At 32.6% G+C, this 72089-nt stretch overlaps 1 protein-coding gene and 1 long non-coding RNA gene across 2 annotated transcripts; both read left to right on the top strand.

Moving 5' to 3' along the window:
- The first annotated feature begins 20548 nt into the window (after nucleotides 1-20548).
- LOC134693891 (uncharacterized) lies at nucleotides 20549-41889 on the top strand. Its single transcript, XR_010102509.1, has 3 exons — nucleotides 20549-20750; nucleotides 29982-30046; nucleotides 41731-41889. It is a non-coding gene; the product is annotated as an uncharacterized LOC134693891 (long non-coding RNA).
- Nucleotides 41890-42495: 606 nt separating this feature from the next.
- On the top strand, nucleotides 42496-63833 carry LOC134692621 (uncharacterized). The gene is made up of 8 exons (XM_063553081.1): nucleotides 42496-42507; nucleotides 43862-44147; nucleotides 46471-46525; nucleotides 49647-49720; nucleotides 50237-50290; nucleotides 50538-50588; nucleotides 58626-58768; nucleotides 63726-63833. The coding sequence occupies exons 1-8, from the start codon at nucleotides 42496-42498 to the stop codon at nucleotides 63831-63833; spliced, it is 783 nt and encodes a 260-aa protein (XP_063409151.1).
- Nucleotides 63834-72089: the final 8256 nt, after the last annotated feature.

The raw sequence follows: 72089 nt of genomic DNA, 5'->3' as shown, positions 1-72089 counted from the left end.
TTTGTTAGTTCCGGTATTGACTAATTTGGCAAAAAAGGAACTTTCTTACTAGTTGATGTGTTCCGTTGGAACTTTTCAACTAGTCACTTTGTTCCGGTGGAACTTTTAAACCAGAGGAAGAACAAAGTAACTAGTTAATAAGATCCTCCAGAACTTTTCGGCTAGTTAGTTCTTTCTGTCCGGAACTTTCCAACGTCGGAACAAAAGAGCATTTTCAAATACACTAATTACAGAATAAGAAATAATCATATCCTTAAACCCATGTTTATTATGCTTTAATATAAAAGTTGATTAAAAAGACATGAATGTGTAAAATTTCAGCTGTTTGTGGTTGTTTGATTTTCATTGCTGTCCATATTTGGAAAGTTATTGTGACATTCACCAATACGTCGAACATCTGAAGTCTGGCAGTGAATGCTACTACCAAATCTGTACGAATCTCTGTATGGTACACGGATACATTTAATACCTGAAATATATATAAATATTAATCAATCTGAAACTCTTAAAACTCTTAACTGTTTACAAATATATGAATTAAATATGAAATATATTGAGATTAAATAATTTGAAATAATGTTTGTATGGAAAACTGATTCATTTGACACCTCAAATTTTAATGAACTTCAAAAATAACTATTTTTTATAATAACTAACGTTAAAAAAGAATATTAAATGTATTTGTTTAGTCATTTAGTGTATGTTCCCCTGTGTTACTATGTCTTTTGATTGAGTTTAGCCATTTCAATTAATATTTTACACTGTGTTGTTCTACGTTTTGATGTTACACTATTGTTTCAGATAAGGGTGAAGGTTTGTACGTTTAAATCTTCTGCAATTGATCAGGACTCTGATGTTCTGTAAATGTCTTTTTTGATGTGGTTCATAAGTGTTTCTCATTCCTCGTTTTTTTTAACGGTTATAAAGGTTTTCCCGTTTGAATGGTTTTACACCTAGTCTTTTTGGAGCTCTTTATAGCTTGCTGTTTTCTGTGATCCAAGGTTTCGTGTTGAAAACCGTACTTTGACCTATAATGTTTGTGATTTGGATGGAGAGTTGTCTTATTAGCACTCATACCACACATTTTTATATCTATTATAAATATGATAATTTATGTCATTTATTTTATTTTCAACTATCTAAGATTTTCATTTTCATTTGAAATTCAATCCTATTTGGAAGCAGTCAAAGCCAAATTTCACAAATAAAGAATCAAGTTCCATCCCCTCCCCCTGAACTGTTATATAAGTGCAGCCACTGTTTAAGGTGGTACATGTATGTGTGTCTCTCACCATCTTGGATTGTAAAAAACAGAGCACATAAGGTCTTGATTTTGCAAATGAATTGGCAAAATAATACGAGGAATGAAGTTAGCTTATAAATATGAATTTCATTTAAAAAAATTATTTATAAGAATTTAACTATAAATATTGATATTTTTACAAGTGCAAATTATTTTTGCTTGATTCTTATTTGTTTTTAAAATTGGCATTGTATGGGGATATAACTCTGATTTAGCATGTTTAGTGTATTTTCTGAAGGAATCTACATGCAATTTTGCTATTTTGTATTTTAGCCGGGAAAACGTACGGCACACTAACTGTTCTTTTGATATTCTCAAGGCTCTTCCTAAAAGCTATCTTCTTGTATTTCAATTTTCATTTGTATCATTTAGTTTAGCGTCAAATAATGGTGTTTTTTCTTGTATAAACCATACAAAATGTGTCATTTTATCATTTTTATTATAGTTTTGAACATATCACAATCTATACATCGTTTTGGGAATGTATAAACAAATTCTATCAAGTATACTTCTATACCACCTTATATTTTAAGATAAAATATTCTACTGTAGAAATAAACAGAATAATAGAAGAATATGCTTTCGCTTAATCCTTTGGGAATTTTGTTTGTTACAAAACTTCACATTTTTCGAAAAAAAAATAAGGCTTTTCTTATTCAAGGAATATATTACCTTAGCCATATTTGGCACAACTTTTGGGAATTTTGGATCCTGAATGCTCTTCGACTATGTACGTGACTTGTTTAACAACTGTTTTGATATGAGCGTCACTGATGAGTCTTATGTAGACGAAACGTGAATCTGGCGTATTAAAATAAATTATAATCATGGTACCTTTGATACCTTTGTTAACTATTTACACCCCTGTGTCGATGCCACTGCTGGTGTACATTTGGTCCCCGAGGGTATCACTAGCCCAGTAGTCAGCATTTCGAAGTTGACATGAATATCAATTATATGGTCATTTTCATTATTTTCCTGTTACAAAACTTTAAATTTTTCGAAAAACTAAGGATTTTCTTATGCCAGGAATAGATTACCTTATCCGTATTTGGCACATCTTTGGGTAATTTTTGTTCCTCAATGCTCTTCAACTTTGTACTTGTTTGGTTTAACAACTGTTTTGATCAGAGCGTCACTGATCAGTCTTATGTAGACGAAACATGGGTCTGGCTTATTACATTTTATACTGCACTCGTTCTATTTAAGCAGTCAAAATGCGTTGACCCTATATTTCTATGTGTTTGAACTTGTTTGGCTTTACAACAGTTTTGATCTGAGCTTTACTGATGAATCCTATGTAGATGAAAAGCGCGTCTGGTGAATGACATTATAATCCTGGTAACTTTGATAACTATAATCAAGCTTCAAAACGGTACAGCCAGAGGGAAAGATATAAGGAAGAGATGGTCAAGGGTAGCACTTAATGTCCCCGTCTCCTATGACCAGCCAGATGAAAAAATGGAAGGAATTAATGGTCAAGGGTAACACTTAATGTCCCCATCTTTTATGGCAGGCATGGTCAAGGATAACACTTCATGTCCCTGTCTTTTATGGCAGGCATATACACATAGACTTATCATACCTAATGACTCAATGAAGTTATGGTCAAGGGTAACACTTTATGTCCCTGTCTTTTATGGCAGGCATGTAAACATAGACTTATCATACCTAATGATGGAAGGTGTGATGGTCAAGGGTAACACTACATGGCCCCGTCTTTTATGGCAGGCATGTAAACATAGACTTATCATACTTAATGATGGAAGGAAGGGATGGTCAAGGGTAACACTACATGTCCCTGTCTTTTATGGCAGGCTTGTAAACATAGACTTATCATACCTAATGATGGAAGGAAGGGATGGTCAAGGGTAACACTACATTGCCCTGTCTTTTATGGCAGGCATGTAAACATAGACTTATCATACCTAATGATGGAAGGTGTGATGGTCAAGGGTAACACTACATTGCCCTGTCTTTTATGGCAGGCATGTAAACATAGACTTATCATACCTAATGATGGAAGGAAGGGATGGTCAAGGGTAACACTACATGTCCCTGTCTTTTATGGCAGGCATGTAAACATAGACTGATCATACCTAATGATGGAAGGAGTGATGGTCAAGGGTAACACTACATGTCCCTGTCTTTTATGGCAGGCATGTAAACATAGTCTTATCATACCTAATGATGGAAGGAGTGATGGTCAAGGGTAACACTACATGTCCCTGTCTTTTATGGCAGGCATGTAAACATAGACTGATCATACCTAATGATGGAAGGAGTGATGGTCAAGGGTAACACTACATGGCCCCGTCTTTTATGGCAGGCATGTAAACATAGTCTTATCATACCTAATGATGGAAGGAAGGGATGGTCAAGGGTAACACTACATGTCCCTGTCTTTTATGGCAGGCTTGTAAACATAGACTTATCATACCTAATGATGGAAGGAAGGGATGGTCAAGGGTAACACTTTATGTCCCCGTCTTTTATGGCAGGCATGTAAACATAGACTGATCATACCTAATGATGGAAGGAGTGATGGTCAAGGGTAACACTACATGGCCCCGTCTTTTATGGCAGGCATGTAAACATAGTCTTATCATACCTAATGATGGAAGGAGTGATGGTCAAGGGTAACACTACATGGCCCCGTCTTTTATGGCAGGCATGTAAACATAGACTTATCATACCTAATGATGGAAGGAAGGGATGGTCAAGGGTAACACTTTATGTCCCCGTCTTTTATGGCAGGCATGTAAACATAGTCTTATCATACCTAATGATGGAAGGAAGGGATGGTCAAGGGTAACACTACATGTCCCTGTCTTTTATGGCAGGCTTGTAAACATAGACTTATCATACCTAATGATGGAAGGAAGGGATGGTCAAGGGTAACACTTCATGTCCCTGTCTTTTATGGCAGGCATGTAAACATAGACTTATCATACCTAATGATGGAAGGAAGGGATGGTCAAGGGTAACACTTCATGTCCCTGTCTTTTATGGCAGGCATGTAAACATAGACTTATCATACCTAATGATGGAAGGAAGGCATGGTCAAGGGTAACACTACATGGCCCCGTCTTTTATGGCAGGCATATACAAAAAACTTATCATACCTAAAGGAAGTTGATGGTAGGTAATTCAGATTCTTCAACAATGGTTTTATCTGGTCCTACCATTAACAGATTAATACTCAGCCAGGCACTTGACTCACAGGACTCGGGTACAACCATGATGTTAGGGAATGGAGCATCTAATATCTAGAAAAAAACAGAAGATGTATTTAGGAATGTTTCATTTAAACATATATTTGTGGACGCCGACTATACTGACGATGGCATGAAGGATCAGTTATGTCTTGCTTTTTCGAGCAGACCCTTTTTTTTCAAGACCTTTGAAAAAATAACAACCACGATTGTATCCAAAGTACACAATTGCCCAACTCATACTGTCACATTCTTTGTTTAGTGTACCGTGATTTTAGAGTAAAGACTTTAATTTGGCATTAAAATTAGAATATCATACCGTAGGGAACATGTGTACTAAGTTTGTAGTTGAAAGGAATTCAATTTGGCCAAATACTTTAACCTGAAGCTGGACATAGGGACGGACAAACAGATGGACGGAGGCACAGACCTACAAACATAATGCCCATACATGGGGCATAATTAAATGCGGCATAAAAAAGGATTTTATAAGATATTCAGATATCAAAAAACAACTTTTTAAACTAAAGAATGTATATGTATTAGAAGATGGATAAGAAAAGTTGTGGTAAGCGGGGAAAATTTGTATTGACACAACATAAAAAAAACCAAGATGATTTTGAATATCTGACAATAAGTCAAAAATCAGAGTAGTGGTTAATAGAGAATTGATTAGTTCCTTGTGTTGCAGGTTATAAGAACTTATAATAACTGATTTAACTTATATAGATACTCACTTCCCAAGATGAACCTGTGAATATTCTGTCTTTATCTTCTTTTGTGATTGGTCGATCTGGAGGGTTGACGAGGATCCCTTTCCTTTCATTGGTAGGTGGTACTAATGGGACCAGTGATGCATCTATTTCAATTTTGAAAATAAGAATAAAATAACAAAATATAGACTTTAACAATGTGTATCTTGAATCAATCACCCATGAAATATTTAATAAGACTTAATGTATTTTATATAGGACAAGTTCAATAAAATCATACATGGTACCCCAGGTGAATGCCATTTTATCATCTATTTTTTGTTTGCTATAAAATTTATCTGATAGTCTAATAATCATCAATTGAGCTTTTACCCTGTTACATGTACCTCTCATACCCAACTGTTACATGTACCTCTCATACCCAACTGTTACATGTACCTCTCATACTCAACTTATACTTTACAATAATTACTAAGACAGTAGTCGCAAGTACATCAATCGATAATTACTTCTCTTAGGAGATGATTAATGATAATCATTTTACTATTGACAGTTCTCAAGTCCTTTTTGTCATCTACACTTTTCAATAAAATACTATAACTAAAAAATTGGGTTAACATTGCTAGTATAGGACAACACTTTTATTCCAGAAAATGCATTTTCATCTAAAATTGTTTCTTCGTGATTATAGCCAAAAACACAAACAATTGTAAATGAAGGGCAGTATCTCCTTAAAGCAATTAATAACCAAGTTGTGTTTGTCAATAATTTGGACATTGTAATAATAGTTCTTTTATCTACTTAAATTGTCCCTCCACCATTGTCCACTGGTCAAGATAGAAAAAGGAAGGTTGAGACTACTAAAACTGGGGTTAATATGCCATATACATTTGTATGTCTGTCATCTACTTAAATTGTCCATCCACCATTGTCCACTGATCAAGATAGAAAAAGGAAGGTTGAAACTACTTAAACTGGGGTTGATATGCCATATATATCTGTCATCTACTTAAATTGTCCATCCACCATTGTCCACTGATCAAGATAGAAAAAGGAAGGTAGAGACTACTTAAACTGGGGTTAATATGCCATATAAGTCTGTCATCTACTTAAATTGTCCATCCACCATTGTCCACTGATCAAGATAGAAAAAGGAAGGTAGAGACTACTTAAACTGGGGTTAATATGCCATATATGTCTGTCATCTACTTAAATTGTCCATCCACCATTGTCCACTGATCAAGATAGAAAAAGGAAGGTAGAGACTACTTAAACTGGGGTTAATATGCCATATATATCTGTCATCTACTTAAATTGTCTATCCACCATTGTCCACTGATCAAGATAGAAAAAGGAAGGTAGAGACTACTAAAACTGGGGTTAATATGCCATTTATATCTGTCATCTACTTAAATTGTCCATCCACCATTGTCCACTGATCAAGATAGAAAAAGGAAGGTTGAGACTACTAAAACTGGGGTTAATATGCCATATATATCTGTCATCTACTTAAATTGTCTATCCACCATTGTCCACTGATCAAGATAGAAAAAGGAAGGTAGAGACTACTAAAACTGGGGTTAATATGCCATATATATCTGTCATCTACTTAAATTGTCCATCCACCATTGTCCACTGATCAAGATAGAAAAAGGAAGGTAGAGACTACTTAAACTGGGGTTAATATGCCATATATGTCTGTCATCTACTTAAATTGTCCATCCACCATTGTCCACTGATCAAGATAGAAAAAAGAAGGTAGAGACTACTTAAACTGGGGTTAATATGCCATATATGTCTGTCATCTACTTAAATTGTCCATCCACCATTGTCCACTGATCAAGATAGAAAAAAGGAAGGTAGAGACTACTTAAACTGGGGTTAATATGCCATATATGTCTGTCATCTACTTAAATTGTCCATCCACCATTGTCCACTGATCAAGATAGAAAAAGGAAGGTAGAGACTACTTAAACTGGGGTTAATATGCCATATATGTCTGTCATCTACTTAAATTGTCCATTAACCATTGTCCACTGATCAAGATAGAAAAAGGAAGGTAGAGACTACTTAAACTGGGGTTAATATGCCATATATGTCTGTCATCTACTTAAATTGTCCATCCACCATTGTCCACTGATCAAGATAGAAACAGGAAGGTTGAGACTACTAAAACTGGGGTTAATATGCCATATATATCTGTCATCTACTTAAATTGTCTATCCACCATTGTCCACTGATCAAGATAGAAAAAGGAAGGTAGAGACTACTAAAACTGGGGTTAATATGCCATATATATCTGTCATCTACTTAAATTGTCCATCCACCATTGTCCACTGATCAAGATAGAAAAAGGAAGGTTGAGACTACTAAAACTGGGGTTAATATGCCATATATATCTGTCATCTACTTAAATTGTCTATCCACCATTGTCCACTGATCAAGATAGAAAAAGGAAGGTAGAGACTACTAAAACTGGGGTTAATATGCCATATATATCTGTCATCTACTTAAATTGTCCATCCACCATTGTCCACTGATCAAGATAGAAAAAGGAAGGTAGAGACTACTTAAACTGGGGTTAATATGCCATATATGTCTGTCATCTACTTAAATTGTCCATCCACCATTGTCCACTGATCAAGATAGAAAAAGGAAGGTAGAGACTACTTAAACTGGGGTTAATATGCCATATATGTCTGTCATCTACTTAAATTGTCCATCCACCATTGTCCACTGATCAAGATAGAAAAAGGAAGGTAGAGACTACTTAAACTGGGGTTAATATGCCATATATGTCTGTCATCTACTTAAATTGTCCATCCACCATTGTCCACTGATCAAGATAGAAAAAGGAAGGTAGAGACTACTTAAACTGGGGTTACTATGCCATATATGTCTGTCATCTACTTAAATTGTCCATCCACCATTGTCCACTGATCAAGATAGAAAAAGGAAGGTAGAGACTACTTAAACTGGGGTTAATATGCCATATATGTCTGTCATCTACTTAAATTGTCCATCCACCATTGTCCACTGATCAAGATAGAAAAAGGAAGGTAGAGACTACTAAAACTGGGGTTAATATGCCATATATGTCTGTCATCTACTTAAATTGTCCATCCACCATTGTCCACTGATCAAGATAGAAAAAGGAAGGTAGAGACTACTAACCATTTGGTTAATATGTCATATATGTCTGTCATCTACTTAAATTGTCCATCCACCATTGTCTACTGATCAAGATAGAAAAAGGAAGGTAGAGACTACTAAAACTAGGGTTAACCCGCCATATATGTCTGTCATCGTGCCTGCCTTATGACTTCTATTCATGTTTTTCTTCTATTTTGAGATTTGTATTTTGATACTTTCTGGCCTTGAGAAGATTATTACTTAATATACTGTTAAGAAACATATGGGCTGCTTCGAATTGACCTAATGCACATCAGTATGCAAACATCTGATTACCTATTTTGGATTGAAAATTGAACTGTTATAAGGCATTTACAAAATGCATCTCTTGTTGTGTATTTGATTATTTCAAAATCAACTAAAATGTTCCAAAATCAATCAAAGTCTTATAGATATATCAGAATACATGCACTTGCATAAGGTCGATTTCTTTCCGACAAATTTCATATCTAATGTTGAAAGCTGTATGTTGCACACAGTCTGCCATTCGTTTATGTTGTCTTTGAGTTGCTGTCACATATTCATACATCATAACATCTCCTTTTATTGTTTTTTTTAAAGAAAAAAAAAAACACAATATGGTGACTACTGACACACAGCTTATGCAATTAACTTGACAAGTATTCAAACTAGAGGCTCAAAAGAGCCTGTGTCGTTCACCTTTGTTCATGTGCATATAGAACAAAGGACACAGATGAATTCATGACAACATGGTGTTTTGGTGATGGTAATGTGTTTGTAGATCTTACTTTACTGAACATTCTTGCTGCTTACAATTTTCTCTATCTATAATAAATTTGAAAAACTCAACTTGTGAAAAATTGACTATAAAAGGCAAAAACTCCGTAAGAGGACTTATTTTTATATCTTACTTTGCTGTTTACAGTTTATCTCTATCTACAAAAGTATTCAAATTAATAACCAATTTTAATTAATTTAGTAATTTTTTGTAAATTTTCACAAAATATCTTCCTCTGTATCTAAAAGGCCAAATTGATTATAGATAGAGAAAATTGTATGATTCTAATTACAAATAGTAAAAGTCCTCATAGATTGTAACTCTGTGTAAGAAAGTCAGCACTCTAACTGACAAAGCTCAACAGCTTACGGCTGGATTACTATCTACTACCCGTACCAAGAGAAACACTCCTGTCACACATGTGTTGAATACCTCGCTACTGGAAAGGTAGAACATAATTTCCTTTGCATGTAGGCAGCTTACAGTTAGTGTCGTCTGCCATCCATGAGGTTTTGTCAATGGCAATAGAATAAATATGTTTGATATAAATCATGACTTCAACTTTATAGTCTCCCAGACAACAAAAGGTTGAAGGTCAACGACACATTTATATAAATAGCAAAAGCAATATTGGTTTTCAACTATTTTCAATCTGTTCCAAGTCAGTTGCCAGTAATTCAGTGTTTTTTTCCTCTGCTATATTTTCTCTTTTTTAAATGTTTTAGTAGCACCCAGGCAGTTATTTTTTTTGTTTAAATTGTTTTACAATTACGCATGCAAGGCCTTTAATTGCTTAATAATTGGTATGAATTTTTCTAATAAATTGTTGAAGGCTGTACAGTGAAAAAAAGTTGCCATTAAATAAAATATCCACAAAAATCACATTTTTTTTTCTCAATGCAGAAACATTGGTATCCATAAAAGTTTGTGTCTGATATCAGTCATTTTTTTTTATTTATTAATAAAAAATTACTGGTTCTGCTTCATTGATTACATATTTATAATGTTGTATCCAGTCTTTGCGTTTCTGACAATTTGTGTCGAAAGGAAAGTCCAAATTATACATGTTTTCTGACATGGTAGGCTTGGGAAACATCGTCAATAAGACGTCTTTATCCTTCTCAAAATAATCATTCAGTATTGTCCTGCGCGAATTATTTTTGTATTATTACAGTATCTTTTTTTTAATTATTACAGTAATATGAGCAAAAAATTATAAAATACCAATTTTATACATAAACATGATAAAGATTAAAATAGTTTTAAATAAAAAGAAGCTTCATTTAAATTCATTCTTGTTTTTCCTCCATAACAACCTTTAAAAAACAACTTATGTATACATTGTTTGTATTTATCTGCCTCCTTGATCATGCCCTTGTAGGACTACTGTTGTTTTTCATAACCCCTTTTATAATGAGCTACAAACGTAAGAATCTTATGGATTGTCTGGATAATGGAAATCTTATTTCTTTAATTGAAAATATTTCAAATAAAATAACACAATATCTTTAAATTATAACTTCCGCTCTCTTCTTCCGATTTTAGGCATATTTTTATGGATTTTAATGCTGTTGTACACCTTAGTTAACACAATGCCTATCATTCTAATATTTACCTGTATGCCATAGACTCGAAATATCGAGCTCGACTGTTCATAGTGGATTCAATTATTTCATTTCCGATTACCAGCAGGGTGTCACGTGGACAGGAAGCTCCATGTTGATGCTCAATTGAAAAGAATGGTGTCCCCACGGGTTGTATAAAATCAATATCTCAGGTCTCCTGACTGTGACATTACACTAGTATATAAGTATCCTCTCTGAGTTGTCAATCTGGAGAGCTACTTTATGTGTTCGTCACTTTCTTTCCCGGTTCTTGAAAACATGGCGGTATTTTTTATTATAAATTACAAGCAATTAAATATGATGACTGTGTGTATTTTTGTGTGTTTGCTATTTGATATATTTGAAGATCATCTGAAAAGGGGTTGGAAAAAGTAAAATAGCAAAAAATACTGAACTCTGAGGGAATTTAGAAAATGAAGAGTCAATAATCAAATAGCAAATTCAAAAGAAACTACATACTGTATCAACTGAATGGAAAACTGTCATATCCCTGACTTGGTACAGGCATTTTCGTATGCAGAAAACGGTAGATTAAACTTGGTTTTATAGCGTTTCAAATTTCATCATATTGATAACGATGCGTGAACAAAACCACCTTCTTTTAAAAACGGCTGGGTCGGCCACTGTAAATACTTCACATGGGCTAGTTGTATAGATGGAGGGAATAACCGCACTTGCAACTGCCTTTGTTAGTATTGTGTCAATTTTGTTAATTTTGTTCATTTTGTATGTTCAGAGTTACATCGATTTTCGGTAAATTAGTAAAATTTGTTGTTAAAGGGCCAGCTGTATCGCTGTATCGAGGACCCATTGGTGGCCATGGGTTTTTTTATGCTGCTGGGTTGGGTTGTTTTTATTTTGACACATTCCGCGTTTTCATTTTAACTTGAATGTCTGTACACATGTACTTGTACATGTAGGTCTAAAATTAAAAGTTCTTATTTTGCAATGGGACATCATTAATTAATGAAAAAGAACATTCAAACTGTGCTTAAGTATCAAATAATTTAAAAATGACAGAAAATATGTAATATGTGTGTTTGATCTTAATAATACAAAACCATTAAACACCTGTCAATTTTTTTTTACAAAATGCATAGTCAATAAGAATACTCTAACCTCAAAATTATACTCCTTCATTAAAAACATTTTTTTCTCAAAATTCACAAATATTATCTACACGTTTATGTGTTGTGCTGAGAAAATTAAGAGTGAAGCTGAACATGCAAGGTTGGAGTTAAATATTTTTAGTTTAAGGAGCCTGCTGTGATTTCTGATTCCAACATGATATTTTTTTCATTTATTGATTAATAGTTGTTTCAGATGTTATACATAGTAACTGATAGAATGTAGAAGAGATGGCAATACTTTGTAAACAGAGAGTGATAAAATAGGGGGGATTAACTTGGAATTGTTCCCGTAATATACATTATTATAAGATAGATGTGTCTGTACCTGGGGGTAAATATCCGGATTCTTTTTTAGGTCTACACTAAAAGTCTGTTACTCCAAATCTGATTTCTTCTAAAGGATCCAATTCATTGTAAGAGTTGACGGATTTCATTAGTTAACTATCTAGTTAGGTTATTATAAAATAAAAGCTGAAAAATAATCATTGGCAATAAAAAACTTCAAAAAAAATGTTTTCGTATAATTAATTTCAAACTATTTTGATCTGAGCGTTACTGATGAGTCATGTGTAGACGAGGCGCGCGTCTGGCGTATCAATATATAAGCCTGGTACCTTTGATAACTATTTACTCAATTGTGAAAAAGTCTGTAAATATTTGGCATTATTATAATAGAATACATGTAGAATAGCATAACTTTACTGAAAATACTGACTTTTATATAAAAAAAATAATTCTAAGTTTTGGTTTTACGTGACTCTGTACAAACATTCTTGAACTTGGAAAATACATTTTAAAACCATTTAACATATAAACACATCTAAAGAAATCTATAATTTACTGGTATAGACGTAAAAACTCTCCATCTCACTTGTTGAGTAAAGCAGTGTAGCAATAGATTTATTGAATTGACCTCCCTTCTGCATGGTCAACTAAGTGGATTGTTTTTTCACAGTTCTGTTAATTCTAGTACCATACTATCATCAATTTTGACTTACGACTTTTTCCCCGCACGGAAAGGTTATACCAGTGTTACTCTGTCTTTAACCGAAAGCAAACTTACGCAATTGTAATCGTTTTGGTGAGGTTCGTTTTGCTTAGATTTTAGTTTTCTATGTTGTGTTTTCTGTACTATTATTTGTCTGTTTGTCTTTTTATTCTTTAGCTAAGGCCTTGTCAGTTTATTTTCAATCTATGAGTTTGACTGTCCCTCTGGTATATTTCGCCCCTCTTTAACGATGAAATTATGCTTCCATTTCGTATGTTGCCGATACGATGATAGTAGAGGTTTACAGAATAGAAAATATGGGACAAAAACTATTAAGAATAGATTACAAGGGACCAATGAAATAAAGAATATGGTTAATGAGGTGCTTAAATATAATGAATATAGAATAATGATCAAACAGTATAAGGAAAAAAATGGCATAACTAATTAAATACAGTCAATTATGAGTAAACCAGACCCTGAATAAACCGGTTCCCTGTCCATTCTAGCCGAAAATTAAAGTCCCGTTTGTTTGCCTTCAAAGTCTTCGTTAAAATACCCTTTGTAAACCGAACCCTGCGTATTCCGAATTCCGGTCTGATGATGCTGTCCCGATACTCTTAATTACATCTGTTTTTACCTGTCAAAACTGGTTTGTCTATTTATTTTGAATGATCGATATGCAATCAAAACATATTTGTTTGTACAAAATGGCTTTTCCGGATACTCAATTAGCCATGTGTTAAACTGTGAACTTACAACCGTACAGTATTGACCTGTATTATTTATTTAAACGCTAAAACGTGTTAAATCAACTAAAAGACACGCAGAGTTTAGAGTGGATTGAACTTACGTTGTAACTTGAATATTTTGTTTTTAAATCGCGGAGTAAGAAATTTACATCGTGTTTTCGAAATCCTGGCTTCCTTGTTCTGAACCTCTAAAAGAATGATCCTGCATCAAGAAGAACACCCGGATGGTAACAATCAATGTGCAGTCAATGTTTAGATCTTGATGAAATTTCGTTTGATAATATTCTGGCTTTCAAATCGGTCATACCAACGTTGCAAACTAACGATCATTGAAGTAAAACGAAACTCTGGTGTTGCAGTCCAAACAAAGCGAGTATTCTGAACAATGATAAAGATCAAACGCGCGCCTGGCGTTCTAAATTATAATCCAGGTACCTGTGATAACTATTTACACCACTGGGTCAATGCCACTGTTGGTGGACGTTTCGTCCCCGAGGGTATCACCAGCTAAGTAGTCAATACTTGTGTGTTGACATGAATACCAATAATGTGGTCATTTTTATAAATTTCCAGTTTACAAAACTTTATATTTATCGAGAAAAACTACGGATTTTCTTATCCCAGGCATAGATTACGTTAGCCAAACGTATTTGGCACAATTTTTTTGAATTTTGGATCCTCAATGCTCTTCAACTTAGTAATTGTTTGGCTTTATAAGTTTTTTGATATGGGCGTCCCTGTTGAGTGTTATAAAGACAAACCGCGCGTCTGGCGTACTAAATTATAATCCTGGTATATTTGATAACTATTTTGATGCTAATGAAAAAACACAGTGAAATTGACAAGTCGGAGACTGATTCTACCGAAGTTTATTTGACATACGAGGATATGTTAAACACGGTTAATTTAATAAAAATAATAATTCTAGGAACAACCAGTTTTATTTTTTATTACATCCGGTCAAAACGGAAACCTGAAAAAAAACGGCTCACTGTCCAAACCAGTCCTTTTTTATATTTCCGTAGCCGGCCGGTTTGTTCAGGTTTTACTGTAAAACAGAAATGAAAAACCCAATCAGGACCCTCATACCACACTGTGATATAAAATCTACACTATACAATAAACACATTATTGTTTTGGCGTTGTCAAGTAACCACAACATGGTGGTAATAAAAAGAGTAAGTATGCATTTGGTCCCTGACTATCGATGTATATATGTTGATGTAGCACCTACCTTGAAGCAATGACGTCGCGACATAAAATTGTTCGAAATCAGTTTCTGTCACTTTCTCGCTGGTGTTAAACTTAATGAAAATCAGACAACAAAAACAGTCGCTAAGACGTTAAGCTCTAAAACCTCTTGATGATAAACTGCTAGAATGACGTCACACGAAAACATTGTCAAAAACAAAAATATGTTGGATGGATGAAAAAGTGAAGGAACATTTCGTGAATATTATGATGGGATTTGATTTCGAGTGCACATCTTTACAGCTTGTTTTTTTTTAATGTTAACCTTCTACAGAATATGTTCGCTTAATTTTTAATGACTTGTTTGGTTGATATCAAATATGTATTTTGACATTTATTTTGTCAAATAAAGAGAAAATTTGTAAGATAATTTCAGATTATTATGTAAACACTCATTCGTTTAATTTATGAAAATTTTAAATGTGTCAGTAAGGTTAAGTAGCTTTGGGCATTATCAATATATATAGTATTAAATGGTGTGTTAAAAAAAGTTAAAAAGGTCTTTACATATGTTTTGAGGGTTAAAAGCTACTTATAATTGAATATACTACTTTGGGAAGGCATTATTTCTTATAAATTATTAAATAAACAACAGACATTTAGACTTTAAACTTGTGTCAGACTAAAACTAAAGGGTTAATGGTATCAACAACAATAAACATTTTCCCACATTGTGGACTAGGATAGAAATCATCACAAAAATCATATATTGCTGAGTTACTTTTTTTTTTACATTTTCTCTCTTTGTCATTCTCTTTTTATTTAGTTTTTGGCAATCACATAAAAAGGGTTAACAAAAATGTTCATTAAAGCGGGAACAGACCTTTGAAGATTGACCAACAAATGCGCCAAAAAAATGTCACCAACATATAGATCTTGTCTTACTGATAAGTTTTGATACGTAAAGTGACAATCAATCTTTAATAGTTTCGTTAATAAGTGGCAGACTTTCAAAATGGGTAAAACATCGTCATTAAAGAGAAACTAGTCCAACAAGGAGAATGCATTAACAAACTTGGTCATAATCCTTATGTAAAGATCTCGCCTTGGTGATAATATTGGCTGTTTTAATTTTGATCTATCTATAATAGTTTTTCAGACGCAAAAACAACTCCAAATGTTACAAGTCCTCATAATATTGCAAACACTAAAATGAGGATTTGTCTGTAGATTTCAACAATGTTGATTATAAGCAGGTGTGGTCTTTGGAATTACACGAAGAAACTCCAATGATGCTCCAAAGTCAGGAAATGACAATAATGTATCTTGGAATTAGGTAATTATCTGATACCTTTTAACACAGCTGACTTACCTTTTCAAAAACTGACACATCATACCAAAATTTGTGTTTATCCTTTTACATTAGACATTTGTGGACTAAAATGGCATTTTTATCTGTCTTCGAACCAGTCAATCAATAGCTGGTTTTAACTTTATCGATATTTTGGACAAACTTTGATTTTTCTAATCAATCGAAACCCTTCTCTTTGAGACATTCAGATATGTAAATATATTGTTATGGAGACAACACGATGATATGTTACAAATATGTATATGAATCATCTTTTGGAACGTGCAAACCAAACATTAAGTTAATTGAAAGAAACGGACCAAAAGCAAAATCAAATTAAGTCAACAATTTCTGAAATAATTGGCAGTGGTTATTCTTTTCGTCAATCAATCAATTGACATGAATATGAATTATCACAGTTTCACTTTCATGTATGTTTTTTCACACTAAAATCATAAATCTTTACATTCGTATATTAATCAAAAAAATAAATAGCTTACTTAGATTAAAAATTCATGGTGTAAATACTCTATTGGAAAAAAGTCCATCGTCCAATCAAAAGTCTGAGAGCACAAAAGTGCACTTATATATACTAGTTTTAAGCCTTCCCGCCTTACCAATTACAAACAAAAAGATTTTTTTTCTTGTTTGTCAAAAAAAAATCCACACGGCGTATTCAATCCATCTGATTCTTATTTAGTGCGAATTTCTCTTAAATTATTCCCATCATCAGATACAACTGTTACAGTGTTGGTCTTATAATCAGTGTTATATACAATCCCCTAATTATCTGTTGTCACACGACGTAAATCTTGATATTTATACTTTTTATACTTCCAAATTAGTTAACCATCTAACGAGCAGCAGTATATTGATAAACCCTCTATACAGACCAACCTATCTCTTTCTACTGTAATGTCGTAGATATAGACTGAAGTAAATATATAGTACGTGTTACTTTACCTTTCAGGTTCATCACTTATATTATTTTAAGAATAATAACAACGAACAGGTTATTATCATTATATGATATTCCTTCACAAGGATCACTGCTATCGATTGTACGGGTGACAGAACATGTAGATATATTTATTATCAGTATGGTTCTTCCTATACAGGATACTGCGATAGTATTACTGTCTATTTCTGTTTTAAACCATGGTGTACAGGGCAGAGGAATGTAATGCATGTCAGTACCGTCTGAATTACATATAATAAGTTGGTTATAACTATAGTCGGTAAACACTAATGTATTGTCTATTTTGATACATCTGAAAATGACCCTTGAGCCTGGCTTAACGCTACTGTTGTGGTTTTTTTTTTCTGAAATAGAAAATGATGCATCACATTAGCATAAGACAACATTAAATAATATATGTAATGGTAAGGGGGTTGTACATATGACTTCGTCTACATTTGATTTAAAATTTAATATTTTTTTACTGGCTGTGCCGCGCTTTTGGTATTGATATGACGTTTGTGTTGCAGATAACTCAGTTCTTTGTGTATCCAGCAATATGTTTTTTTTTTTAGCTCTTGTCAGGATTGTTTTTTAAAATTCATCCTGCCTCAACCAAGAAAACGAAGTGGTCGTCAACTTATCCAAGGATAACAGCAAATTTAAATCCATAAGAAATTGAAAAAAATAATTGTTCACAGAGACAATTTTTGAAGCACGTGGTACTGTTTGACCTAATCGTTCGAAGTTTTGTTGAGGTTTGGAAATAATAAAATGTATAAAGACTTCTGGTCTTGTGTCTTACTATTTATGAGTTTTTTGCGTCCTTAAGGTACTGTTAAATTGACAAATATGTCATATCGTTCATTCTATTTGTGTCGTTGGAATACTGTGTCATTGACATTTACACATCCTACTTGAGTATGTCTCATAAATCTATTTTTTTTTTTTGTAGTTTTCTCATTGATGTATATGCAACATCATTTTACTGTCGTAATAGTACAATCGTATTGTCATAAATGCCTCATTTTTTTAAAAATATTTGCGTCGATCGCGTACCTTTTCATTGGCGAATATGTCACATAAAAAGTCAAATCATAAAAGTACTGAACTCCGAGGAAAATTCAAAACGGAAATTCCCTAATCAAATGGCAAAATCAAATGATAAAACACATCAAACGAATGGACAACTGTTAAATTCCTGACTTGTTACATGCATTTTCAAATGTAGAAAATTGTGGATTGAACCTGGTTTGATAGCTCGAAACCTCTCTCTTGTATGACACTCGCAGCAAATTCCATTATATTTACAACGATAAGTGATAAAAACAGACATAATAAGTAAATTCGTACAAATATGAGTACAGCAGTCATCATTGTGTCAAAATCTCAAAACAAACAAATATAGCATTTAAAATCCTGGACAAACACATGCAGAGGGAGACGTTATTGTTTGGCCTCATCTATTTACATCATGCCATTTGGTATTGAAGAGCTTGTTGCTGCTACTCAGAACTTGTTAAACGTCAACAATGTCTAGTAAACTTATTTAAAATTCCAAATACAAAATAATGCTCTACTTTGAACGGATATCTGTGGTACGTTTCTGCGTATATATTTATTGTAACCAATGTTCCCAGTGTTTTGGGGTTTCTAGCAGTTGGTCCTATGATTTCCGAGGGACAAAACTACTAAATGGTTATCAAAGGTACCAAAATTAAAAATTTTCATACCAGACGCGCGTTTCGTCTACATAAAACTCAACAGTGACGCTCAGATCAAAAACATTTTAAGCCAAACAAGAACATTAGGGACCAAACATCCCCCCCCCCCCCCCCCCCCCAAAGTGTCCAAATCGTCTAAGGTAATCCATGTCTGGGATAAGTAAATATTTTGAAAAATTCATACGTTTGTTAACAGGAAATTTATAAAATGACCATATAACTGATATTCTTGTCAACACCCGAAGTGCTGACTATTGAGCCGTTGAAACTGTCGGGGACGAAACCTCCAGCAGAAGTGGCATTGACCCAGTGATTTAAATAGTTATGAAATGTAATAGAATTACAATTTAATACATCAGACGCGCCTTTCGTCTAAATGAGACTCATCGGTGACGCTCAGATCAAAATAGTTATGAAGCCAAACCAGTTCAAAGTTGAGGAGCATTTAGAACCAAAAATTCCCAAAATAAAAACAAATAATGTGTCATACACTGACGACAGCAATAATACAAAAAACAATGTAGATTATACGCCAAGGAAACACTACACTGACAACATATTAAAATAAAGTGACAACACTATGGCTAAAACGAGAAAAAGAACAACAGACAAACAACAGTACACACACAAAACAAAAAAAACTACTTACGAACACATAACTCCACCGAAACCTTAGGGTAATATCAGGTGCTCTGCCGGGGTAAGCAGATCCTACTCTATATGTGGCACCTGTCGTGTTGCTCATGTAAATTCTCGCCATCACGGGTTGGTTGACCCTTAAGAAATATCTGTTTCACAACTGATAGCGGACATATCAATAATGTCGTAACTATAATCTCGTGACATTCCGAATTATATTTATTACAGGGTAAAAAACGGGTACCAAATGTAGAGCATGATCTACTTACCCTTCCAAAATACCTACGATAAAGACATATTTTCAACCAAACATCCACTTCTGTAAAACCCCGGGAGTCTTCTCGATGTAGTTTTAAACACATTTTCAAAAGAAATTCATTTAGTTTATACAAACCAGAATATGTGAGTTCATTACTCTTTTGATGGGATTATAGAAGAATTTCATTGTTTCTTATGTATTCATTAAAAAGTTTCTTTTACTTAAACATAAAAAGCATTTAAACTTTTAAATCTGGACGAATTTTTTAAATATATTTTTGCAATTCTAATTTAGGTCAATACTAAATACCAGACTCCAAACTTCAGTTCAAAGATCATTTGCATGATCTAGAAGTTTTATATTGAAAAATATCAGGTATCCTGTTTAAAACGTTGATTTAAAATATACAAAAGAATTATGTTTTTAATCAGTCGCAATGTAAACAAAATACATTTATAAATTTTGTGGTTTGTCCGAATGAATCCCAAAATATATTTTATAAAGTTCAAATGCGGAATCCGTTGTGTTATATCAAATAACAATTCACTAAAATGATGAATATGTGATGATAAAATGCAATACTTTATTTCTAGTTGTTAAAATATATTTTTACAATTCTTATTTAGATCAATGTTAAATACCAAACTTCGAACTTTAGTTCAAATACAATCTGCATGGTCTGTCGGTTTTCTAACGAAATATATCAGGTATCATGTGTAAAATTTATTGAAAGAACAACCAGGAATGGCAATGTAAGGCACATAATACAATCATTAATATTGGGGTTTTTCTACATGAATCACAAAATGTCACTTTTCAGTTCAAAATGGAAAATCCGTTTTGTTAAAAGAGAAATTATATCAAATAACATTTCACTTCAATGATAAATATCTGATGGAATTATAATGGACATCATTAAGCATTTATTTCATCATCTAAGTCTCATTTAATTCTGGATAAAGTAGTTTCAGGTAAGTATATAATGTTTTGTTAACATTGTCATTCTATGTCTTATCAATAAAAAAAACATTTTTTCAAAGTTTTCAATATCTTAAGATCCCACTCTACGCGGCATGTTGCCAGGGTATTGAGACACCGATGCATCGTATCGGTTATTCAATTTGCGATCTGTGACCGTAACATTGTAGTTGTTCTTCCTCATAATTATGTTGAGTCAGCTGTTGTATAAACTTGGATAAAAATCTATAAAATAAAAAATGTTTCAATGTTACATATAAACCGTAAATGAACAAATATCTATATGTGTAATACAATGTTATTAACGTTTAAAAGATTATTAGGTTTAAAAAAACTAATTACATGTATATCAAAAGATATATGTATTTTTTTTTTCTAAATTCATAATTTTGGTTTTCATATTATCTTATTATCATCTGTGTAAAATTCTAAATTATTTGTGTAATCCGTGATCATCCTCCTAAATTTGAGATCGTTATGATTTTGATAAGAATGACCAAGACGGCACACGATATGTTTTCTTAGTGCATAAAAAGCATATATCTACTTCAACAAATAGAACGTATATATAAATATCAATAAAAGTCTTCAAATCGAGTCAATAAAGAGATCACAGCTCAATGCGTAATTTGTTATATGTATAATAGTTGAATTATACTATGGTAAATGGTAGTATCTTGAATGTGTATTTTAAACCACTTTTATTCGTTATACCTGGCCAACATTTAAAACGTATATAGCGTCTATTGACATTCCATCTAGGTCATTTTTAAATACAATTTAATTCGACAGTATAATTTCCATGTCTGATACAGGGGTTGTTTTGGGTTGTAGAAAAGGTATTTAATGTGGTATATCACTTTATAAATTAGAATCCCTAAAAGAGAAGATAATAGTCCAGCTGATTTGTGCATTTTCTTAGAGGAATTGTGGGTTTGATGATATAAGCATGAAACTTTGCAAAGTTGTAGATCTATATATGGTAGTCAATTTCAGCTATGGACCCACTCTGAAAATCAAGATGGCTGTCAATCAGTAAAAATTTTACAACCGTATATAAATTACAGCAAATAATATTCATATCAAATCTTTTAAAAGCATATAAAACGTTATCAAATGTGTCTAGTACGTCCGGGCGGTTTGTTAAACTTTGAAACTTTTTTTGTAAATGGCGGATTATTTCAAAATGGCCGCCAAAAAGTGAAAATAAACTAAAACTAAGACAAGGCTCAGTGATATTCATTTCTTTTTTGAAGTGCTATTTGCAGTTCACCTTATTCTTGGGATTGTCTTTCCATGATACATCGATGCTAGCTGCTTCAAGACAATTAAGTCAAAGATCATATAAATGGACATGTTCAAACGTTTTCATGACACCGTTAGGATTTGTTTGACTGTGTACCACCTTAGTCACGAATAATATTTTTTATGTTCCACTTCTCCTTGTCACATTCCTAATTATTTTTTTATGTGGATCAAGATAATCAATAAATACGACTCATTACAGATCTTCTACTTGCAATAAATATCACCACAATGTAGACGAAAAGCCCGTCTGGCGTATTAAATTATAATCCTGGTACCTTTCATAACTATTGACCCTAGTTTTGATTATAAGGGAACTTGTGTTGTTGATATTGTAAATGTTTGGTTATTTTTTTTCATTGATAATATCTGTGTTGTCAACCAATGAAAGTGTTTATTCGTCGTATAGACACAGGGAACCTTGTTTCATTTAAAACTTAAAATTTTGTAAAATTTAAATACTTTACATATACCAACTATACTTCCCATTTTTCATCGATTTTTACCTATTTTTGGGCTATTATCGTGAAAAAATCACAGTTCCACAATTAAACTTTTTTTCATACTTTCTATAAAGATGAAGTGGACCAATCTGAATAAATTTTACTTAAAAATACTATAGGTAGGTGTTCATATAAGAAAGATTTATCCTATTTTGACGCTTTTTTGTGTAAAATTTACTATGCTGTCAATTTTGTAAGATTTTTAAAGATGATATTTTAAACTACCTGTACTCACATTATTGAAAGAAAAGTAGGGGGCAAACTATTTAATGGCACTACATGGATAAAACCAGAGCATTTCGAATATCTGACAAAATAAAAGGAGCGAACCTCCTAAAAGAATGTATTGATGATTTAGTGAACTCAAAGCGCAAATGTTCTTTGGTAAAATAAGTGTGTGACGGTAATCTGGCATTAAAATAAACAATGCATTAAGACGTGACGGAAATCTGGCGTTGAAATACACAATGCATTTTAAAGACGTTACAGTAATCTGGCATTGAAATACACAATGCATAAAGACAAAAAGTGCATTTCTTTCTAACACAAACATAATGTGCATGTATTATTGAAAGATCAAACATGGTAAGTAAACACCGATTACATGATGTAGTTGTTTCTACGTTTGTAGCGTTTAGAAAACAACAACAAACGATGAGGTAAGAAACAAATGTAGCGTTTGTACTAACAAACGGTGAACGACAAATTGTAGACGCATTTTTAGCAAGTGTATTGTTTGTCAAAGTTTAATAAATAAATCCATGTATGTTACACAAACTAGAAAATGATCTGTTTCAACATGTCAGGTCATCACTTATTTTTTTTTTTCATTCATGCAAAAGTTTCTTTCACTAAAAAATTAAAAACATTTAAATTTTAAAATTTGAACGATTTTTGAATACATTTTTAGCAATTCTTATTAAGGTCAATGTTAAATACCAGACTTCAAATCTTTTGACTTATTTGGCATTACAAAAAATATATATTATTCCGTTTTGTACAACTAGTCCAATGGGAACATATGTTTATGTTATACAAGCCAGATAAGTAGATTCATATGTTTAAAGCAAAACTATAGAGAATTGTAAAAATTCGAAACTCTTAATGTGTTTTCCTAATCAGGTGCAGTTACATCTGTTTCAAATACGATTTGGTCTCTGGTGGAGGAAAGTCTCCTTGGTAATTATACAGCATTTTTTTATTTTTATATGTAAATACGATTGTCTTTAATATACTTCAAAGTTTTATAAGTTCATGTCTAAACGACGTCTGATTTTTGTTTTCGAAAATTTGTTCACTGCTGTTATAATTGATAATACAAATAACCGCTCGACTTCCCCTTTTACAGTTTTCCCACCCAGCTACTGATTTCTATTGTATGACATACTTATTGCATTGATTGTAATTTTGGTCTCGTTCTGAAGATGCATGAAACATTTGACACTTAAATTTAATCAAACAGCAATCAACCTATTAATCGTATCTCTAAAGAGCTTCTGTCGCACACCTTGCGTTTTTTGTAAAGTGTGTTTCCTTTTTTAATTTATTACGCTTATGTTGTACTTTCATTGTTCAAGAAATTAATATTTCATCTTTGCATATTCCTACGGAAGGTCGGTGGTTCTCTCCGGGCACTCCGGCTTCCTCCATCTATACAAACTTGCCACAATACAATAGTGTTTACAGTGACGTTAAACTTTAATCAATACATCATACTTACATATCGCTCAGCATCAAGTTAAAGCATCAGTAAACAGAGCTATCATATGTTATACATTGTATTTCATTTCGTATAGAATCAGTGACCGGTAATATGATATACATATTATACTAAGAAATAATGAGAAGAACACTGATTGTATAATGCAGATTGTTCAAAGGGATTGCATAATAATCAATGAAATAATTCTGAATATCAACGCTAATCAAACAATACTGATCATATTCTTCGATCAAGACACAAATACATATCGTGTATATAATTACATCTCCCCTTCCTGACGTCTTTCAAATTTTATAACGTATTCAAGCCAATCTTAGTCAAAATATTGAGACACCAATCAGAGCTGATTGGTGTTTAGTAATAATTTGATTTTTCATGTAACTACAATTTTTTTCACTTGAACATTTTATATCATTTCTTCAGCAAAATGTATAATGATATCTTTTCCATTACATAGATGGATAGATGTATGTAAATTTCGATTTAAAAAAGACAAGATAAATTATTAATGATCTTTTACATTTCATGTTTAAGGTTAAAACACATATTTCTTTCTTCTTTCTTCTTTTGAATACTTTATAACACACTTCCAACAACTAGGGACAATTTAAGTTTTCAATTGGTTATAAATATGGTCATCTATTGATTTGGTTATATTACTGATATTCCCTTTAACGATCATGTGATCCTAATTTTCACAGGTGAAGTGTTTTGTCCTTTATCTTACATTAATTTGTAGGATCCTTTACTATAGATAATTTAGCTGATCTGTAACAATAACATCTTCATGCCTTATATATCATGTACTGTAGTACGCCGCTAGATTAAAACTGACGTGGAAAGGTAACACATACCCACCGAAAGCTCTTTTTTTGAGAGCCCAGGTGGTCTAGCGGGACGGCTGCAGTGCAGTCAATTTGGTGTCACGATATCACAGTAGCATGGGTTCGAATCCCGGCGAAGGGAAGAACCAAAAAATTGCGAAAGCAAATTTACAGATCTAACATTGTTGGGTTGATGTTTAGACGAGTTGTATATATATATATATATATATATAACTCGTCTAAACATCAACCCAACAATGTTAGATCTGTAAATATATATATATATATATATATATATAAATGTCTAAGAATATAACTAAAACACACTAATTGATACATTAAAAAGTTCTATTAGATGTTAAATAGAAATACGCAATATTTCGCTAAACAAATTAGCTTCATCAGGCGTGTGCATCTCTCAAGGTGAAATCGGATGCATGACAGAAAAATATTTTTGTAGCTTAATCTATACAAGATTTGAGGGATGGGTGTAACATATTAATTCGGTCATAAAATATGTTTGTAGCTACAACTACATGAAGTTGGAATAAAAGTTTAACACATTTATAGATGTTCGATTAATTGTATAAATTTTTATAAATTAATTTGTATGATTTCAAGATAACTATGGTTTTGATTTGCTTTGAAATCTTTTTTCGTCTCTCTCATTGAGTCCATCAGGTTCAAGAGTTCGTAACTGGTGCATCCAAAATCTCTCTCTTTTTTGTCTTCCTTGTGTATCCCAATTTTGATTTTTCTCAATGATTTGAAATGTGATGTTTTCAAAATCATGTCCTGCTCTTAAAAGGTGTCTTGTAATTGGGCAGTTCCTTTCTTTTGTATAAAATGACCGATGGTTATTTAGTCGGATGTTAAATGGGGTTTCTGTTTCACCAACATATTGTAATTTGCAAGTTCCACACGTTAGAACATAAATGCAATTTTGCGTTTTGCAATTTGATGTTATAAATATGTTGTAATTTTTCTTTGTGACTGTGCTGATGAACTGGGTTTCTATATTGGCGACTTTGCAGCACTTACAATTGCCCCTTCCGCATTGTTTATAACCTCCGATTGTTGATATCTCCCGTTTAGATACTTTGGATGATACTAGAATATCTTTGAGGTTTTTTGGTCTGCGGTAAGCCATAACGGGAGGTGATGGAAAAATCTCACTTAAGGAAGGATCATTTTCAATAAGACGCCAGTGTTTGTGGACAATTGATGAAATATTTGTCAGATGAGGATGAAAGCTAACAACAAACGGGATTTTATTTGTCTGGGCCGTCTTTTCTTTGTATTCAAGTAGGTTTGTTCGTTCTTTTTCGTTTGCTTTTCCGAAAGCTTCTGAAATACTTTTGTTCTTATAACCTCTTGATTTGAGTTGCTGTCTGAGTTGCCCTAAACGATGGTTTAACTTTGATTCCGATGAACAAATCCGTTTTAACCTGATGGCTTGGCTGTACGGAATGCTCCGGGAGCAGTGTTTCGGGTGACAACTCTTCGGAGAGAGAAATTGGTGTTTATCAGTTTTTTTGGTGTGAAGGTCTGTTGTCATGACTCCGTTTTCTAAAGTTATGGTGGTGTCGAGAAACGCAATTTTCTCATTTGAAACTTCAGATGTGAACTTGATCGATTGATGAAAACTTTCATCTGACAAATATTTCATCAATTGTCCACAAACACTGGCGTCTTATTGAAAATGATCCTTCCTTAAGTGAGATTTTTCCATCACCTCCCGTTATGGCTTACCGCAGACCAAAAAACCTCAAAGATATTCTAGTATCATCCAAAGTATCTAAACGGGAGATATCAACAATCGGAGGTTATAAACAATGCGGAAGGGGCAATTGTAAGTGCTGCAAAGTCGCCAATATAGAAACCCAGTTCATCAGCACAGTCACAAAGAAAAATTACAACATATTTATAACATCAAATTGCAAAACGCAAAATTGCATTTATGTTCTAACGTGTGGAACTTGCAAATTACAATATGTTGGTGAAACAGAAACCCCATTTAACATCCGACTAAATAACCATCGGTCATTTTATACAAAAGAAAGGAACTGCCCAATTACAAGACACCTTTTAAGAGCAGGACATGATTTTGAAAACATCACATTTCAAATCATTGAGAAAAATCAAAATTGGGATACACAAGGAAGACAAAAAAGAGAGAGATTTTGGATGCACCAGTTACGAACTCTTGAACCTGATGGACTCAATGAGAGAGACGAAAAAAGATTTCAAAGCAAATCAAAACCATAGTTATCTTGAAATCATACAAATTAATTTATAAAAATTTATACAATTAATCGAACATCTATAAATGTGTTAAACTTTTATTCCAACTTCATGTAGTTGTAGCTACAAACATATTTTATGACCGAGTTAATATGTTACACCCATCCCTCAAATCTTGTATAGATTAAGCTACAAAAATATTTTTCTGTCATGCATCCGATTTCACCTTGAGAGATGCACACGCCTGATGAAGCTAATTTGTTTAGCGAAATATTGCGTATTTCTATTTAACATCTAATAGAACTTTTTAATGTATCAATTAGTGTGTTTTAGTTATATTCTTAGACATTTATATAATTTTAATTCAGTAACTGTATCAGTTTATTTTCACAAACTGATCCACGCTTAATTAGATTGAATGTTGATTGTTGCTATTTTTAGACATTATATATATATATATATATATATATACAACTCGTCTAAATTTGTAAATTTGCTTTATATATATAAGTACGTCTGAGTCAGTGACAACTCTACAACAGATGTATCCATCGGATCGCCATCAATGAAGAGCCCAGGTGGTCGTGTGGTCTAGTGGGACGGCTGCAGTGCCCATCTTGTTGTCTCCATAACACTGGATACATATTTCTGAATGTTTAAAAGAGAAAAGATCCCATTAGTTTAAAGTAAAGGTTGCTCCAAAATATTGTTAAAACACAGGGTTTTTTTACTGTTTTTTTGTCAGATTAAAAAACAGGTTTAGTCTTCCCATTTCTCATGTAAGAGGATGAACACAAATGTTGATTTTATGTGCCATTATTTTGCAAAACTTAATGATCTGTGTAATGAAGGTATTAGAAAAAATGGTAAATTCTTGTCGTTTCCTGACTTTGGAGTACACCTTTTTATTGTGTGTTTCTTCGTATAATTACGCAGACAAGATCTTGATATAAATCAACATGATTCAAATCTACAGCCGAATTCGTATTGTCATTTGTGCATTGTAACGACTTGAACATTTATGTTTTGCATCTGAAAAAAACTGTCATAGAGAGATAGTAATAAACTAACCAAAATTTATCAGCAAGAAATATCTTCAAAATAAGACTACTGTCCAGATTTGTCACTTGGTTCTTTTTTTAGGAGTACTTGCTCAAAAGACGTTTTTCATCCATTTATCATGCTCTGCGTCTTATTTTGGAAACCATTTAAGGTGGATAATCACTTTGAAAGTAAACATTATTAGGAAGAAAGGGTTTATAAGGTAAAGTTTTGTCGATTTTGTAGTATAATCTATAAAGGTGTCATTTCCCTTAAAAGTGTTCGCCCTTTTAATGTGTTTAGCTAAATAAGAAGAGTAAAATAAATAGAGAAAATGTAAACAAAAAAGGATCTCAGCAATACAAGTCGTTTGTTATGAGTTTTACCTTTATCCACAGTGTTGGTTCGAGATACCTAGAACCTTTTAGTTTTAATCTGGAAGAAATTTAAAGTTAAAAGTGTCTGCATTTAATAATTATATGTATAATGCTAACACAATATAAAACCTGGCTAACCCATTTTAAACGTCTCCTTATATTTAAAATTCTCATAAATTAAACGTATTCGTGTTAAATGAAGGATATGATTGTATAGTGTAACGTTGCACTGTAATTGACAAAATAAATGTCAAAAATATACAAAGGACCATATTTGATATCAACCATACAAGGCATTTAAAAGTCTGCGAAAATATTTATTCAACAATAGTCTGTGAAAATGCATTGGTAATCGTCACGAGTTTTGAAATTTTAATAACTTTCTTAAACCATCCTAGATTTGTACCAATTTTGGACAAAAGCTTGTTTATGATCAGTAACTAGTAACACTACGGAAGTGTTGTTAATGTTTTTTTACCTAGTTTTCGTATTTGATTTGTAAATGAACTAGTTTTCTGTCACTTAAAATTACATACCGTCTGCAGTTAAAGTTTTTCGAAATATTTAAAAGTTTTATAAACTACCCTGGATTTTTACAAAACTTTGACAGAAACTTTTTACAATCAAAAGATATTATTGATAGGAATATTATTATTATTATTATTATTATTATTTCTCGTTTGTTGTTGAGCCTGCGATTAACAACGACAGTAGGCGAAAAAAAAAGTGAAAACACAAAAATACTGAACTCAAAAAGGAAAATCAAAAGGCAAAAGGCAAAATCAAAAGTCCGAACACATCAAACGAATGGATAACAACTGTCATATTCCTGACTTGGTACAGGCACAGCGAGACACTGGGTTCCGCGTAAACCTGACACATTTTTAATCTGTTGTAAACAAATGGATTAAAAGATGTTTTATGAGTGCCAATTAGACACAAGGTGCTACCAAGGTTCTAGACTGATTATACGAGGTTTTATACAGACTTCAAACTTTGTTTTTCATAACGCTATATCATAACGTTCTTTGTATGTTAATAGCAGTACACAATTAAATGTTACCACAATGTAAAATCACAACGTTTTCACTATAAAACAGAATCGTCCCAGGAACAATTTTTTTTGTGCTTTGTGGTTAAGCAATATAATGTACAGCCTATAGCATATAGTCTTTATCTTACATTTTGTAATTTTTTATATTTTTAGATGGCATAAAGGAGTTATAACGATCGAAAATGATGGACATGTTTATCTTACTGACTCTCCTTCCGGTATGTATTGTTTTAATGTTCGAACTATATAATTGTTCTTTTCTGTTCTTCCCTCTCGTTGTTTCGTGTTACAGAAAACGGTTAATAGAATTTACCTAGAAGTTATCACATACACTTAAACTTAATACATATGCGTATGTTGATGTTAACCGTTGGTTAGCATGCAAATTAACGGCTTTCAATCCCAATTTTAATGTAATCTGACCACATATCTGTGATGGTTCAAATCAATTTATTTCCAGGTTAAATATTTTGTTTAAATACTTTTTAACCGAGTCATTGATACACCAAAGAAAATATTGCGTATACATGTCAATGTGTGTGTTAACCATCAAGTCAGTGATACACCAAATTGAAATTTAAGAACACATTTGTTAGCTTTTCACAGTTCATTTAATATTTTTAATTAGTGAGGAAAAATTATGAAGATATTGAAAGAAGGCTCATTGTTCTTTGTCGTGTTTTCGCCAAAAAAATATATACAGCGAGTCATAGAGCGTGTCCCCATCCCTATCAAAAGAACAATTTCAAAAAAATAATCACATATTTATTAATGTAAATAAATCCGTTGCGCAGAGTTACAATGGTTGAGAAAGAATGTATTGAATAGTTATATCATGCAAGATATGCATTATATGGGAAATTTTCCTTAAATTGAGAAAAAAGATACAAATATAAACATATTGATGAAGTTAGATGACATTCTTGAATTATAAAATGCTGTTTAACTACAACTCTTCAATATCTTCAGCATTATCTATGATTCTTAAAAAATTAAAAAAGAATACTTGGAAATTAAAATAAGCTGATTTAGTTCTCTGCGGTTTCAATATATAAAACAAGGGTGACTGGTCACTTTGGTCTTCTTCTGACAGTAAAACAGTCCCTCAAACAGGGCGTTCATTTGACTGTGTTGGAAATATCAAATATACAACCACATATGGTCAATAATCTGGTGCATTACGGATTCCATATGTGGCTTGTTGCAAGGAAAATGTTTGTCTATATCCAAAATATCCTCATTTACCAGTGACCCTTTTGTATTTAGTATGTATTTGATCTTATCATGAACATGCATGCCCCCGGGCTCAACCTTGGTTTGCATGCTTTAAAGTCAAGAGTTTCGAATATGTCGGCTAAATCGGATGTTAACAATAGGTGTTGGAAGAGACATGAAGGTGTAAGTGCTTCTAGTACATACTATTATGTGTTGCTAACCGATTACAAGGTTCAGATCATTGGAAAGTATGAATTCGATTGTAAAATTGAGAATGAAAATGGGGAATGTGTCAAAAAGCCAACAACCAGACCAATGAGCAACATTTACAAATAATTAGTTTTTGAATACTGCATCTTTGTTGTAGTATACAAACCGCAAAACTAGTTCAACCTTAAGCTTGAAGTGGAATTTTTTAATCAAAATTATTTGTTATATAAAATAAGCATATGATATACTTAGGTGTAAAGGTACAATCATTAAGGTACAAACAATTAAAACGAGGAAACTAACGGCCTTATGTATGTACAAATATGTAACACATGAACAAACGACAAAAACTGAATTACAGGCTCCTGACTTGGGACAGGCTCATACATACATAATGTGGCGGGGTTAAACATGTTAGTGAGATCCCAACCCTCCCCTTATATAGGACAGTTATATTACAGTACAACATAACCACGATTTATAACAATCAGTTGAAAAAGGCTTTACTCATCAGATGGACAAAAATGCATGCAGATGTGGTAGTTTTTAGATTTTGCATATCTTTGACATGCATTTTTAAGTAGCTGTGACACTATTTGGATTTGCCTGATTGACCACGAAGCAGTGTTTTGCGTGTGTTAGATGTTGATATTTTGAAATATGATAGACGTTGTACACATGTCATGTCGTTGTTTCTCTTATTGTTAAAAGATCTACAACTAAGAAGACACAAGCCGTGAACTAGTCAATAAACTTAGGTTGATAGTTGAAATATTTATTTTATATCATTACTTATTGAACAGACTTTGTGAAGTTATATACCATGTATATATACGTATACAGAAGATAAAATGAATTGCACGTTCGTTGGTTTCAATATAATTTACTCCTGCACATATTCAACACCAGCTTTTTAGATGATATGATCTCATTAATTTTAAAGTCCATAACTCTAAATATATCGTTTCATATTCAAACAGTTGGACTTCTTCAGATTAAGATGATATAACAAATTCCCACGATTATAACTAAGCTGATGAATAACTTATAGAGCAATTTTACACTTTTTAAATAGTGCATAATAACATTAAAATACAGACACTATTCTTATATAGGAGACTTATATTTGAGATATGACACTTTGTCATGCCTGAACACAAAGAAAAGTGTTGATGTATGCAATGTATGTGGTTAAATGTCTTGTCAATTTATTCAGGATAACCCAACACGATAAAACACACCTGTTTATCTTGTTTAAGTATTCTATTGAAATTGACTGATTAAATGTCCGTTAACAATTTATGTCAGGACAACTGATATTAAAGACTCTGTCAAATATAAGTATTATAATTAAAGTTATTAGAGGATTAAATGCCTTTTCAGATGCATAAGGACAAAAGTCTTTTGGACTCTTACGATAGGTTTGTGGTCATTTGGTTCTGTTTAAATTCCACTTATAATTCTTTAAATTTGATAATAAGAAGTTCAATTTCTTTAGTCGTAACCTCTATTACACGTCAATAATATATTTGAGGGGTAAAATTGGCCTGACGTATAAACATATGTTTTGGTTTCTTGAAAAAAATGAATTTCATGTCACATAGCCCGTAAACTACGTATTACACAATATCATTCAAATAAAACACGTTTTGTGTTTTTCTTAATCTATCGATTAACGCGAATTGAACATAACAGTTACTATATTTTGAGTAATTTGGGTTATTATCGCCGCCAACTTGTTTACCTTCGTCAAAAAAAAGTTCCGTCAACGTCGTCGATTGAAAAAAAAAAAAAGGCAAGAGCCACTACTCCACCAAGCAATTAAATGTATTCTCTAATATACAAATCATATGATAATAGGTGTTTATCTCACATTCACACATTCAACTATTGCTGCAACATAGCCTGTATGTGCTGTTGCGGCTTAATCAATCACTAATTGTAAAAAAAAATACGACAATTGTTGGACCAGATACTAGCATGGAAAATATTATGTCTATGCATGTCATAACCCGAAGATCAATGGCATGTCATATAAACAAGTTTTGATATATCTGTATAATACAAATATAACACACCAACGTTTAACTATGTCAAGGATTTTGCTGAATAGAGGAGCTATCTATTTCAGAGAAATGACTACATCATTTTAATTTATGTTTATATTACGGAGTTTTGCACTTATTCAAAATTGATTACTACACAACAGCATTATCATCTTCTTTCTTTTTCTACAGCCATCAACAGTTGGTTCATATAAGAGTCTGTTTACCATAATTTGTTTGAAAGTCCAATTTTACAGTATGCACATTTGATATCTTATCCATTTCTAAGTAGCAACATTCCAACATACGATATTCCCATGCTTGCATTTCCCATCATACTTTTCTTGATAGATGGTTGCTGATCAAAAGGAAGCTATTAAACCAAGAGTTCCAAATGGAGAAGTTCAAATTATCCCTTCGTAAATTTTACGGACGCCATCACGAGTTGGTTGACCGTGATGGAATGACCGTTTCACAAATGATTTCGGATATGTTTCTTACGTCGAAACTACAATCCCCTTCCCTCTCATAAATGTGACCTACCGAATTATACTGTTTACCGGATTTGTTATCACATGAGCAACACGACGGATGCTTACCCTTCCAGAGCAACTGATATCACCCCTAGTTTATTGTGGGGTTCGTGTTGCTTATTCTTTAGTTTTCTATGTTGTGTCATGTGTACTATTGTTTGTTTTTTTGTCTTTTTTAATTTTTAGCCATGGCGTTGTCAGTTGTTTTTTTTGATTTATGAGTTTGACTGTCCCTCTGGTATCTTTCGTCCCTCTTTTATATTAGGCTTGAAACTTACTAACCAAAACCGGTCTCTCGTGTCTCTCACAAAATTGATACATCGATGTGTTAATTTAATAACCAAGAATTGTAACAATAAATATTGTACTCACCATAAAATAGCAACTGGTCAATGCCTTATATTTAAAAAAATAATAAGTGTCCGAGATATATTTTAAAGCATATATTAACGTTTATTGTTTTTTAATAATATGTTTGAATGACCTGATGTGTGTTAAATTGTATAGAACAAGGACTTAATATTTTATCTTAGAGAAACACGGTGAAACATCAAGACACGATGTGCTTTAGTGCTTAAAAACAGATTAATTGACAATTCACGGTTATTTAATTCACGTTTTTGGCAAACATTGCTTTCGTATGAAGGGCGAAAACAAGTTAAAGTTGGCTTTAGATGAATTTGGCTATTTATTTTTGGTATTTTTTTACATATAGTTCTTCAACGGTTTCGCTGCTTAGCCCAAAGTAGCAATTTTTACTTGTATGTGATTTATTTTTCTTGTTTGCTTATCCTTATATGAGTACATGCACGGATGTTTTAAAGTTTGAACACTTTCGGTCGTTAACACGGGGTCTATAGCTATTTTGGAAGAATAGGTGAAAAAAGTTATCCGGAACCGGTTAGGATGTATTTTCACGTCATGTGTGTATCGGTTTGTTTACATGATGTTTTCTGTCATCATCATCATTACTAATATAAGTTGTTCTAGCAGCAGCTGTTAACAAAGTCAGAGTAGTTAAATCTAATTTGAAAAAAATCAATAAGATGGCTACTAACATTACTAGAATAGCAGGACGTTTTTTTTTATATACATGTTGGTAATTTGGATACTTGTGATCTTCATGTATTATTTGTCATCATTGTATTTGATGACTCCTTTTCGTTTTTTTTTTTTTGTACATAATTTAAATGCAATTTACAATAAAAAAAACTTTTGGGAATATTTTCCGACTACACTTTCAGGTCTTGGTTCATAATCTAACAATATCTTGATTCGTGAATTAGAACAGTAGTTTTTGACACTCTTTTAGTTCATTTTTTGGTCCTTTCTAATATAAGGGATCTAATAGTTAAAGTGATTTGAGTTTATTAACGGACGAATAGTGTTTTATAACATGATTTTCATCTACACCAATATGTATACAATTAAAAGAACGTTAGTTTGTAGAATCTCTTTTGTCCAATTGATTTCACTCCAACTCTAAATGTAGCAAAATACTTCTTAAAACAAATCCCCAATAGGCAATACAACCACTTCTTTGCACCTTGTATCAATGAAAATGTAATTCTAATTTCGTCAGCTGGCGGAAAGAATGATCTTCCCTCCTTCAATTCTGGTTGAATATTGAATATTTTTTTTATTATCCTTAGCATAACAATGAGATAAAATTACCGATATTAACTCCGAGATACAGAAAACGTACAAACTTTTAAAAAGAATAATGTGTTAGAGCTGGAAAAAACGTACAAAATCAAAGTTAAATTCCATTTTCAAAGTCTAGCAAATAAAAACGCCCATGCCGAATGTTTTCCGTTGCGGTTTCCCTCCAAGTTTATATAATATTGCAATTAAATTAAGTTTTGAGGTATGTGTTTGTTTTTTTGCTTATTTTTTTTTAAGAAATTCAAGAATTAAATAATTAAGAAAAAGAACCATGTCAAATACAAGATGAACGTCATACACTATTGTGATATTTTACGCAAGAAGTGAATAAAAAGTCTGGAGCGAATTAAGCTAACATTTGACTTTCTTAGTGGGGGGGGGGACGGAAAGAGAGAGGGGGAGGGGGTTAAAATAAATTACAATATATTTTATGTTAGTATGATGCTTTATCCCTAACGGGAGGGATTGTGCCTGACATTCATATGATGAAGACATAATATTTCAATCTGTTTAATTGAGGTCTGGAGCTGGCATGTCAGTTAACTGCTAGTAGTCTGTTGTTATTTATGTATTATTGTCATTTTATTTATTTTATTCTCTTGAACTGCATTTACTGCGTTTACATTTCTACATTGGCTAGAGGTATAGGAGGAGGGTTGAGATCTCATAAACATGTTTAACCCCGCCGCAGTTTTGCGCCTGTCCCAAGTCAGGAGCCTCTGGCCTTTGTTAGTATTGTATGATTTTAAATTTTAGTTTCTTGTGTATAATTCGGAGTTTATAAAGACGTCCATAATCACTGTACTAGTATGCATATTTTTAGGGTGCCAGCTGAAGGACACCTACGGGTGCGGGAATTCTCGCTACATTGAAGACCCATTGGTGGCCTTCGGCTTGTGTCTGCTCTATGGTCGGGTTGTTGTCGCTTAGACACTTTCCCCATTTCCTTTCTCAATTTTACAAATAAGCATGCTTGATTCTTTTTTGGCTGGAAAACTACAGGACGTTCCCACTATTTCATTATTTGCCCGTTAAAAGTAATAAAAATCATATGTTTGCTCCAAAATATTTGAATGCAAAAACTTGTTGTTGTTATTGGTTTTGGTAGGCGGCTTACTTGTGTAGTAATTGCGCCTTAAATTCATATAACACAAATATTATATAAATATACTTTCAGTCCTTAATTAATTTTTAGTATTACAATTTTGCGAGTAAATAAAACTGAGTAAATCTTAAATTTGTTAGCAACAAAACTTGAAATTAAGAACAGTGTATTAATTAATGATTTATTAACAACACTCAGTTATTAATAATCAGTTTCTATTATTAAAAACTTTAATTGGACAAAAGAGTAGCAATATTTTAATCACCTAAGCCTACACATAATTGCGAAATTATACCCGTTTATCAAATACCCTTTCTTATTTGTTTTTTTGCATAAAGAGACCACAGTACATGCAAAGAGGTATGGCCAATATGCCGAGGATTTTTTTCACAGAAGGGCCAATTTCAAAAAGTGCCAACAGAGTAAAATTTCCTATAAAAACCAAAAATAAAAATGGTTTTTAATCAATATCTCGATTTACATATAGTATGATATGTGTGATCAATAGTTAATTTAACCCTAAAAAAGGATGAAAGTCAAATATCCGGATTTTAGGGTGTTTTTATGTGGAAAAAACTGGGAATCCCCCACGAAGGACATTTCAAACCAAAGAAAAGTTATGCTTTTTATGACTGTTGTTATTCATACTTCTTTTTACTTCAAAAATGAAATTGGTTTAGTGTGTCCTTATTACATAAAAAACAACTGTTTAAAGAAAAAATTGTAACATCGATAAATTGTACCAATAAAGCTTCTAAATAAGAGTCTTCTTCTTCTTTCAGTAACTTCCTCCTGTGGTTAGGAGCACATCAATTTCTTGATTATACACAATGGGCTTATATTACACGGACTTATACAGCTAAAATCACTTTGTTATTTCACAGTATAAAACGCAATTGCATATATTAAAAGACGATGGGCTTATTTTACACGGACGATATTAAAAGTTATTCACTTTGATACTTCGTTAAAAATAGTCTAAAATCTAAAATGACACTAATTCACTTAATGATATTAGTAAAACCGTGTCATAATGATAAGAATCGCCGTAGCTCCACCAGTAGAGCACAGAACTACTAATAAATGACGGTTTTGCAGAAAGGGTTCGAACCTAGCTCAGATCTTTTGCATTTTTTTGTGTTGTTATATTAAATTTTAAAGTTTCTATCATATTTTTTCGGTTGTTTGCTTGATTCATAGAGTCATTTTGGTTCATTTTGACTATTCAGTTAGTGTACTAGTAAATAATTTTACGTGTATCAAAGAAAAAACAATGTATCGCTTATTGTGTGCAATCCTATGACTGTCCATACTCTTGCATTACTTTGTATTCATGTGTTTACGTTTTTACATTATCCAAGGGACAACTGCCGTCAAACTGATGTAGGTGCCTGTACATAACCAATAACACGAGAATTAATTATATAGAAATTAAGCCTACATGTTGCGGGTGTAATATACACATAACTTAAAATAAGGCCATGGTATACAATTTTCAGAACAACAAAACACATTTCGTCGAAACCTTTTTTGAAAATGGTATTATATGTAACAAATGCATTCAACAACAATTTTGTCGCCAAATCACAAACTGTAAAGATACTAGTACTGAAATTTTTACCACCGTCTATACACGGGTACATAACTCATCAGAAAAATAGAACAACATAACAGAACAAATCAAGTACACTACAAATCGCGATTGTAGGTAAACCATCAAGAAGCTGTTGCATCTGTATCACAACGAAGGGCCGATTTGTTAAAATTACAGAAAAGGCAATACAACATGAAGTAGTAACACAGGGTGATCTATTACCAACTATTGTAAGATGTTCTCCGGTTAAAATATATACATGTACATGTATTTTCTTGTCTAACTTATAGACGATAAAACGTTAAAAGACCAGGACAAATACTGTGTAACAGATATACATATTCAGAATGAGAAAATCACGATTTGAATTAGTTCGATATTATTTGGCTCCTTGAGAAGTTACATGGTATGGCACCTTGCATAAAGGATGTTAATAATAAAATAAAATCAATTTTAAAAAATCAATAGTCATGGCCTTGTTTTTGTAGGAATAACTGTTCAAGGTATGAAAATAAATGATGTGACGTATTTTTATCTACTACAAATGGCATTTATCGGGCTATTTAAAACATGATTTACCTATCTTATCGAATGAAACAAATTGCCGATAAATTGTCCCTACCTCTTTGTTATTGTTATCGGTTTTAGCGTTCTCCCTTAAATGAATTGTTCATTGTCAAATTATGATTGACATACATACACCTTCTGGTAAAATTATAGTTTTCCACCTTACTTTGCAGGGCAAAAGTCTTAAACTAGTATCGAATGATACATACAGTTTACAATGCGATATTGATATATTTAATTCAAATGGGGAAATTAAATAAAAGTCAAAAGATATTGTTAGGAAGTCGATAAAGTGTTTTCATGTCCGTCTTCTATTCGTAAAAAACAAACCTGAATGATAAATCAGTATCTTTTTAAGTTTGTTTAAGGGATCGATTCTCAATACCCCACTATTTACCTCATACATGTTGCTTGTCTCTTAGCTTCTAGTTGTGTCATCGAAAAACAATTTAATAAATAAAAGGAATCACTGAAATTCTTGCAAAACATGACTACCATTGAATGATAGTGTCTGTTCATGCGTTTATGTAGGCCTTTTTATTTCAAGACGTTTGTTGAAAAGATATAAAAAAACAATTCCAGATTTGTAATTTATCAGATAGTATATTAAATAGAATGCCAAGTACAGAGGTGTTCTTGTAGAGTTGAAAAATGGGCATCTGGATTGATCTAATATTTTCAACATAAAAAATCATCGGGAAATAACAACTTTTATTTGTCTAATTTTTATATAAGTGTAGCGTTGTCGTTTTTTTTATGGATTCTTGTTTGTCGATGTGTTTTTTGAGGTAGCGTAAATAACGTAAAATACAACGAAATTAAACCACAACACAAAGTCTCAATTTAAATCACAATGTATATGTATAATATCAGTTTAACATAATATAACAGTAGAACAATCATCCTTATTCACTAAACCAATATCCCTCTCAAATCTTCTAGCTTACTATCTCCACAATTTGATCTCTCTCGTATCCCCTTATATACATAATAAGAGGCGGTACCAAAGATGGGATACTGGGTGGTTCTAAAGATACCGGGCGGTACCTCAACGGTTTAAGATAAGCTACCGGGCGGTACCCTGTCAGATTCAAAGTTGGGATACCGGAGGGTGCCCCGACGGTTCCAAAGCTGGAGTACCGGGCGATGAATTTAAATTATATAGATACTGTTCAAATAAATAGAAATACCGGGCGGTGCCCTGTAGAGATGTACTAATAAATCATACTGACAAACTAAATCGCTACAGACGGCTAACTTCTCCCCATATCAAAAAGTTAAAATCGAAGTACAGTATGTTAAAGCTTTGAATTGTTTAAACGTTATGGGTAGCACTGACTGGGCTGATGATCTCAAATTTTAATAAATTTATATAGATGTCCCGTTTGGTCTAAAATAGTTTATGGTTTCAAAGAGTATAGCTCCGAAAGAGAATCAAAGATCGAATGTGTCAAAGCTGTGCATTACCAAAGTTTCGTCTGTGTCTTGATACCTTTATAACCTCGCAAAAAATTTGAAAGTCTGTATGAAGAGTCCGACTAAATTGCACTCTCTCACGGACCTTTTAAGTCTGGTCACGCTAAAAACATTTGCAGGCAATCAATCATTGAAATATTGCCAATCCCTTTCATGAAGATATTATGGAGAAAAATGAACATGAAAACAAGATTATTCCATTAGAAATTCGTTTACAACCAGATTTAAATACGACGCGGCATTTTGTGTAAAGTTATGGTTGTTAATCTGATACTGTTGTACACAATAAAAACTTTGATTAATGATTAATATTTTATTTACATTGCGTCTAAGATCAATTGTTTTGTTCGTTCAGTGCATGTCTACTTTTTGTGAATATATATTTTGATTGTGTTAAGCCATTTCACATCGAAAAACAAGCTCTGAAGGGCCCACCAATTACAAGTGCAAATTCATTAAAACAGGGAAGCCAACGGTCTAATCTTCATAAAGAACGAAAAACCCTTACGAGCTACATCAACAAACGACAATGATACCTAACGATTTCAAATATATCTTAGTACTAGAACCTGAAGCAAACGAGACGAGACGATTTGATTCTGAAATAATAAATTTCAGAACCTTAGAATACCCCAATTACAATTGGAAATGGGATATACATCTCACGTATTTAAGAACCTGCAGCTGCTTCTTAGACTTTATAAATGTCAATAGTGTTTGAGCTAAAAGTTGATGAAGCAGGTTTATTTAAAAAAACAAAACGTCTGTTTCGAAAAAAGTATAAATCAGTTGCTTTCTATTCATTTGATGTGCTGAAGCATATGATTTGGGGATTTTATAAATTACTTTCCGCTTTAAATTTTCTTTGCATTTAGTGTTTTTTGCTATTTTACTTTTTGCTGATACCTGATTGGCTTTGTTTTCTAAACAGTTATTAAAAATATATGTATTACGTAATATGCTTACCAATTCTGAATCTGTACAATAATATTTCTAAGGAATGAGTCAATTAAATTGTTCTATAAATGGTGTGTGTGGCCATAGTATCCTCAGACACGTTATTTATTAATATAGTTCGTTTAAATCTGAAATTGAAAGGACTGCAATAAACAAAATTTTACCTAAACAAACTATAAAAAACAATCATGTCGTCAGACGAAATCCCACACATGTTCAAAACAACTTTTTGGACTTTTGGATCCTCAATGCTCTTCAACTTTTTACTTGTTTGGCTTTATAAATATTTTGATATGAGCGTCACTGATGAGTCTTATGTAGACGAAACGCGCGTCTGGCGTACTAAATTATAATACTGGTACCTTTGATAACTATAATCATATTCAGTAGAATTTATAATCTTGAAACAATTGCAGATCATTTTATTGATCAATTTACGGAATTAATTTATTACAGCATTTTTGTTATCAGGAAAGGGTATCAAAATAACATAATGATTATGTTTGAACTTGTATTCTATATTTCTTTTTTGTAGATGGTATCATTAGTTGGATCATACGAGTTCATCTGTCCATCACAGGCACACTGGAATCTTAGGGCAAAATCCATGTGTAAGCCGACAACAAACTATACTTGTTTATTCGACATAAACCTTCAAATAAATGTATACAGAGATAGATGTTATAGACCTAGCATTGTAGGACCTGGTAAGTTTTTTTTTATAAACGTTTGTTCCATAAAGGTCATGATTGGAGAGTGTCATTTTTTTTCTATTTGAGCTTCATCCGATTGAACATGGCAAAAAAAAAATCTCATATTTTCTAAACATTCAACATTAAGATGTTCGATTCATGATAAAACAGATATGTAAATAGATTAGCTTTCAGTATTAAAGATACTAGAAAACACCAGCGACATTGCGAAATCATGACCTAATTAAAGTACATACGCCTTATCTAAAGCTTATAATGTTAGTACTGTAATCTGATAACGTCGTGCTGATTATAAGGTTCACAATTGCATCTGCTGTCAAAATCTTTATGTTTGAGCCTGTCACTGTTTCCTTATTGAAAAAAAACCAACAATTTGCAACTGTACCCCCGGTGAAAGTTTTTTTTTGTAGAAAAAATCCCCCAAAAAAGGAAAGAAATCATCAAAAAGGGGAAGTCGAGTATACTTTTTAATGTTCAGAAGTGTTTGAGTTGACAATTCTGTCCTGAAAATGTATAAAAGAATTTGCCTTTTAACTTTTATACAAATGAGGAAAATACTTTTTCGTGTACTAAGTAACTACGCATTAATGACCACAAGGGTAAGATTTCATTGTATGGTAATCAAGATATTGAAATAAAAATTGCTACTGGCTATTTTGAAAAAAAAATGTTCTGTTCCTAATTAAACTAATTGGTTTGTTCTTAGTTTTCAAATTAATTTTGAAACAACCAACTATTTAATCTTTAAAAAAAAAAATTGACAATTAAAAGTTTCTTTCAATTAAATAAAGAGTAACAAATATAGTTCCTTATAACTTGTTTAGAGTACAATGCAATCTAAAATTGTAATCATTTATATTATCTTCCATGTAATTACTTTGTACCCAAAAATATAGTGAACCATGAAACCTTGTAAAGGGAAATAAAAGCAATTTGATCTATTTCGTCATGAATTGATTTATTATTTGTTGCTTAATGTCCAGTGACAGATATTTCATGCATGTAAACTATTCACTAGACTACCTATGGGCACATACCAGGGGCAGATCCATTCATTTTTAAAGGGGTTCCACCATTTTCTACGTAAGAAAATGCCTGTACCAAGTCAGGGATATGACAGTTGTTATCCATTCGTTTGATGTGTTTGAACTTTTGAATTGCCATTTGATTTGGGACTTTCCTTTTTGAATTTTCCTAGGAGTTCAGTATTTTTGTGTTTTTATTTTTTCCAACCCAAAATTAATTGGGAGTTCAACTGTATGTTCTTATTCAAAGCATTGATCATCCCCAAAAATAAGCGTTCTCCACCACCCTTTTTTTTTTATCTGCCACTGCAAACTATCTATATGTTTTAAAATTTATCATGTATAGTAAAACACAGCTTTTCACATATAATATACCAATAAACATACTTACCCCAGTAACTACATTTTTTTCATTCTGGAGTCAATATCTTACAATGATAAAAGTGAGTAGATTTACAAAACTACGTCTAGTCATCTAAAACATATCAATATAATAATTACAGGATTACTCCAAGATAAGTATCGATAACTGTTTCCGAGTCTTGATATTTTCACAAAATTTGGCGTGTTTTGTGGAAAAAAAGTTTGTTGTAAAGACAAATATAGAAAGTACAAAACACTTTTTATACCTCAAATCAATATTTCCAACTTTTAATGGTTTCAGAGGAGTTGCAGCTCATTTGTCATGTTTTCCTCTCTCTTGTAAAGATAAATGTCATTGTATATCATATAAATTGGTAGTCAAAGTATAATATCAAGTTTTAAAATTTAATCCTAGTACCTTTGATAACTATTGATATAACAAATTACAGATATAGCAGAATTTCACTTATATATAAAAAAAAACGGTACCAAAGTAAACTTATTCACACATTCATGTCCATGTATATTAATCACGTTCTTTGCAGGTTTTAAATACGTCTTTCAGCCGAACTTGAACAGAGCAGCATGCAGTGATAATCGATATCAGCCTTTCATTTTTGAGACAGTTGGCCACAGTGACTGCACCTTTCAAAAATCATTTTGCAGTAGCTTTGGTCAGGAGACGTATGTACACGGCGACACTACGGTCGACAGAAAATGTATATGTAATACCGATAGAGGATATATTTTTGTCAGGAACTCGAACAACCAATGTAACTGTAATCCTTCAACTGAAGATTGTTCCTGCTATCTCGGAATAAACCCATACAACAAAACGATTGAACTAAAAGGTAGAGTGCAATGCTCTTTTTGGTTAGATATATTAACTATCAGTATTAAACAAAACAATGGAGGTGTCTTTCTATAAGTGATACTAAAATGTTTTTTTTATCAACGTGACAAGGTAAAGTTTAGCACCCCATTGACCAGTTTTCCATTATAAAAAATTTCTATGAATACTTTACAACAGACACAATATTTTTTATCTTTAAATCATTACATGAAATCTTCATCATTGAATAATTTATATTATAAATTTTCTTGTCTTTGACCTAGTTTTCTTCATTAAAAATGCATAGATTTAAGGTTGTTTGTTTAAAATCCCAACCAGTTTAGAGATGTAAAATAAATGTCATTGAAAGAAAAGGCTTTCTTTATAACTAATAGGTCGATTCCATTTCTGGCTGATTTAAATCCCCTGATATTTGTAGTCATAACTGTTTTGTAGCAATGGATAATGATCCTTTTTTTTAATCAAATTATTCGAAATAGTAATACCAAACACATTTATGCCGGATGTTGTCATCTAAAAATGGTCTTTTAAGTCTTTAACTCTACGAATTACAATTCGTATTTGCGTTTTGTAGAGAAATGGACGACCTATACCAGACGCGTTAAAAGCCTGAAAATTTGTCGATTTTATTCAACTCACACCATTTTCATTATTCAAAGAACTGAGAATGAAAACGGGGAATATATCAAAGATATAACAAACTGACCAAACAGCAGAAAACAGCAGAAAGCCACCAATGAGTCTTCACAACAGAGATAAAATTCCACACCCGGAGGCGGGCTTCCGCTGGCTCCTAAACAAAATGTGAACTAGTTCAATTCACACCAAACCAAAATATATACATGAACTAAATTAAAAAAAACCAAACATACATGACTCACAAGGGCCAGTAGCTCCTGAATTGAGACAGGCGCAAAACTGCAGCGGGGTTAGACATGTTTTGTGAGATCTAAAACCTCCCTCTGTACCTCTGTATATATCCAAATCAGGAATCAGGATCCCCCTGGAATTTAAATATGTCATTGAGAACTAGATGGCGATTGCAGGTCTTAAGTTGTTACTACAATTGTATTCAGTTTATTCACGAGTTAGACAGGCGTGAACGCTTTAGAGCAAGACACAGTGTATAGATTCCTGTCGTTTTTTGAAGCCCTCAAACTGTCTATATTTTATTTTGTCGTTTAGTTGATGCCTGATTTCCTTCATACAATTCTCTTTTCAGAAACGTACATTACAATGCGTTATGCAAACGTATATATAAAACCTAAACGACTAGTTCTTTGGAAAAGATCTATGTTACTTTGGTCGTCTTCCGACCGTCAGTTAAACACTCAAAAAGAGCAGCCTCCTGGGGCTGTGGATGTGTAAAATTAAAAAGTATGCAGCTACGTCCTGAAAACATGAATAAATTCAAAGCATTGTGTAACGAGAGTCCCATGTTCACATCATGTTAAGAACCCTTACAAAAACTCTTTCAAATTTATAGGTGGCCACTCGCAGGGAAAAATATAATATCCCATTGAAACATACCATCATCTCCCAATGGAAGTTTAATTTTTCACGACCATCATCGTCTACCTACCTTTTGCATTTAAATATGTCATTGAGAACTAGATGGCGATTGCAGGTCTTAAGTTGTTACTACAATTGTATTCAGTTTATTCACGAGTTAGACAGGCGTGAACGCTTTAGAGCAAGACACAGTGTATAGATTCCTGTCGTTTTTTGAAGCCCTCAAACTGTCTATATTTTATTTTGTCGTTTAGTTGATGCCTGATTTCCTTCATACAATTCTCTTTTCAGAAACGTACATTACAATGCGTTATGCAAACGTATATATAAAACCTAAACGACTAGTTCTTTGGAAAAGATCTATGTTACTTTGGTCGTCTTCCGACCGTCAGTTAAACACTCAAAAAGAGCAGCCTCCTGGGGCTGTGGATGTGTAAAATTAAAAAGTATGCAGCTACGTCCTGAAAACATGAATAAATTCAATGCATTGTGTTACGAGAGTACCATGTTCACATCATGTTAAGAACCCTTACAAAAACTCTTTCAAATTTATAGGTGGCCACTCGCAGGGAAAAATATAATATCCAATTGAAACATACCTTCATCTCCCAATGGAAGTTTAATTTTTCACGACCATCATCGTCTACTTACCTTTTGCATTTTGAGTTCATTTTTATACATAATTGTTATTGAAATGATGCAAACGAATTTAGTATTGACCATTTCAACTGTCTGAGAAGAGCCCAGTTATATACTACTAACATAATTGAACTATTTTATCTAAAAAGGTTCTCTATTATATTTTTCAGATGTCAAATGCTATCATGACATGAAAATGTTAAGCAGTCCTTTCTTAGGGGATTCGTAAGTTTTTTTTAATTATTTCTCAAGAAGGACGAAAGATACTAGAGGAACAGTCATACACATAGATCGGAAATAAACTGAAAATGCAATGGCTAAAAAAGAACAAAGATAAAGAGACATATAATAGTACACACTACAAAACATACAAAACTAAAGTATATGCAACAATGATCCCACCAAAAACAGGAGGTGATATCAGATAATCAGATCCTGCTCCCCATGTCGCACCCACATTATATCCATTTGTTTTCTCCATTTTTTCAAACTATAATTTACTTTTATATACCTCTATACTTTGTCTCTATGAATGAATCTATAAAACACACAGCTTAGTAGTTTTGATTTGAAAATATTTATTTCAAAGTTTTGATATTGTATATCAATACCAAATAGATAAGAAAGATACAAACTACTTCATTAACTGAACGTCGATTAATAATAAGTCAGCCTTTGCTAGCGGTACTTTTACTCTTTGGTAGTTGAACACTTAGTAATAAATGTAGTTATTGTTTTGGTTACAAAAGTATAATAAAAATAGATCTAATGAAAATTCAAATTGGAATGTTCTTTATGAAACAATGTGAAATGTCAAAATCAAAAGCTCAAACGCAATAAACGAACGGAAAATTATTGTGATATTCTGGTCTTGGTACAGGCGTGTTTAATTGTGTTCTTATGTGGAAAATGCAGATGCCAAAACCTGGTTTTATAGCTAGCTTAACCTCTAACTTGTATGACAGTCGTATACAATTCCATTTTATTGATATAAATATGTGTACAAAACATACAGACATAGTAGGTTAAAAAGTAAAAACATGTATGGATACAGCAGTCAATATTGTGTTATAATATTAATTCCAATAAAACAAACAAAGTTTTCATCAAAGTTAAACAAAAAGGTATATTGACAAAGCATGTAAGCTAAAACATAAGACAAGAGTACAAAAAAAAATTACTACAGCACAACAACGCAATGGTGATGCATATAAAGTACCTAGCCTTGCAAAAAGGATATTGCCAAAAAATTGACAATACAGTAATGGTCAATAGTTTAAAAAGACAACTAAAAGAACACGTTAATAGGAAAACGAACAAAGGTTTATTGGTGTTTTTGATATGCTGAAAGTGAGTGGTATTTATATTTTTGATTTGGGGCATGGTCAGCCCACATGCTATTATTACAAATTTGCTCGGTATCTTGATTTAAAGATGTAATCGGACAACAATTTGAAAATTGATAAGCCACCATATCTAACTTTAGAGAATTCTTTTTTAGTTGTTAAATCTGGTCTAATTTTAAAGAAGTATTTTTGCTGATTATAAAATTATACTGGTTTATAGAATTAAGTTTGAATTATTTCCCTAAAAACAGAAATTGTGTAATTGATAGGTAAAATGGATTGTAGTCTTTCAGTGATTGTCTCGTTTGACTTAAGTCATTAGTTATATATTGATGACTTTTGTTTAAGTCATGTGTGTTATGAAGGTAGATGTCACAGTTATTGTGTAGTATTTTATTTTTGGTGTATATTTTAAATGTTTAAGTTTTACTTGATCCTGTTTGGGGTTCTGATTTGCTAATATCATTTTATTATTTATCAAGTAATAATCTGTTTGGAACATTCAATCAGAATCCAAATTCAGAGTTGTTTTAAAATTAAATGTTATCATAATTTCTAAACTCTTCAGGGTTTGACGCCTGCAGATCAATCCGGTTTGCTGTCACTTTGACAGCCTCTAGTTTGTAAATTTGAAACGAAAGATATATCAACAAAGTTTTAGTATCTTCCGATGAACGTTCTGTGACATGACTCTGGCTCTGCTCAGACCCTGGTGACGTTTTGGAAAGTCTGGGTAGCAGCTACAATCTCTTAAATACCCAATGAGTTGGGAAATGTATATCCCGTTGATATATTGCTATTTAGATGGAGACAGTTGATTATTTCAAAATTGAAAATCGTCTCGTTTGTCAAAGATTCTGATTCTGAGATAACTTCCTATATATTCAATTAATTAATATAAAAATGAGGCAGAAGAAGCCGTGTCTCTTGTATCTTTTATTTTAAGTTCTGGAGGATATTAGTGGATTCCAACCAGAAAAGCTTTGATTGTTACTGTAAAGAAACTCACCAATATATCTCATTGTGAATAAATTATATTCTTTTTTTTAACAAGTATCTGATGGAACTCAGACTCATATGAAAATAAGATGAGATCATCAAGAGATGAGGCACGCTGTTCATTTCATTAAGGATGTCGAAAAATTGTTGAAAACATGTACCTTCAAATTCAACAAATATGCTGTCAATGCAAAACTATAACATACTGATCACTTGTTCGTCTGTGTGGCATGTTTTACTTTATTTTTCACCATTAGAAACATACATTACGTATGGTATCCATAAATAAATACATTATAGCGTTTGCTACCATTTAGATTTTGAAGAGCGTTGATAAATTTAATTTTAGACGATTATTTTCAATTCCAAATAGTGGCATACAGAGTTGAACAATAGAACGTTTGATGGAATTATTTCAGAGAAGGACCGAGTTTTAAAACTACTCAGAAGCTCCTCAGGCTTTGTTGAAAATCTACAAGAGATTAATACCATGACGCGATAATAATTTGATACGATAGTAGAGGGGCATTATGTTTTCTGGTCTGTGTCTCCGTTCGTCCGTTCGTTTGTCCGTTCGTTCGTCCTGCTTCAGGTTAAAGTTTTTGGTCAAGGTAGTTTTTGATGCAGTTGAAGTCCAATCAACTTCAAACTTAGTACACATGTTCCGCATGATATGATCTTTCTAATTTCAATGCCAAATTAAAGTTTTGATCCCAATTTCACGGTCCACTGAACAAAAAAAAGATAGTGCAAAGCTCAGGTTAAAGTTTTGGTTAAAGTTTTTGGTCAAGGTAGTTTTTGATGAAGTTGAAGTCCAATCAACTTCAAACTTAGTACACATGTTCCCCATGATATGATCCTTCAAATTTAATTCCAGATTAAAGTATTGACCCCAATTTCACGGTCCACTGAACATGTAAAATGATAGTGCGAGTGGGGCATCCGTGTACTATGGACACATTCTTGTTTAATTATATAATGTACATGTATGTTTTTTTTAGGTTCAGTATATCAAGGACAATCAAGATTATTGAGTTTGACGATTACAAATACAATCTGAACTATTTTCCTACGAGTACGTTTTAAAAATATACATGAATGTCCTAAAAATGAATAAAGTAATTTAAAGACATCATTTTTTCGTTGCATTTGAGGTATCAGGCAATAAAACTTAACACATATGTTATCGATTAAAAACCCCAGCTTAACGATTATATTATTTTCGGTTTATTTGTTGTTGGAATCCATTTAATATTTTTTGGGCAGAATAAGCAAAATTTTTCATAATCCAAAAGACCGAATACCTGGAAGTCAGAATCAGTACTGTCAACAGAGAATATTGGACAAACAAAAAACGCCTGAAAGAATGTATGCAACAATGCGTATTTTAAACGTCAATGTTGCCCGACAAAAAGTTATTGGATAATTTGTACTTTAAATTAACATCGAACATAAAACATACATAAATAATATAATATTCAAGTGAAAAATAATTGATTAACAGAAATAAACATCCATAAACATAAGTTGTGCAAATGTATTACAATATAGCACACTTTCACAACAAATTCTTTATTTCTTTCTATTGTAGATGAATATCGCATCAAAGCAGCCACATCTATATTGACATTGTTATTAGCGTACTGTAAGTACTTCAAAATATATGACCAGATCAATAACAGAATTTCGAAATTTATTTTTGCTATTTCTGCATTCATGTTTCTGACATGTGTGAACGGGTTTGGAAGGAGGCTGTTAGATTGTTTTTTGCTCAGTTCCTATTATTTTTATTGTTCTTGTTCTTCTTTTTATGTCACCCTGACGGAGGTCGGGTGACATATTGTTATTGTACGATTCTTTTTTTCATTATTATTCCACACTTTTTTGTTCAGACTATTTCTCAGAATTGGATGGACCAATTGTTATGGAACTATACCATAATGGTAATGACCATGTGCAGAAGTGCACTCGGGTTTTGGCATTTCCAAGAAGGCTGCTGTTGTCATGGAAACAGAAAGAATGTGAAAAATAGAATAGTGTTCCAAATTTAATGATTCTTCGTGGTAAGGTTACTCGTCATCAAAAGATGTGCCATTCATCTTTGGAATTTCAAAAAAATGGCTGCCATTGCCATGGAAACAATGCAAAAATTTCAAAATGCTCAAAACTGAATGAAACTTTATAAAATTTTTAACCACCAAAGTTAGATGTGGAATTTGACTTTTGAATTTTCAAAATGGCTGCCGTTGTCATGGAAACAACACATTTGATTAAAACTGAAGAACGCTGCAAACGCTTTCAAAACTAACAGATATCAATGTTGTCATGTATTTATCGGCATTTATTTTTTGAAAACGTCAAAATGGCTGCCGTTAATTGGCAATAGGCGGACCAGGGTGACATCCGCTATTGCTTGCAATGGCAATTCTAGTTCTTCTTTTTCGACTTCTTTTTCTTCCGCCACTTGAAAAATGAACTTGTCCGCAGTGGTTCTCCAAAACTGCTTGTCAGATTTACTTAGGATTTCATAAAACATTAGACTAATATGTTTAGGGGCGCCATCAATCTTTCGTTTGTTCATTTGGGTCTATTAAGGGGTATTTTGGGGGGCATACAGAGGGGGAGAGGTTTACTATAAAACCCGAAGGGCCAAGTGAGCTTTTCCCATCACTTTACGTCCGTCGTCGTCCGTCGTCGTTGTTACCTTTTACAAAAATCTTCTCCTCTGAAACTACTGGGCCAAATTAAACCAAACTTGGCCACAATCATCATTGGGGTATCTAGTTTAAAAAATGTGTCCTGTGACCCGGCCAACCAACCAAGATGGCCGCCATGGCTAAAAATAGAAAATAGGGGTAAAATGCAGTTTTTGGCTTATTACTCAAAAACCAAAGCATTTAGAGCAAATCTGACATGGGGGTAACATTGTTTATCAGGTCAAGATATATCTGCCCTGAAATTTTCAGATGAATCAGACAACATGTTGTTGGGTTGCTGCCTCTGAATCGGTAATTTTAAGGAAATTTTGCTGTTTTTGGTTATTATCTTGAATATTATTATAGATAGAGATAAACTGTAAACAGCAATAATGTTCAGTCAGCAAAGTAATATTTACAAATAAGTCAACATGACCGAACTGGTCAATTGACCCCCTAAGGAGTTATTGTCCTTTATAGTAAATTTTTAACAATTTACATAGAATTTGTAACTTTTTATAAACATTTTCCACTGAAAATACTGGGCCAAGTTCATTATAGATAGAGATAATTGTAAGCAGCAAGACAGACTGTTTAGTAAAGTAAGATGTACAAACACATCACCATCACCAAAAACACAATTTTGTCATGAATCCATCTGCTTCCTTTGTTTAATATTCACATAGACCAAGGTGAGCGCTCGTTTTAATTTTCAAATGACTATAACTTGAAAACTGTAAGTGATACCTATTATTCAGTAATAAGTACAGGACAATAGAACAAATAATATGAAATATAAAGTGAGTCCCTGGGGTCACTCCGACCCCCTTCAAGTTAAGAATATACAATTATTTTGTAAATGGTCAAGATCCCCACCCCTAAAACATATATATTCTTGTATGGAACAATTAAACAAATTAAATGAAATGAAAGGGAAGTCCCTGGGGGTCATCCCCACTCCGTTCATTTTGAGAGTGTGCTTTTATCTTGTAAACGGTCGAGATCCCCACCCATAAACTATATATATTCTTGTTTGGGACAATAAAACAAATCAAATGAAACAAGAGGGAAGTCCCTTAGGACTCACCCACCCCTTCTTGTTTGAAAACTTGTAAACGGTAAAGATCCCGACCCCTAAACCATATATATTCTTGTATGGAACAATAAAACACATTAAAAATGTAGGGAGAATCAATGGGGGGTCACCCCCAACCCCTCATGTTCGATAAAACGTAAACGGTCAAGATCCCCACCGCTTAACCATATACATGTATGTTCTTGTATGGGACAATAAAACAAATCAAATGAAATATAGGTGAAGTCCTTGGTGGTCACACCCACCGCGTTCAATTTGAGAATGTGCTATTATCTTGTAAACAGTCGAGATCCCCACCCTTAAACCATATATATTATTGTATTGGACAATAAAACAAATACAATAAAATAAAAGAGAAGTCCCTGGGATCAGACCCAACCCCTCATGTTCGATAAAAATGTAAACGGTCCAGATCCCCACCCCTAAACCATATATATTCTTGATTGGGACAACAAAAAAAATTAAATGAAAATGAAAGTCCATGGGGTCACACCCTCAAGTTTAATAAATTGTAAAAGGTCAAGATCCCCACCCCTTAACCATATATATTCTTGTATGGGACAATAAAACAAATCCAACGAATAATGGACCATTGGAATAACGAATTATGGGAGCTTTGTTTGGGCGACTTCGTAACATCATCCTGTTACAATTACCTCTTGTTGTAAAATGTTATATAGTTTTCTAGTATCAAACAACTTTGGGGTTTCCATGTATTACCTATAAAGTATTGGTTTTTTTTGGAAAATTATCCTAGTTACATGATACCTGTCCAGTTCATTTGATTGAAGTCCCATGTTAAATTAACTTTCTTTAAACATGGATATATTACCGTGATGAAAGGGTATTCATTAAAACTGTCAACTTCTGCTAAATTTTAGATAAATGCAACAGAAGTATACCGCTGTTCGAAATTCATAAATCGATAGAAAAAAATCTAATCCGGGTTACATACTAAAACTGAGGGAAACGTATCAAATATAAGAGAACTACGACAGAACAGAAACACAACATTAAAATCTAACACACACAGCAACACAGTATAATATAACAATGGCCATTTTCCTGACTTGGTACAGGACATTTTAAGAAATAAATGGTGGGTTGAACCTGTGTTTTTAGCATGCCAAACCTCCCACTTTAATGGCAATGTTAATAATAACATTAAAATGGCAACATTACATGACAGGACTACAATGCAAATAAATGGGATAAAATATAGGACAGAGAAACAAACGAATAATAGCCAACGAAAGGTACCAGGTTAAAATGTTAATACGCCAGACGCGCGCCACGTCCCCACAAGTGAGCCTGAAATGTAGACAGTTAAAGATTGTCAGAGTAAATGATTCAAATTATTTTTTTCGATTTTACCCATGATGTTAATAAATTACTTCATCTACACTAGGAACAGTATTGCTCTCTTTACATGACCCTTCATTGCTTTCCCCCAAAAAACAAATAAGGGTGCAACCAATATGAGAAAGAAATTGAAATTTGGCAATCTTATATAGATTATAAAAACCTGCTCCTCAATTTGGATAAAATTTCATTCAAGTATGAGGCAAATAGTTGGGTCCATATTGGTTTCATGATAATTTTCAATAAAATATTATTTTTGCTGTTATTATACTTTTATGTTAATCCTGTTGAATTAGTAAAATTTTAGAAAAACATATTATTTGAATGATCGATAATAACCGAATTTTAAGGATCTGTTTATCAACAAAGCATCAATTTTCTACAGGTACAACTAAATCTTTTAAAATGACATTCATTTGACAAACACTAAATTATATAAATGAGAGATGTTTAATGCTCTTCAACTTTGTAATTGTTTGGCTTTATAAATATTTTGATTTGAGTGTCCCTGATGAGTCTTATGTAGACGAAACGCGCGTCTGGCGTACTAAATTATAATCCTGGTACCTTTGATAACTATTTAGTTTGATTTTCATGTTATTCTATCTTTTACATATGTTAGACAAGAAAGTACGAGTAAAATGAATAAGGGATTATATTAACCAATACCGGTAAATGAATCCATTCCGGTGTTAAGTACTAGATTTTTATCTACTGATTTCAAAATTTGAAGGTTTGCATTAACTATTTATTGCAAAAAAGTAGATAAGTTAAATAGATAGATGGATAGGTAATTTATTTTCTAAAAAAATAAATACAAAATTACAGAGTACAGTTGCAATGTAGATACAAATAAAGTAATTGAAATTTCGGGTTTAACACAATTGACCTCCGATTTTAAATGATGCGTTACTACTCAATGATTCCAGAAATATGTAGTGTAAGGTATTTCTACAAAGACATCGTTTAAAATTTTATACATACTGTTCACAAAAACCTTTTACAAGGTCAGATGTCTTTAAGCATAATGCAGAAAGACTTTATGCCACTTCCAAAGTAAACAATGTCAACATCTACAAATTCAAATTTGCATTTCGCCTTGACTTAAATTTCAAGTTCACAAAACAAAGTGCTTAATTCGATATACCCTAGGTCTAAAAATTAATAGGCTATCAACATGCGACCTATTTAAAAAATTGAATGGGAGAAAACTATTTCACTGCACCGAGTTGGTTGACTATTATGGAATAACTGTTTCACAAATGATATCGGATATGTTCCTTACGTCGAAACTACAATTTCCTTCCCTTTCATGAATGTGACCTACCGAATAAGACTATTTACCGGATTTGTTATCACATAAGCAACACGACGGGTGCCATATGTGGAGCAGAATCTACTTACCCTTCCGGAGCACCTGAGATCACCCCTAGTTTTTAGTGGGATTCGTGCTGCTTATTCTTTAGTTTTCTATGTTGTGTCATGTGTACTATTGTTTATCTGTTTGTTTTTTTAATGTTTAGCCACGACGTTGTCAGTTTATTTTTCGATTATTGAGTGTGACTGTCCCTTTGGTATCTTTCATCCCTCTTTTAATCCAAAAAAATGTCATTTTCAAATTTATCGTCCCTCTTTTAGTCTAACAAATTTCAGTCTCAAATTTAGGTAAAAGACGTTTATAAATATGTATTACTGTTTATGAAACATGTAAAAGATAAAGGTAAGATATTTACTTTGATTTCAATTGTCCATTTAAAATTTTAAAGCCTTATTGTATTTTACGAGTGATATATGGGCTACTCATACAGTCCTGATGATGTAACGTTAGTCTTGGAAGTGTCATTTTTAATTTGCTGTTCGATTAAATGTAAGGTATCAGTTACATCTTGCAAAACAACCAATCACACAACAAAAAACATACAGAGAAAAATATTCTCAACATGACAACATCTAAAATGAAAATGACAAAATTATGCCTGGAAACACTTGTAAATGTAAGTACAAACAGTCTATCGTTACTACGGTTGAATGTATTAAATTGAACATACATGATTTAACACAAATAACAGAATAAATAGTCCAGTACAGACAAAACCAACCAGCAAAACAACCGACATTTCCAATAAGTTAACGTATAAACATCAACACATGGTAACAATAGTTGACTCAATTAAAACTTTTGCAATTTAGTGCTATGAAAGTCTTTCTGTACCAGGAAAGCTATTAAAAATGAAAACAAAAAGTGCATGACTTCTTCGTAATTTTAGGAACCTAAAAAAAAAACACAATTCGGTGAAAATAAAATAGCTTTGCTTACGTTTAATCCTTCTAATTTGTCTACGTACACCATGTTGATTTCGATCTTGTTAAATATATCCATCGAAATGTCTATATTAAACTTTTAGTACTTTCTAAAATACAGCACATTTAAGGACTTATATTCCAAACATACAATTTGTTTTTCAGTTGCTGTCTGTATTTTTGTTTATACACTTCTTCCACGATGGATCCAATTTCGTAAAGGTAAGTTTTAAAAATATTTGACGATGAATGGTGAATACAAATGTGATCATGATTCGTCTTCTTCGGACCGAGAGTAAATTATTTGCCACTGTTTGACATTTTTTGAGTGTACGTGATAAATGAATACGACGATGTTCGCTCCGATGATTCATGTAGAGTGAATGCCAAGCTCTCTACACGCTGAAAACACTAACAGCAATTCTGTTTTGGGTCCGCAAAATTAGAATTAATACAAAAGCAAAGTGTGATGAACGGAGCTGATAAGTCTAAGGGAGCGAGAGGTGCATTTCTCGTACAAAATTAAAAGTCTTGTATCTATGAAAAAAACAATTCACTGATGGGGGACTATTCGTCCTCAGATGAATCACAAGCCCAATAGACAGCTCTCATAAAGTATATTGGAAGGCACAGTAAATTACAAAAATGCTCACTAACACATTTGCTATACAATGTAGATAAATAAATAAAAACGAAATAACAGCATCTGTCGCCTCTACAATCGGAAGGCAAGCGCAAAAGTGTGTTAGAAAGTTATCTTTGTATTTCAATTATTGACTTGTAACAAAAAATCTGTATTTTGATACCCTAGCTGGTTTTAACAGAATTATGGGACTGCAGCAATCGAAATTGGTCTTATTTGCACTTTATAGTATCAATTAGTATTAGTATTTTAGTTTATGTCAGAACGGATTGTTGAATAAAAATGAGAGCAAAATTGGACCACAATTACTATCAAATTTAATTTGCATCAATGTCGAGTGCCAGTGTGTCCTCATGTTATTCAACAAGTTCCAAATATTGACTTCCCACCAAAAAAATCAGAAGTATTGATACTTCAGGCTGCCTTGTCGTTATAGGACACATAGCCCGTGCAGTAAATTAAAATCAAAACAAATATTAGTTTTATATATGTTGTGTACAAAATGTACATACATGTTCTTGTTACTGACAGAAAGACCAGCAACAATAGAGCAGTATACGTACCTATTGGCATTACTATAACCATGTCGCTCCATAACATTGAACAACCGAAACTAAATTTATTATCACATACACTTAAAAAGGAGTATCCTTAAAAAAAACATCAGTCACTGAATGGTGTTATAAAACTTAACGTTATTTCAATTTTTGTTTTTATCTTATACAACCTTCTTTTTTACTGAGGGTTTAATTAGTTGTTGCAGTAATAAAACAATTAAATGTGATTAGTCTTTATTTTGTTACAGATCAAGTGTATCATACATTTTTCTGAAACATGTAATTGACTATAAAGTAGTATTATACTTCCTGTAAGAATGTCCTTCTATAGTAAAAGTGCTCTATTTTTGCATAGTTTTTTTAGAAATATATAGCAACTGCTGCACTATGCGAAAATATTATGCCTTGCTTCTGCAAGAGACTATTGACTTTCACGTAAATCATTGTCAATTTCATGTGAAAAGGCGGAGCTAAGATTCTGTGACAGAGTAAAGGGTTAGATTCATTAGCCCGACTATTATTTAACTATAACAATTGAACAATACAGTAGATATCATTTAATTTTTTCTGACATTTTAAAAGACTTGAAAATAATGTAGTTTCTGTACCATACTCTAGCTAGTGAACAATAAGACAGCAAACAATAAGATAAATCAAGCTAGCGAACCATAAGCCTTTTAGAACGTTTTTATTCTTTATTTACTTATATAACTCCATTGAGGTCATCATTATTCGAATACTTAAGTAGTTATAACCCCATCACAGTATTTTTTTTAAGTTATCGAGTACTTCACACATATTAAGGAGAAGAAATCGAAACAATACCGGACAATCAAAGCTATGACACGACACCTTTTCTGCTTCATTTAACAGTCAACATGAGTTCATAACTTCAACAATAAGACAGAAAAATCTATGCAGAGTTACATTAAGATCTTTTTTTCATACTTTAGCGTATTTGTTTACATAACAAAACACAATTAGCACAATTTGAATAGTAAACAGTCATTATAATAATGATAGTAAAGTTGTGTTAACATTGAATATGGCAAATAGTAGCCAGGGTTTGAGATGCACTCCCCTTCGGGTCGTGCACTATTATTTCTCACCCTGGCTACAATGTTCGCGTAGTAAAAGTTTAAAAAAAACATTATTAAATAAATAATTGCAGAAACCTGAAAAAGGCTTTTTGTTAAGAATGAATTCATTTATGTTTTATTGCATTCAGTTGCTGTTTTTTTTCTACAATATGTTGACAAAACTGCTTTTTGACCTCCAATTTCAAATCAGATCTTTTTTAACTTACTATTGAACATTACTTTTAGAAATCGAAAAACAAAACATAGTTGAACGTAGAGCAGCAATGAAAGACGGAAAAGAATTAAGACGCTATGTTAGAATTCAAGTTATTGGTAAAGAAGGAGTTGGCAAGTCAAGCCTTGTACGTAGACTAGTTGGAGAATCTATTGTAAAATTAAAGAGCACGGATGGAATCGATATTGTTAAAAAATGTCAAATAAGAACAACTGATGGTAAATGGGTCATTGGAAAAGGTGAGTTACGATATTTACGCCCTATTAAAAATCGAATAACAATACGAGAAGGATTTGCATTTACTGTCTATTTTTGTTAATAGCATTTTGTAAATTATAAGCATTAAGTGGACATAATTTGACAAATTATTTAGATAAAAGAGATAACAATTTTTTGATTAATTAGCATGATTAGTGAAATAAAATACTTTTTTTCATAACAATGAACTTTTATTTATTTATTCAATTTGTTTTAAATTGATTTTGCAAATTTGATGACATTCAAACAACTCAATATCTGGTTTTCTTAAATGCATAGATACCTTTTTTTATGTCTAATTTGAAGTATTATATAATACTAGATATACTCGCATCGCGCGTCCTTGACTAAATTAAAGTACCTATGCCTTATAAATATTAGTATCATATGACAAAGTCATGCAGTTTTCTCTGCTTTTTAAATATTTTTTTTTAACCAGTCCTGATTTCCTTATACAAATCAGAACCTATATGTGACATATGCTATAGAGTATTGGTATCGGATTCGACCCGGAACTTGTTAATTATTGGTTATTTTAATTCGTGCAATTTGTACTTTTAATGGAAAAAGTACGTAAAATTTTATAACTTAAATCAAAGCATATATTATTTGGAAGATTAACAATATTTCAAGTATCCGATAGTCATGATAATAACAAATTAAACTGTTTGTTTTTTTTTTGTGTATAATAAATAAAATTAATAATATATAGAATATTAAAATCAATAAAAATGTTTGAAATATGACGAATAAATAATGATGCAATAATGCAGTAAAATTCAACTTCCTATAGTGTGTGCACCTGCTCAAAGACCATATCCAAAATTTTGATATGTAAAGATAATAGTAAAAAGGTATTTAATTGGCACTTTATTATTAAATTTGCCAGACGCACCTTTCGTTTACTTAAGACTTTTGGGTAACGCTCAAATCAAAAGTTATAAATCCAACCAAGTCTACAATTGAAGAGTATTGTGGACCCAAACGATACAACTGTTACCACTCCTGTATCGACAGTGATATTGGAGACAAAACTGTGATATAAAACTAATTTTTCATTGGAAAGCAACTAACACATTTTACTTTAGGAGTGTTTTCAGAAATGCATGCGTCTTTATCTTACCTCCTATACATTTTTAGGAATATGATTGGTTAAAAGCGACCCCATAGATACCGTGTATATTTCATATTAGGTTACCAGGGAAGCGGAGCTTTTTCATACACGGTTAGTTGTGGTGCTTTGTCCCTTTAAATTCCGTTTTAGTTAAGAAGGGAGGCGGGGCTTATTTCATACAATTTTAGAAGTGGTGTAACGTCCCTTTACAAAAACAAAACGATACTGGGAAAAAATCTAAAAGATTTCAACAGAAGAAGAAATTGATGATTAAGATGGAAATATATTCATATAACACATTTAAACCTAACAAGTTGTTATTGTTGACATCTTTTGTTAGTAGGAGCAACGGAAGAAGTTTCTTAATGCTAACAGTATTGAAAACTTGCTCATTTTGATAGGTCACTATACGTTAAGATAGTCGGTTAGTTAAATTAGTTACATAACGTGCCAGTGACGTAATTCGCTCTCACCCCATATGAAAATTACTGACACCGTATATTAGGTCGCTATCACACTATGAAACTATGAAACTAATAATATCTTTATCGTCGACCCATATTATTTATTGAATAAAGAATACATGAATAAATAACGGGATGCGGGAAATGTCTCGCTACATTGATGACCTGTTAATGAACTTCTGCTGTTGTCTGTTATATTGTCGGGTTGTTGTCTCTCTGACACATTCCCCATTCCCATTCTCAATTCTATTTATGATATATAAGTGATGTCAGATTCCCTGGTATATAGAAATAAAACAATGTGAATTTGAAAAAAAAACACCATCGTAATACATTTTTGGATTGGTTGCTCTTCAACTTCGTACTTCATTTGGCTTATTTTATTTACTTTTTTTGGATTCGAGCGTCACTGATGAGTCTTTAGTAGACAAAACGCGCGTCTGGCGTATATACTAAATTTAGTCCTGGTATCTATGATGAGTTTATTTTTTATGTTTAGCAGTACACAACGTCAGGTCAAATTCTTAAAATACAGGGTTGTTAAATGTTGTTTGGTGTTACACGATTTTAACTTGTATTAATTATTTTATGATATTTCCCATATATATGTGAAAGTTAAGATACAAAAATAGCTATATTTCAACCAAGACAATATCCTTCATCATAAATTAGTTCAATCGAAAATACCTCCTTATTTCAAAGACCAGTCTGTACCAATAATTTCTTATACCTATACCAAACCTATTGCAACTAAAATTTTCAATTACAAACGCGTTTTGCAGGCTCTCGATTTTGACGACTTCAAGTCTAAACCTCCTGATTGCACTTGTGCTAGTTCGTAATTCACATATAATCCTGCTGGCCACGTTATTACCGGTGACCTTAACATTGTTAATAACACTTCTCTACGAAACATGTTATCGAAAGGTCCGAAATATCGTAAGCCTAAATCCATCAATTGGAAACACAACTTTAAAATTTTGATGGATTCAGTCGAGAATTATGCCAGGCAATGGGCTAAGCGCGAGGAGGAAGACGTACATGTAGACACTCTATCCGAATGGATTAAGGCAGTGAGGTCGTTAATACAAATCAGAATTAAGAAACTGAATGGGTCCATCCATGCCCATGCTACGTCAATCTTCAAAGATCCAAATGTTGCTAAACACCTATCTGACCTCCATGATGAATATGTTGTTGTCCCCGCAGACAAAGCCCCAAATAACATCGTTTTTATCTGTAAAAGTCATTACATTAATTGCTTGATAAACGAATTAGGTATAGACAATTCACTTGGAAACCCAACATATACCCTCACGACACTTACCAAAGAGGAAATCCTGGATAATCATAGGTCTGTTCTTTGTTCCTTTGGTATTTCAACCAAAGATGAAGAACTGGATCTTCCATCACTGTATTGGATACCTAAACTACATAAGTGTCCTTACAAACAACGGTATATTGCTGGGTCTTCCAAGTGCTCCACGAAACCCCTTTCTTAATTATTAACATCCATTTTATCAGCAATCAAAGACGGGCTTCAAAGTTCTTGTGAAACTGCCTATTCTAGAGGTGGCGTGAATCAGATGTGGATACTTAAAAATTCCAAAGATATTTTAGAGTACATACAATCTAACTCTCTTTCATCTTGTAACAGTATTAAAACATTTGACTTTTCTACTCTTTACACAAGTATTCCACATTCCAAACTAAAAGACAAATTAACAGAGTTGGTATTACTTTGCTTCATAAAAAAGAATGGCCAACGTAGATACAAGTATCTTGTATTAGGGAGGGATAAATCATACTTTGTAAAGAACCATTCTGATTCAAACAAAAAATTCTCTGAAACCGATATTATCAAGATGCTTGATTTCTTGATTGACAACATAGTTGTTACATTCGGAGGACGTGTTTTTCAACAGACTGTCGGCATCCCAATGGGAACAAACTGTGCCCCTCTACTTGCTGACTTGTTTCTTTATTATTATGAGGCTGACTTCATGCAGGAACTTCTTAGGAAGAAAGATAAGAAGTTAGCAATATCCTTTAACTCTACTTTCCGCTATATAGATGACGTTCTCTCACTAAACAATTCAAAATTTGGTGACTATGTGGATCGCATCTATCCCATCGAATTGGAGATAAAGGATACTACAGATACAGTTAAGTCGGCTTCATATCTTGACTTACATCTAGAAATTGACAATGAGGGTCGGTTGAAGACAAAACTTTACGACAAAAGAGATGATTTCAGCTTTCCAATTGTGAACTTTCCATTTCTAAGTAGCAACATTCCAGCAGCACCTGCATACGGGGTATATATCTCCCAATTGATACGATATTCCCGTGCTTGCATTTCCTATCATGATTTTCTTGATAGAGGGTTACTGCTCACAAGGAAGCTATTAAACCAAGAGTTCCAAATAGTGAAGTTGAAATCATCCCTTCGTAAATTTTACGGACGCCATCACGAGTTGGTGGACCGTTATGGAATAACCGTTTCACAAATGATATCGGATATGTTCCTAACGTCGTAACTACAATTCCCTTCCCTTTCATGAATTTGACCTACCGAATTAGACTATTTACCGGATTTGTAATCACATAAGCAAAACGACGGGTGCCGCATGTGGAGCAGGATCTGCTTACCCTTCCCCGGAGCACCTGAGATCACCCCTAGTTTTTGCTGGGGTTCGTGTTGTTTATTCTTTAGTTTTCTATGTTGTGTCATGTGTACTATTGTTTTTCTGTTTGTCTTTTTCATTTTTAGCCATGGCGTTGTCAGTTTGTTTTATATTTACGAGTTTGACTGTCCCTTTGGTGTCTTTCGTCCCTCTTCAATTTAATTTGTATAATTTCAAATTTAAAGTAACTATATGCTCTTATTTTTTGGTTTACACCAGTTTTTTATTTAGAAGAGAGCAGACATGGTTCGAAAATAAATACCATTACAAACACAATTTCATTTTGATATTCTTGTCATGGTTACAAATACATAAAATCAAACTTTTACTTATTCAATCCTAAGCTTTTTTATTTTACAAGATTCAAGATTTTTTATTTTTTCAAACACCATATTGTTACAATGGTACAAAGAAGTTCATCAACATTTATATAACATAACACAAACACTAATGACAAGATGAGATGACAGTATTAAATAAAATAAAATAAACAGTATGTTAGCAAAGAGTGGTGATTAACCAGGAAGATTCACTTGAAAAGTTATAACCCTGATAAATTTGCAAAGCTTTTTTAACTTATTTTTACAGAGAGGATGTGTAGAAATTATGGATGGCAACGAGTGTCAGCTTACCCGAGTACTCGATCGCAAGGCAGAGTACTCGAGTACAATGTACTTGCTTGGTTACCTTGGTTAATTACCTTAGCCGTATTTTGCAAATCGTTTTTTGAATTTTGGATCCTCAATGCTCTTCACCTTTGTACTTTTTTGGCTTTATAAATATTTTGATATGAGCGTCACTGATGAGTCTTATGTAGACGAAACGCGCGTCTGGCGTATTAAATTATAATCCTGGTACCTTTGATAACTATTGGATACTCATTTGCCATCATAAATGTTGAGATATTTCTTTTTACATTTCGACTCACATTAGTTCCCTTTGAAATATCCTTTGAATTAATTTAGAATCAGGTGATTTTTTTTTTTATCATAAAACGTTTTTAAGCAATTTCAGCATTGTCCGTTCCTCCCGAAAGTATTTACAGGTAGTACTTGTAATAAAACTTAGAAACATACTTTCATCTGAAGTTGTGGGTCAGATAAGAACAAAATCAAATTACTATGAAACGATCAACAGATTAAAGTCATTTGGAACGGTGTATTGTACACGGGTTAACATTTTCATGAAATTATAACTCACAAGCCGTAAACTTACTTTCTTTTGTTAATCAAAACTTATTTGTATGCATAAGGAATTCAAACAATGGGTTGAAACTATGTATACAGACCTAAAAGGGATGTGTTTTAAATAATGGATGGGTGTCTGCCCCTTCAATACATGTCATGGTATTAGACAGGGATGTCCGTTATCTTCCTTAATTTTTGTCTTGTGTGTTGAAATAATTGCAATTAAATTAAGTGAAAAAACGGAATTTAAAGGATTTGAAATCAAATTAGATGGAAAATCTTGCTCACTAAAAGTATGTCAATTGGCAGATGAGACTCACTTGTTTTTTAAAAACACACAAAGATTTAAGGATTGCCCTAAATATTATTGACACATTTGGAAGCCTTTCTGGGTTCAAACTAAATAGAAACAAAACAGAAGGCTTATGGCTTGGCAAATTCAAAAAAGTCAAAAGATAAATTTGAAAATATAAATTGGAAACAAGACCACATTAAAAGTCTAGGAATATATGTTGGATACGATTATCAAGAATGTCAAAAATTAAACACAGAGAAAAAAATAGATAACTGTGAAAAAATGTGTTAAGGAAGGAACAAACGAAACTTAACATAAATAGGAAAAATTACTGTAGTAAAGTCCCTAATTTTAACAAACCTAACAAACACAGCATCATGTATGATAATAACACATGTAGTAAAACAACATTTCAAAATTTAAAAATATATATAAAGAAAAAAGTAAAAACACAAAAATAACAAACTCCGAGGAAAATTCAAAAATCAAAATCAAATATCAAAAGGCAAAATCAAACATCCAAACACAGCAAACGAATGGATGACAACTGTCATATTCCTGACTTGGTACAGGCATTTTTTAAGGTAGAAAATGGTGTATTGAACCTGGTTTTATAGCTAGCTAAACCTCTAACTTGTATGACAGTCGCGTCAAATTCTATTACATTGTCAACGACGTATGAACAAAACGAACATACCCAAAGAGTAAAAATGTCAAAAATAGGGGTACAACAGTCAATATTGTGTTATCATCTTAATATCATTATAAAACAACAAATGTAATGAAGAAGCACAAAAAGACTTACAACAAATTTAACATACTCATTTTGCTTTTCGTATACGACTTAATTTATCTATGTAAAGTCTTAAAATGAGGCGGAGGAAGTCACTGGCTTTGAACAATCGATGTCTAGGTTAAGTGATTGCAGTATTAAGCCATTTTATAACTGGTATTAATAGTATATACATGTGTACCAGTTTCCAAAAATGAACACTTAATTATTAGACTCACACAAACGAAGTTTTACCTTGCTCGTGGAAATTTTGTATCGGAGCATATCTTGAATATCATTCAGCCTTGCCCAAACTTGATTTATGGATGCATCATGGAAAAACAATCTGTCAGAAACCAAAACTTGGTCACTATGACATTGAGTTTGACCTATGACCATGTAGACCTCTATCATATCGGTGCTTCTGGTCATCAAAAACTCGTGCCAAGGATCACTAAACTTGTTGTACTTATCTGCTTTCTACTGAATGATGGGTTTATGAATAAGCAAACAATATCAATATAAATGAAGGAATTGTCTTTCACCTAAAAAAAGGATTTCCACAGGATAATGTTTCCCAGTATTAGCTCATATGTGACTCTTTGATTCAGCTGTTTGTTTTTGGTTGCACAAAATCATGGATACCTCTTCCTTTTTCAATGAGTCAGTTATATGTACATTTTTATCAGTAATGTACAAAATTAAACATACATAATTGTTCACCAAACCAGCTTTCATTACAGGTATTTTCTAAGTAGCTATATGTATATAGACTGCTTCATTATATACAAAGTAACTAAGATAATAATAACAATCAGTATTAGTGATATTTATTCTAGTTGTATCTTTCTACAGTTTCTAAAACACCTTAGAAAATCATGTATCCAAAGATATTGATTGCCATTCCTGATAAATTCTTTGGCAATAATATCTCTACACTGTTCGTTTATCAAGTATGCAAGAGATGCCAAAAATGGTTCGATCTCCATCTTCAACGTTATTTTGATTAACAAATTCTTCAACTCCATAATTTTTGAAGATTTGCTGCACCATCCAGCCCAACTGGGTTCTACAGTTGCCCAGATGACCTCAAATTCAACGGTGAAGATCTTGCGGTACGAAGTCTATGGCCAGTCCAACGGTCGCGCCATAATTTAAGATTTTTGTTAATTTCTGATATAAATAAATAGTGGAGGGTAGCTAAATTGATCTGATTTAGTGGATCAAGAATTCCCTGATCTTTCATGTGGTAAAACATGTTGTAAAATTTTTTTATGACTCCATCAAATACATCTCGTCATAGTCTCTCAATCCTCTGGTTGTGTGTGCTCTTCCCGTTGATCATGTAATCTGCCACGGATACATTTTCAATCCCTTTATCAGATCGGACTCGATTCGGAATTACTCCTGATAAAAAGCATTGTTATAAAGTTGCAGAAATATTGTTATCAGTCCACTTCTAAAACATAAGCAGTTGACTTAAACCATCCATCCCTCCCACAATAACGAATCGCCAGCGAACAAGTTTATGATTGGTAACAAAAGTGCCAAAGGTGGTTTGGTTCCATAACGTTGTAGACCGCCTGTGAAGTCTCCCAGTTTGGTTTTCAAGAACACCACGACTGTCCATTCGATAGACGCTTTCTCTTAATCTCGACCTCGGCACTCTAATTCTTTTTATTATTAGCATCTGTTTCAAGAGGTTTTCTCCACACAAGGGAATTTATTTTCAAACTTTTGCCCAGTTCTACATCAAGTTCATTGTTACTTATTTGTGAAAAAAATCCTTTTGCTTAATCCAAATGCTGTCATCATCCGGTAAATAGTGCTTTGGGATACCGTTAGGAGTTTGGAAATGTAAGCTACTTCGCAGCCATTTTCAAGGAAATTTTCCAGGATTGATTTTGGAATGTCAAAGTTTAGAGGACCGCACTGAGACCAGACCCTTTGGGGCTTGTCAGTTCTGCACTTGACACACTTTGTCCGTAATCTCAACATGTCTGTCCTGCGTGAAACACATAAAGCTTCCTGAGATGACAATTTGCAGACAATATCAAGCGATAGTTTTTCATCAATAAATTTTCTAATGCACGCTTTGAGATTTAAATCTTGCAATACATGTTTTATAGTTCAATCCCCAATTTCGTCGTCAGTTGCTAAAATTTCATTGCAAACATACGGGAACTGAAGAACCGGAATTTTTTTTCTCATCATAATAAAGAAGAGTGACCATAATAAAGAAGAGTGATCATAATAAAGAAAAGTGATCATAAAGAAAAAGCGTATAATGACGTAACCACAGCATATGATAAAAAAAACCACAGCATATAATAACAAACCTGCAGCTTATAATGATAAACCCACAGCACATAATTACGGAACAACAGCATATTATGACAAACCCACAGCATATACAAACACACCCACAGCATATAATAACAAACCCACATCATATAATGCAAAACCCAAAATCACATGATAAATACTATCACATAAGACAGCTATGGCGTTCCATAGGCCTACCTAATCATTTAAGACTCCTTTTCACAATTACTGTAATGAGTTAACTAACAAAAAAAAATCCAAATTCTACTGTCGGCTGAAAAGTAATGCTGTCAGTATCATGGATCATCATCAATGTCACGGTCCAGTGAAGCTTCAATAAATAAATAATATACGTATTCCGGTATGAAATTGTGCTCTGTAGACTGTAGGACTGCTATTATGTATGTAATTAATACAATTTACTTTATAGATATATTCACTGAATATTTTACCCTAAATTTTCAATAACTAATTTGAGGGTTACTTAATTGAAGCTGTAGATTGAGTAAATTGTTAACAGCAAAAGTGCAATAAAACTTAAAAAATATAACTTTACTAAGGATCTGCTTACCCTTTCGGAGCACCTGAGACCACCCCTAGTTTTTTGTGGGGTTCGTGTTGTGTATTCTTTAGTCTTCTATGTTGTGTCATGTGTACTATTGTTTTCTGTTTGTCTTTTTCATTTTTAGCCAAAGCGTTGTCAGTTTGATTTAGATTTACGAGTTTGACTGTCCCTTTGGTATCTTTCGTCCACCTTTTACTAATTCTATAGGAACATATGATGTCAAGCAAGTCGGACTTATGATTGATTTTATTGGCATGTTTCTGATTTGATCATGGACAGGCAAACAATGATTGCTTTTATGAAATGTTATTTAAAGAAACGTTATGCATTGCTGACTATGCGGTATGGGCTATGCTCATTGTTGAAAATGTTCGGGGACCTATAGTTGTTAATGCTTGTGTCATTTTGGTCTTTTGTGGATAGTTGTCTCATTGGCAATCATACCACCTCTTCTTTTTTATATATTAAGTCATTTGATTCAAAATGTAACATTGCAAACCATATGATATAAAATGTTAGCCACAGTTTCACCTATGCTATTTTCAATTTAAAAAAAATACCATTTTGTTGAGACGATAGACCATTATTTGTGTTGTCAATTAAATTTTTGCATTTCTGACAGGCATTCTATCACAAAAGTGATGAAAGTTTTGAGGGAGTTATGCCTTGTGATTGTTTCACATATTATCAAGTATCACTGTGACAGCCCTTATAATTGCCATCAAAGCATTAACATTTGATATATTTGCGATATTAAAATGAGCAGATTATGTGACACATCATTCTTTTTACCACATGTTCCTTATACTTTCAATTGATTTGACTGTCGTTGTCTTGAGGGTTTTGTGCAACACTTTTAAATAAATAGTTAATCAGTGCCGTTGCGTAAAATTATTAATTGGCGCTATTTTTTAATATATAAAGTCTGGCGTGAACACATCATATTTATTATTACACAATCTATTTAAAACACAAGAAAAAGTTTATTTCACCATAAGTGTGTTACATATTTATTGTCAAAAAACTTATTGCAGTTGAAACAGAGAGGAATAAAATAATGAAAAGGATACAAGATGCTGTTTGTAAAGAACAAAATCAGAGCAAACCAGTCTATGGTCAAGTAATTCCATGTGAAGGAGAGAACAACAAAACAGAAGCAATTATTGCAAATGAATCGTTGTCTAGAATTAAAGGAAAACAAGAAAATGAATCCACCACTAAAGATAAAATAAAAATAGCGCCGGGTTCAAATACAGTGGCAAAGTCATTGACAAGTGAAAACACAGTAAACAAAAGAGACAATGTTACCATCGTTGCAGAAAAGTCTACAATTGACAAACCAAACGAAAATGATGTTGTTCTGTCAAAAGATTGTATAAAAGCCGAAGATTTGGTAAAAACTGACGATATGATGAAAAAGATTACCGATCAAATGGATAAAATTCTTTTAGAAATCCGAAAAGATCAAGACAAAATGACATCTGACAATTTGGTAGAATGTGGTATCTGGGATTTTGCAGGTCAGAAAGACTATTATGCCACCCATCAAACTTTTTTAAATCCACATGGTATCTATCTTCTTGTTACAAATATATTGGATGACTTAACACCTATAGAAAATGAGACAGACTTTGATTCAATTGAAGGTAAGATGTAACAATTTTCGTTAATAACAGGAAAAAACAAGATCCTAATTCTAAAAATATGCTGAGCATCTACATGTACATTGTATGTTGAGTCAAAATGATGTCAACCTGTTAAAATTCACATACAAACACAACAAATATATTATTGATAAAAGATTTCGTTTGAAGCATGTTGATTTACAAAAAAAACCTGCACTAATAGAAAACAATAGTCATATCTTAAAAGGATAAAGCAGAACAATTCTGAAATGATTATTCCTTCCTATTCAACGCTGAAATGATAAAAAATAACTATGATACAGTAATTAAATTTAATATATACTAAACCGCAAAAGAAACGTCGTAGTTTTTGAAAACTCGCATTGAATTCTTTTTCAATCTATTTTGTTTTAAATACATTACCTTTAAATGATGCTTATATTATGTTTATATCTCCGTTGACTGCGATCATTTATTCGGTCGTCATGATACTGGTGTCGCTGTTTGGATGTCAGGATGATCATATTCACGTTGAATCCTTGCCTCATTAGGGGTATTTAAGAGATTTGTCATCATTATCTGAGTGATGCAGTACTAATGCCACGACTAAAACTACGACAAAGATAACAGGCAAAAAAAAGATTATTGGCGAATAGCACGAACATTTTTATCTATTTTTTAAAGCTATCAATCATAAATTTGGTTTAAAATTAACCCTTTAAGGCATAGGGAAAATCTGAATCAGTAAACAGAATATGTTTTCATTAATTTTAGGATCAGAATCAGAAAACAAAAACCCTCTTTTAGTTGAATGGTCATTCCCTGAACCCCTAATCCAGACTCAAAGCATCATCATTGCCAAAAACATAATTCACTTGAAAAATTTCATCCCGAATTGACTGGACATACACAAAAAATATTTGCCCCTGGTCAATCAACGATTCACTCATAAATGCATTACTAAAACACCGTACACATCGCAATCCTTCGTTTTCGTTTGTAGCCTACGTGATGTATTGTGTAATACGTGGCGGGCTCCGGGGGTTAGATCCCCTTTATCGAACGATTAATGTTTGTTTAAAAATGCCTTTAACCGCCTCTTGTTGTCGAGACATTTTTAAAAGTGTCTTTAAAATAGTTGCAAATCATCAAAATGGCTTTTATCACTGCTAGAAAAGTTGTCCAAGAAATTTTAATTCGATTCTTATTAATGAACATTTAAATGACATATAGTTTATAAGTGTGATCAAAATGAATGCAGAGATAACTAAACCAGGTGTATAGATGTGAACAAATTTAATGTGAAACCAGTGTACATTACATTAAACTAATTGTTAACATGTTTACAGTACACGGCATTTGGTGTAAACACGGCCTTAGTCGGTAATGTCAAATACGACGAAGCCAAAACGTATCGTAATCATTGCCCTAGTAATTATATCTATTCAAATATTTATCATATTAAATTTATTTTATTTTTAAAGTATTCTCGACCTTTACTTTTTATTTATTTTTTTAATGTTGTTTATATTTGTATTTATTCCTTTTTTCATTTATAGTTTTAGTTTTAAATTTATTATTTTTGCTCAATTTGTTTTGCATCTACTTGCTTATTTAAATATTTAGGAATACTCTGTTTCTTTTTATGATTTTTGTATTATTTCTATTTGATGGTTAAACTGTCGGTATAATAGCATCACACCAACAATGCAAAACTAAACCAAGTATTTATTATTACAAACAAATGTATAATGCCAGGAAGACATTGGCCACACAATAATATGTATCACTGTGTAATCCATATTATTTATAATAATCAACACTTTATGACCGTATTAAGGGATTCTCCACATGAAAAGATAACGTGAATTCACTATTATATACAAATCAGTATTTTTGTGATTTTACTTTTTATATTTGATTAAAAGCAACGTTTAAACAATTAAGAACTAACAGAATTATAATGCTTAAACCAAATACTGTCGAACGTATTGAAAAAGAGAGAAAAATAGATTTATGATTGCCAATGAGACAACTCTTCGCAAGAGATCAAAATGAAAGAGACATTAAAAACTATAGGTCCCCGTATGACTTTCAAAAATGAGCGAAACCCACACCGCATAGTAAGCTTTAATATCCAGAAATGAAAATTGTAAAACAATTCAAACGAGAAAACTAACAGC

Source organism: Mytilus trossulus, chromosome 12 (genome assembly GCF_036588685.1).
Source record: "Mytilus trossulus isolate FHL-02 chromosome 12, PNRI_Mtr1.1.1.hap1, whole genome shotgun sequence".
Classification (NCBI taxonomy): Eukaryota; Metazoa; Mollusca; class Bivalvia; order Mytilida; family Mytilidae; genus Mytilus; species Mytilus trossulus.
This window is presented reverse-complemented; position numbering and strand designations above follow the sequence as displayed.

Coding starts and splice junctions, on each gene's coding strand:
- LOC134692621 (XM_063553081.1), top strand. Junction 46,526..49,646: donor AGTCCTTTCTTAGGGGATTC/GTAAGTTTTTTT, acceptor TGTTTTTTTTAG/GTTCAGTATATCAAGGACAA. Junction 50,291..50,537: donor GACATTGTTATTAGCGTACT/GTAAGTACTTCA, acceptor TTTTTTGTTCAG/ACTATTTCTCAGAATTGGAT.